Source organism: Orbicella faveolata, unplaced genomic scaffold (genome assembly GCF_042242905.1).
Source record: "Orbicella faveolata isolate gen_17 unplaced genomic scaffold, um_ofav_v1 contig_1, whole genome shotgun sequence".
In the NCBI taxonomy this organism is placed as follows: domain Eukaryota; kingdom Metazoa; phylum Cnidaria; class Anthozoa; order Scleractinia; family Merulinidae; genus Orbicella; species Orbicella faveolata.
The window spans coordinates 19,871,485-19,941,762 of NW_028301536.1; the positions used below are offsets into that span (position 1 = coordinate 19,871,485).

Genomic DNA, 70,278 nt, shown 5'->3' on the forward strand with positions numbered 1-70,278 from the left:
TTTACCTTAAGATAGTGTAACCGCTTTGGGCCCGAGGGTCAAAAAATCTTGACAGTTGGTAGCTAGTTAGCGAGCTATTTACTCAAGTGGCGTGAGAGAAGATATTGATCGAAATTTCTCGATATTCTGACGAACACTGAGCAAACTTTGCCCAACTTCACTTTTGAAACGAAAAGTGGTCAAATTCTTGTTCTTTCTTTGTTTTGTTTTAAGAGATCAGGAATATTCCAACATCGACTTAAATTGACGAGATTTATGTCTTCCTGAATCAGCTGACACCGCGAGTTGGTGGCTTGACAGTTTTTCTTCTTTTCATTCAATTTATTTAGTTTTCAAGATAAAGGTATTATGATCGCATTAAGATGACAGCCTAATTATAACACTAATGCTATGAATACTAGAATAATTAAGAAGAGTTTTGAAATCTTGTTTTCAAAGGGTATCTCTGTTTAGTTTGCCAGATTTAATTTTCCATCTTATTGCTTTTTAATTCAATAAACTGGACGTGTCGACAAGACCTTGTTTGAAAGCTTAGGTAATCTGCGATTTTCCTACGATTCGCCTACGCAACGTCAAAAAAAAACTTGCAATTGTTAAAAAGCTTGTATCAAGACTTCCACTGATCATGTGTGACTGTTTCCAACTTCCTTTTCGGTTATGATAATTCTTGTATTCACGGTAGAACGAGAGATGATTACCTTATATCCTAACCGATATTCTATTATTTGCTGTTCAAATAGTCTTTTGTGTGACATATAATATGAAGGGGGTGAAGATTTGACTAGAAAATAAAGACCGCGAGACAGATGTCCAAGACGGGAAAATTTCAGATTCCCATCTCAAAGACCGGATGTTTTACCCGCATATCCTTTTTTAAGCTTTTTTCTCCGACTTCCAGAGTTTACCACCGTATTGCGTGGTGAATTGTAACATTTCAAGACCAACAAAAGAATCACGTTGATCGGTTTAAACAATGCAGTTTTACAAGGTCTGCGCTGTTTTGCCAAATGTTTTTAAAAAGTTGAACTCGAGATAAAACCATTGCGGTCGTAATTTGGCTTCGGAGCCAGCAGGTGACATGGACTGAGATCCGCCCATTTCAATGCTCACTGTTAAACTAATTTAGCCTGAGAACAAGGCCAGTTAATTGTATTGGGAAATCATCACATCGTAAAAGAAAATTCACTAATTGGGCAGTGTTTTGATAGTAAGCATACAATCTGAACGATACAGCCAAAGTTTGAAGCAGTATAATCTGTTCTATGCCGCTTTTAACACTTGATTCTTCATCTTTTTGCCGAGATAACACTGCAAGGCAACCATTATATTTCTAGCACCTGATGTTTATACTGTGGCTTCATATCGATCATGTCTACCTGTCAAAATCATCGCGATGATTTCAGTGTATCTGCCTAACATTTGACAGTTAATTTGTGAGCGAAAAAAAAAAGAGGAATAATTCTTTTGTCCTTGAAATATCAATATAGAGATATTTTTTATCTTGTTACTTTGCTAGATCACTTATGCATTACGGGTTCTCTTTGAAACGACGATTCCACACTTTCCTTCGTACACCGCCTGAAATCAGTCAGAGTTACTATTTTACATGCGCACGTGTAGACGGAGAAAAGTGGATTAAAAACCATCTCCCTGTTCAGTGATTTTTGGAGCAAGGAGATCAACTTGTTTTCACAAGGGCTGGTTTACAGGACTCCCCTGATGTAAGCCACACTTGTTATGGATGTAGCCTGATGTTTTGCCAGTTTGTATAACTTCCTATTTCCTTTGCTGGTTTTTTTTTTTTAGGAATAAACTTTTCGTTGTTGTTGTTATTGAACTTAACGAGTTTGCTGCTTCCTCGTTTCTTTTTTAATGATACGTTTTTAAACAACAGCAATCCAACACAACACTGCCAAACCGGTGACTCCAACGCTAACTTCTGCAAAGTTCGAGATTGACCCTAAAAAACGACACAAAAAGCATAAAAAACCGGCCGAAATGGTATAGAACTAAAAGACTTCATTTTCTTGGCAAGGAATAGAGGCAATGCTGGGGAGCAGGCTTAGCACAATGGGAGAGCGCTCGCTTTCCATCAATGTGGCCCAGGTCGGAACCGGCCCGGTGCCATATGTGGGTTGAGTTTGTTGTTGGTTTTCGCCTTGCTTCGAGGGTTTTTCACCGGTTCTCCGGTTTTCGTCCCTCCTAAAAACCAACATTTTCAAATTCCAATCCGATCAGGATAGAGGACCCGCACGGAAACCAGCTGGGGCTGATGTGGCTTCCTCTCTAAATATTGTAATTTATTGGCTGACGCTTCTGTATAACTGACGTTAAAATATTCACTGCTCGATCCCAGAAATCTAAATAGTCAAAGAATGAAACAAGGTTCTGCCGCCATCGTTTGGCAAGTCTTTATACGTTTATCTGAAATAAACAACAACACTTACTTCGCGCATGGATCGAAGAAGAGATGCGTCAATTCCAGAAAAAAAATTACTCATTTTATTAGGACTGAACCTCAAGGAAAGCTTTTCCTGTTGTGGCTGTCTAATTTCCTTCTTGTTTATTTATTTTTTTTATTTATTATTTTTTCCTGTTCGTCTTGATGGTTCTTTCTTGTCAGATTACGGTGAAGACTAAGGACTGTTCTTTAACTAAAGCCCTTCTTACTAGAAAGGCTTTTGTATATGTTTCTGTTACATGTTACTGAGAAGCCGTTTTATGGTCTGAAAAATAATTTCCAAAACCCAGGCATGCCGAGCTAGAAAATTATACAGACTTACATCCGTTTCATCCCATTCGGTCGAAATGTTTATTTTTCCTTTAAAATTTTGTTTTTGGGGATAGATTTGGAAAGGTGGCGAATGAGATATCTCTCAAGACTCCTGATAATTTGTCTCACACCAGGGCCGTGGCAGGCAAACTGAGGCACTCGCCTCAACCATTTTTTTTTCGTTTTCGTTGTTTATAGTCATCATAAGCACCGTAAATACATAGGAAGAGAATTTAACCATGGACATTGCCTCTGTCATGATTTTTTTGCTGGTTACGGGCCTGCATACAGACTCGAACTTCTTACCGAAGGTAGTGAAAATGTTAGTACGCAACTACCGGTATATCCTCATGTCTTCTCAGACCTACCTCGCAGGGGTTCGGTTGCTTCTTTGCTCACTGGTCGTCATATCTTAGACTTGCCTGTTTACTCGTGTAATCTCCTAAACTTGAATGAGGGAGCAGAGAAGTTCATTTTCTTACTTATCCAAAGTATTTACAGAAGTTTCTGTTTTATTTTTAGATCCGGACATTAAAGGCAAAAGCAATTAAACAGTCAAAGTATAGAAGTTTGTTGCCCCTGTCGATCCTAACTGTGTTTCAATATATACGCTTGACGCCACAGTAGTGTTTAATAGAAGATAACACTGACGAACTAATACTCATCGAATATCGCGATCACTACAACGTATTCACTACAACCTGTTCGCTTGGCGTTTTAAAGATCTCTTAGCCTCGCGTGTAAATCAAAATCTTTCAGTACTATATGTGTATATTTTATCACTCTTCCTTAGGCCGGGACAACTAGATGGCTTGACTTGTATTCATTCGCTGCTTGCAACAAGCTCTCTGCACAAAATATAGCCAAAAGGGGAAAAGCACACATGATTTATACTAGTTTAGGGATGCTATTCAGTCGGACAGGTATTTTAATAGCAGAAAGTCGTGTAGTAAATTACTCCTAAACCTACCTAACTATCAAACAAAAAAAAGAAAAAATAAACGGATAAAAAATAATAAAAAAAACTATCTATTTAACTACCTATACCTACAATGCCTGCCTGCCTACCTACCCATCTTCCTACCTACGTGCCTAATACGATCTTTAAAAAATAAATAGAACTAGCGATATTATAGTCAATCAATACGAAATAAATGTTTGCCAGAAAATAAAGGAGAGACATTTTATTGTTCTAGTACACCAGTATTGTCATGATGACGTCACATAAAAAAGGCCATGACGAAAGCTTATGTAGCAGTCATTTACTTTCTAAGCACGACAGGCGAACGAAAGCTTGGGAGATACGCAAGGGTTTGGGGCGTGAAGGAGACCAATTCCCCCATGGGTTACATCCATTCTATAGTATTTGTGTACATTCTAAGGCAAGGTAAGAATAACTGGTCTTTTGATTTGGCGAGGTACAAAGTTACCTTCAAATCTGAGGGACATAGCCTAAGGCGATCATTGCTACTAAGTAGGGGCCGACACCAAAGAGCCAACTGAAGTGTCCCAAAGCCGTCATAAAATATGGATCATATCTGAACGAAACAAATGAGATACGTGATACGCAATACCACGCCGGATGGAAAACGTTTACAGAAATCTAAGACATTCAACGCCATGTTTAAAATTTAGTTTTTGAATAAAACAAAAAACAGGAACTACAAACTAAAACTAAAATTTCGAGAATGACAGCTCAAACTGAGTTTACAAACAATGTGTTAAAAATAGAATGAAAGGAAACCAAATTCAGAGCAGTGATCGAAATTAAAGTCTCTACCGGTCTCTTCGATGGATGTCGAATTACTTTTGGCCAATTACTTTTCAAACTTTTAGGATTGATTTCTATGATCTGGGAATGAAAAAAATCAGATTGACAATGCTAGACTCGTCTTTTTGAGATTGTTCGGAGTTAATTTATTAATGGCAACGAAATGAAGAAAAAAAATCTAAATTTGCCTTTTTAGCGTGCGGCACAAGCTCTCGCTTCCCTATAAAAAAGACTTGATGAGAGGGCGGAGTCATCTTCGACATCATCAGTGTCATTAAATTTTATTTTAGGCTTCTATTTTCGAGGAAATTTAAATATGTTTCTGGTCTGATTCGAAGAATAAAAGTTTTAAAGCTGATGCAAGTTAACGTCTCGTGACGAAGCCGCATACTATCATACTCTATCCTGTCGCTTTGTTATGTCTAAACGGAACATAGCATGTCTAGCCCGGCCTTCTTTATATGCAGTTGTTTGGTGATTTTTAAGGGGTCTACATGCGACAATAATATACACGATAAGATAATTTATGTTCTCAGCTCAGTTTTACCAAAGACGCAGATCATAAATTTAAGTTGGATCATTCAAATAGCATAGGCCAAACCACTGGATGATCCCAACAAAATACAATGAATTCTTTATAATTAAAAGACTCTCTCTTTATGCTTTAGGCTAGATCATTTGCATACAGTAAATAGAATAACAACTTTTGTCCATGCACAAGCCGCATTTGTGATGCCCCACTAGGGTTGCCGAGGAGGGACTTCGAACTTTAGACTTCAGTCTCGGGACTTTAGGGACCATGTTTCCAATTTCCTCGGCTTTTCGTGTCCGACACGGTTGCATACGATACTTTTCCTTACCATAACGCGTACAATCAGACGCTGATATCGATATTAGCGACTGATAAGACTGATAAGACGGACAGTGCTCTTAAAAACATGGCGTTACGTGTAAACATGTGACGTCACAGACGGTGGACGTGGATAAGTGCATAGGACAACGCACACGTTCTTTGTTTACTCTTTGATCATTGTTTCAGCGTTCGGAGCCGTTCGGAGAGCAAGTAACTCTCTTTAGGATCACCTGTATTTTTTGTTTATATCAAGTTTGTAACGAATCGAATCAATCACTTTAAGTTGTTGTGCGAACGGTTCATAATACCCGTAATATCAAGAACAATTCACATCTTGCCGGTGGGATGAAGACAATGAAAGATTACTTATTGACCGGCTTTGGTACATAACCGCCTGTTTAAAATGAATCAAGCAAGCACGCGAAGGTTCACGGATTTTGTTAACACCATCTCGAAAACCGATCTGTTTTCGTGCTTGTCTCTGTGGATGGAAGAGAGTCCACTCGCCACGATATCGGTGTGCGGCGATTTCGAAAGCCTGTCGGCTACCGGTGAAGATCAAGATGATTATCGTGATCGAGTCGACAACGAAGATGTGCTCTGTGATGTCCTTCAAGAAAGCGGTCCTTTGAGAAAGAAGTTTAAGATAAACAACTGTATCATCGAGCAAAAGGACAGTGAAAAGGACAAAGAATTAGGTACGCCGCTACAGGTTCACGAAAGCAATGCAGTTTCGAATCATATGGACAACACGACGGGTGTGATTAATGTCGGCCACTTTAAGGAGCCTCTTACTAATTGTATAGAATCAAATAGTAGACTAGATGAGGAGAAAAAGCCATCGAAAGGCTCTATCTCAAGGTTGAACAAGATTGGTGTGGTAATGGTTGATTCCCGGGAGAATATCGTCGCAATTGATTGTTCGCGTGACGTTGTTCATGGCGTGACAAGTGTTTTGGTAGACTTCAGTGACCTCGCGGCAAATTGCGTTATTTACACTTCACGGAAACCCTGCTCTCTTTGTACGAAGCTGATGGTACAAGCCGGGATTTCTAGAGTGTGCTATTTACCATTTGAGCCTGAAAACCCTGACGAACACGACCTCGATAAAGTTGAAAAGCTGTACCGGATGAGCGAGATAGGGCAGTCCATTTATGTTCCAAACATTCAAAAGACAGTTTTAGTGGAAAGTGAAGTAAAACGCTCACCATACGCCCCTCACAAGTTATCTCACAGAAGTGTTCTTTTCACCCTGCTGAATCGTTACTGGAGTGAACAATGGAAAAGAAGCATTACCCTAAAGCTAAAGTGGCCAGAATTCAACGAATGCAAACAACAAGTAGATCACTCCATTCACATTATGCTAGAATGGATTGCAAGAGTCACATTTGGAGACTTACCAGATTCTGTTAACTTTTACGAATGTGAAGGAAGAAACCCGAACGGTAATGAAGCAAGTTCGGGATGCACTCGAGACACTGTCCCGAACCACGAGGATACACCGATCATTCCCGACGCTAGTAACCCACTTTGGCAGGAACTGGCTCGGCATATGTCGAGAATGGCGAACATTTTGGCGCAACGTTCGAACGATCCGAAAAGAGGAGTCGGGGCGGTAATCTTGCAGCGGAATCAAATAGTATCTGCGGGTTGGAATGGCTACCCTCCGAAAGCTAACTACGGGGATTTTCCGAGAGCTTCCCACATTGATGGTCCCTCGCTGACAAAAAAGTACGCTTTCTCGATCCATGCCGAACAAGCGGTGATTTTAGGCAAGAACACACGGGACATAAGCGAAGACTCAAGCACCATGTTTGTGAGCAAAACCCCGTGTGATGAGTGTGTCCCGCTTATTTTGAAAGCAGGAATTAAGAATGTGGTTTTCCCACGGGACAATCAACAAAGAAACCCTGCCTGCCTCAAGTACATTCTGATTCAGAGAAACATTGCGCAAGGGAAGTTAAATGGCTTCGAGAGTCGTTTTCCTCTGACTGAACAGACACATTGTCAAGCAGAAGGTCCGGCTATGACGAGGACACCACGACAGCTCTGCTTCAACGGAGAGGCAAATGGACTTGCACCGGTAACTGACGCGAGTAAATAAGAAAGGAAGGCCACGTACAGTCAGGAGTCCATAACGAGGAGCGTCCCATGTATGCTTTCCACATGAACCATTGTATGTCCAGGTTGAACTATTTTAAGCAGTGTTTAATTGTAGAGCTTCTCTTACTTGATTCTGAAGTTTCACCGAAAAACGCGCTGACGGCTAACACCATTATTGAGATTACCAAATTACTGAGTTTGTTTGCGCGTTTTAATAGCTCAAAAGTCTGGGCTGTTTCAAAACTCTCACCAGATCAACTTTCTGTATACTGTATATGTCGCAATCTGCACAGAGGTGGTCTCCCAAACGTTCGCTTCCAGACAAAAAAAAATGTGTAATCTTGTTAATCTAATAACTTGTGGATCTAATGTGGAGGTTATTCTTGCAAACGGGTGAACATAAGGTAGAGGGTGACACAGTGATAAAGATATTCAATGATGATGATGACCAACATGAGTTTTCTCCTCAAAATATCCGCAATACCAAGTCTTGCCGACAAGTTGTGAGAATACAGATACTGATCAAGGAGAAATTCAACATTTATCGAAATAATCCCAACTTCAATGTTGCTATACAATAACCAATGTGTGGTGATGGGGATTTTCTTTCTTCGCTTAAGAGTGATTACGTGTACTTACTTGGAGATGTTTTTTATTCTTAGCCTGTTTCTGGCGTTCAGCTAGTTGGGGGTTAGCGCGAAGTTCGGTGACTGCAAAATGGGGCAGAATTTGAAGTCTAGTTGGCTTATTGAGTTGTTTACGTTTGTTGTGATTGGCCGTTGTAATAATATTGGTTTTAGACAATTGAAAACGGCCACGAGGCGATCGACCTGGTGATTCAGGGCTTCTCCTGTTTCTCTGAACATAACAGTTGGAGTGGAAAACTAGTAAAAAAAAAAAAAACGGCTTAATTTGTTTTTTCTAATTTTTGCACAGGAGAAAGGGAAATCTAAAGGGGGAAAATACGCCTTGTGTGTTGACTTTTTCACGCACACTTTCGTCTTCGATTGTAAGCCTGTTTAATCATTTAAAGTATTTTTAACATATTTGCGTTCACAAATTATACCTCCTGAAGGCAATTTTTTTTTAAAGAGACGTTTATTGAATTAAAGACAATAATAAACCCAAGTGGTTATTTATGTACAATGTGCAGTATCCATTTACTCTTATAATACATTGTTTTTGCACTTAATAAACTATACAGCATTGTACCAGCTAAGTTTCGAGCTTCTAAACAATCGAGTGGTTACTTTAGAACACTAATCACTGAAACCTCCTGCTAAGAAACCTGCTTCACAGGTTCTCTATATGATTGTTCCAGACTAGATTTGGTTCAGTTTTTTTTCAAATTATCCCTTCGTATTATCTATCGGGTTGTGATTTGATGCTCTCTTTGTTGTTCAGTATATGTTTTAAATATCTCAGTCCAAGGCGTCCACCATCTAACTGAAAACTTAATGATGTTTCAAATTTTTAGACTGCTGCTTGTGTTATGAGCAGTTTATTTCGTCAAATTCTATGGCGAGCGAGTGCTCGGGTTAACGAACATGGAACCTCTCGTTGTCGACGAACCTTTCCTCCTGCTGCGGCGAAGTCTGATCCTCATCGGTGTCGACTCCACGATCGTATATCGATCCGTCTTTTTTCGTTTCGCTGATTTGCTTGGGCTGATGTTGTTCGTGTCATTCCGGCGGCGTTTCTTGGACGTCGATTTAGCTACAGAGTATTGATCTTGGAATCGGACTAGTTTGATTGGTGTTACTGTCTGTGGAGCCTTCCGACCGGAACTCGGGGCTCTACGGGCGGGAGATGGAGTCTGCGACTGTCGGCTCGGAGTTTTTCTTCGCGGCGTTGTCGGTGCCTTCAAGCTCTTTTGAGGAGTTGATTTAACAGCCACTGGAGATCGACTTCTGGTTCGTGATCTGTAACCATAAAAAGACAGTTTGTTAATACTACATTGTAAGAAGTCTGAATATTTTCTCAACGGACGCCCCGGCTATTAGCTGCCCACTGACAGCAGGTAACCTATCTAAAGCACGTTAAGATTTTTTTTAAGTTTCTCATTCTACTTCCAAGTTGGTTCACTGGCGATAAGCCGTTTTGCAGTACACTGCTAGTACATTATGTACATTAACTGGCTTACTACCGTTCAACTGTTCTTCCTCAGTACCAATTTCTTTTTCTACGGGTTACGTTGCTTACCTTGTTACACGCGTTGTCTCGGAAGCTTTAGAAGCTCTTTTCCTCTCCACTTCGTCTTCAAACTCTTTCAGAGTCTTTCCTCTGCCGATAAGCCTGTCCAGTTCTGCGTAGGTCCCTTTCTGCGAAGCAACCATCTTGTGTTCTTTACTGGCGACATGTTTCTTCATTCCCGTGTAAGGCGCATCACACAGCTCACAGTAGCCTTTCTTGTCAGCATCACTTCCTGTTGTTTGTTGTTGTTTGGTCTTACTCTTGCTGTCTCCACGTGCTGGACTCTTCGATGAACTTCGTGATCTAGTGCGCATGCTGACAGGTTCGTCAAATGGCGAGAAGCCGGGTGGAGCATCTAAATTGAGGCGAGGCCAGACATTCAGTTCTTTGACAAGCGGCTTGTATTGCCTGTTGAGAGATAAAAATGACAAGTGTCTTTGAGCTACCATTTTAGTCAAAACTGCCGCCAAAAATACAATTACTTCTATTCCCTGATGAATAAAAGAATAGGCTTAATACTAATCGAAGTAAGAGCCGTTCTCAGAGGAAGCCTTCATCGCTTCCTTCCCTGCGACGAATAGCAGCCGGTTCCGGCTCCATTCTAAAAGTGAGTCATTATATTCCTTACTCTTTCTTACTTTACATCATTAAATTCGCAATAAGTCGATTGATCACAAGAATCGAGGACCCGGTCATCTCAGGGGACACATCTTGAAATAGAGAAGTAGAGAAATAGAAATAGAAAAAATGAAATAGAGAAGATGTAAGAGAGAAAGTGTGGACAAATTTGAATCCAGCCCTGAGACTTAACTAAGTAGCTATTTTAATAAGCACAGTGTGTTAGGTTCTTACCGGCTGTGATCCTCCACTTTAAGGAAAGCTCCTCTTAGACTGCACACGCGGCCAGTCGGCTGGGCGGAAGCTTCACGTTTCTTCTGGGCATCAATCCATTTTAACACCTGCTCAACCGGTTTGACTTGAATCCCCCATTTGTCTGCATTGGTCAGGACATCAGTACTTTTAGCTGCTTGTTTCTGCTGCTTTACAGACTTTTGGAGTATGGCTTGGGCACGGGTTTGCTGAAAAAAAGAAGACGCTCTGTGAGTATAGGTTTTGATAGAACTTGACTTGAATCTGCCTTTCGTTGGCTAAGCTCGCTTACTATTATTATGACTCATAACGACTCGTGGACGTGCTCAACCAATCAGAGCGAAGGTGCTCTCTACGCGCACAAATTAAAAGCTAACACAACCTCAACTCGAATTTCCGGTCTGTGTCATCATCCAGTCCTAAATTTTGCTTTACGTCCTGATGTCGCACTCTAGATATTAGCGCTGTGATAAGTCTGATTCTAGTGTTGCGAAGGTGTTTTGAAGCACCTTATATAGAGCAATGCGAGATATATATACTTACTCCTCTAAGTCCTGAAAGAGCAAAGCTCGTGGTTTCCTCCTTTTGAGATGTGGAGCGCACAGATGCTATTGGCTGGTCAGTTACAACACAGGACAGTTCCTTACTCAGAAATTTTTCCACCACCTAGAAGAGAGGAAATCCAAAGGGCAAAGATATTAGCGACGTGTATGTTTGTAGACCTGACATCGCAACTGCTATACACATATAAACGTAGAGCAATTTTCACTTGTGTTCTTTTATTCTTCTCTTTTACTCGTGGCTTGTTTAGTAATGTGGCTGCATCGAATCAAGTACACCTACTTACACCTCAAGAATTATGTGAAACATATCTACTTACCCCTCCTAGTTCTTTAAGTTTCTTCTCCAGTTCCCGCGCTTTGGCTGCTGACTGTACGTGAAGGAAGAATGACTTGCCTTGGAGCGGAGCGGCAGCAAACTGCAAACGACGGCGACTTCGGGACTCCGGAGCTGAGAAGAGAAGAAAATAGGCACCCCGTTACAACATGGTAGAGAATAGCGCAATGAGATGAAAATTAAATCCAAAGCAAATTGTTTCCCACTTCTATGAGGTTGCTAACCCAAGGCACCTATCACCTATGTCTATCTACAGTAAGTAACAACAAGTTGAAATTCAGAGGCCGTGTTTTCGCTTTGATGATGATAAGTACCTACATCCTTCAACCACTCGTCATTTTTAATTAAATGTAATTTCTCCAGCAATTGGTTATAGCATTGAACTTTTGATTTAAGGAACGAAAAGTGTATGTAAATATGGTGCTTTCACTGTGTTTTAAATATCCTGTTGAACTGTTGGGATACAATCATCTAGACGTACATAACCTAAATAAAACCAGGAGTTTTTAACAAAGAAACCACCCGGTAAAAGCAGAGTTGAGACAATCTTTTAAGTTAAACTTACTTTTATCCTTGGGTCTTGTTCTTCTAGTTCCTTTAGATCCTGAGCTCATGCTTCTGTTACTTAACTTGTTCTATTTTACACTGTAATCACTCTCGCCTTTCTACTTACACTGATCTATTTGCTTGGCAGTTGTTGCTACTTATGAAGTCGCGGTGTCTGTAGTTGGCGCTAATCGATTATGACGTAATGATTAGCGGTAATTGGCTCGCTTTGTCGGCCGCGGGGAAAAGGCGCGCGCGCCTTTGGCTCACTTTATGCGGCCGCCGGTCATTTCTAAGGAGTTTGTCACATCTGTTCCGCCGTGTAAATTAAACCATCGAAAATGGATTTGTAGTATATGCGGGGTTAAATAAAAATTCATCCTCGTTATTTATCGGCGGAATTTGCACCGCTCTTGTCTGTCACCGGCTTCCAAATGAAACTTGACAAGCTTACCGATGTAGGATTTTATTTGCTTTTTGTAGAACTCAGATCAGGTTTTTTGACTGCTCGTATATTCATTTCTGTCTCCAGGATATGGATCCCTATGCGCGCAAATAAGAAAGATAAACGTACGAGAAAACCTACCGGTTCTACCACAATCTCTAAGAGCGCAAAACAGGTTAAGATTTTCCTTTAGCAGTTACTTGGTCTCCGGAATTTAAAGAACTTTGTCAGTGCACAAACGCCTAGCCTGTTTTAGAACGGCATCAACGACTTTATGTTCGTTTTCTTCAGAATTTTTCCTCGAATATAAACGCAGCAAAACCGAAGCACCTTGTTTAATACAAGTTTTATGTTTTTTTGCACCACCCCATAAACTTCAGAGCTTTATATCTTTTGTCGTGCTTAAATAAAGGCTGTCTGTCTGTCTGTCGGACTGTCTGTTTGTCTGTCTGTCCGTCTGTTGGTCTGTCTGTCAGTTTATCTATCTATCTGTCTGTCTGTCTGTTTCTAGGCCTTTTGTGTTGTAGTCAGTTGTTATACCCAAATTTGTGCGAAAGTTTAAATAGATAAACCAAACGTCGTTCCCTCGATCTTTCATTCAAAACCTAGTCCAGTCCCTGGACTCTCCCTCCCCCACTCTAAGCGGAAGAGGAGAGCCTGCCTGGGTTCAAGCCCTGCATTGAGCCTGGGTTCAAGCCCTGCATGGAGCCTGGGTTCAAGCTCTACATGGAGCGGGGAGAGGAGCATTGGGGGGCAGAACTAATTATTGAGTAAATTTGTCAACAGCACAAATAAATGTCGAGGAAAAGGTTGCTATTCATCGTGGTAGATGCAATAATAAAGTGTATTATCGTTTTTCACACGATGTAGTCACTTTAGATGTAGATCGCGACGTTTCGACTGCTTACTGCTAGTCTTCTTCAGGCGATAAAGTCGACTGATTACACGGTATCATTTACATCGCAAAGGTCGGCTGTGATTGGTACATTTCGATCCTCCTATTGTTCCATTATTCCGGCGAGTAGCTGTTCCCTCAGTGGTCCGCTGTTGTACCATTCTCCTGCTGTTGTGTTTTTTGATCGTGGGCATTCATGCTTCAGGAATTTCAATTCCACTATCCCTGTTGATGTTATTAGGGTGAAGTCTTATGTGAATAGCTTCCTTGACCCTACGTGTGTACCAGTGAGGATCTCGATCAATAAACTTGACCTCATCCCAGATAGGGTAGTGGCCGGTCTCGTGGGTGTGTTCAGAGACGGCGGAGGTCTGGGTACGGGTGAGTCGTATATCCCTGTCATGTTCTTTGATCCTCTTCTGCATAGATCTCCCTGTTTCTTCGATGTAGACTTTGCCGCACTCACAGGGAATCCTGTAGACAACACCATCTTGTTTAGCCGGGTTGACGGTGTCCTTTGGTCGCACTAAGTGTGACCGAAGTGTCGTGTCGGACTTGAAGACGGTGCGAATGCCTTGTTGTTCTAGGCAGCGGAGGAGAGACTCCGAAACTTCTTAGACATAAGGTTAAACGGCGGTGGATTTAAATTCCGCGACGGGCTCTCTTCTTGGGGTTGTTCGTGCCTTTGTGATCTTCTGCACAAACGAGGAGGGATATCCGTTAGAAACAAGTACAGATGACAGATGTTTCTTCTTTCCAGCGATTACTGATGGTTTGGTCACGAGACGTTTAGCCCGGTCGTACAGACACTTCACAATACCGCGCTTTACTGACTGAGGGTGGTGAGAATCATACGCTAGGTACTGATCAATATGCGTTGGTTTCCTGTAGACTCGTGGTAAGGCGGCCATCAGGTTCTCCATAAACTGACGTGTCGAGATAGGCGATCTTGCTATTATTCTCAATCTCCATGGTGAAACGGATTGATGGTTGTTGACCGTTTAGGTGTTGCAGGAACTCGTCAACTCTGTCCCGATCCAGGATGGTGAAAGTATCATCTACGTAGCGTTTCCAGATCTTAGGCTTGCAAGGTGCGGACTCTATTGCTTGTTCTTCAAATATCTCCATGTAGAGATTAGCAATAACCGCTGATACAGGGCTCCCCATGGCTGCGCCGTCTCGTTGTTCGTAAATCGACCCGTTGTACTGGAAGTACGTAGATCTTAATACGAAATCCAAGAGGTCCGCGATTTGAACTGATGTAAGTGTCGTGCGGTCAGCCAGGCCTGCGTCGTTCTCCATTTTTTGTAGCGCGGCTTGTACGGCGCCCTCGATCGGTACGTTGGTAAACAGTGACTCTACGTCGAAAGACACCATGATCTCGTGGTCCTGGATCTCTTCACTGGCGATGGTGGAGGCGTAGCATGGATGCCCACGATCAAAAAACACAACAACAGGAGAATGGTACAACAGCGGACCACTGAGGGAACAGCTACTCGTCGGAACAATGGAACAATAGGAGGATCGAAATGCACCAATCACAGCCGACCTTTGTGATATAAATGATACCGTGCAATCAGTCGACCTTATCGCCTGAAGAAGACTAGCAGTAAGCAGTCGAAACGTCGCGATCTACATCTAAAGTGACTACATCGTGTGACAAACGATAATGCACTTTATTATAGCACAAATAAAGTGATGTATCGGTTTTCTTGGAAAATTTTTAAGATTCTGTCCTCGAAAATAAATTGACAAAAAGTCTAATTATTTAAAGATGCCAGTTTTTGGAGAATTGGTTACTTTACAATTGAGCTTCTGATGCTAAGAAGAAAACTTTCATGCACAATAATCAGTTAATGTTCGAAGCATCTTCTGTGAGTTGGTATCATTGTGGTAACTTGGTTTTGGCGAGAATGTACTACCAGCTCTATCAAACAAAAGTTACATTCATGGAGAATTTATTCAAAGTTTATGTTGCATTTAAACGAAGAATTATGTTTTATCTTTAGAGCTTTCTTTCTTCGTTTTTTAGCACAAAATTAATCGTTTGTCTTTGCTGTAAATGAATAACGCAGCTAGCAAAAGATGCACGCAGAGCCTTTTGGACAAAATATTTTAATTAAAACAAGCGTGTGCGTTCACTCTTGCGGAAATTCAAATTCCGAAAAATTTATCCGAAGTTCGCAGTTTACTATATTTTGATTTTAAGCAAGATAGGTTGATTAAAGTTTTAATTCACGTATAAGTCGGGATGAACAAAGAAATTTAAACTTACCAAATTTTCCTGCCAAAAGTCTTAGTATATAGAGGGCACATTTTTTCATCACACCTTTTTAAAATTGAAATTACTTAACTAATTAGGATATGAATAGACACTTTGATTTAAACAGAAGTTATTGCTCTTGAAACACAAGTGTGATTTATTGATTACAATACTATAATTGAGATAATATTATAAAAATAAAAGATTACACAAAACAATGTTTGTTGACTTTATTGACTCATAGCAACAATATCAAAGAGACAAATAAAGATTTCCATTTAGTGGCAATATAATAACTTATTAAAAAAAAAAAAACGGAGCATGCGTATTTTGAGTGCCCGTATTTTTTAAAGTTTTTTTGGCGGGAAAATTGAAAAATTTTCAACAGATATTACCTACAGAAACAGATATCTGAAAAAACTTTTTTAAAAAAACAGCTCATGCATATATATATTTTGAGCGTTTCCATTGCGTATTACAAGAGCCAACATTTGGTCTTATTCACAGTTAATTGTTAATTTAAGATTAGAATTGTAATAGAAATGTTAAATGAACGATACCCAGAAAGCAAACAAAACAAGTCTCCATTTTTAGGGCAACAATCGCAGTCACATAGACCTTGACCTAGAAACGTAAAACGGTACATGTGCCTGCATTATCGATTAATAGTGATTTCAGGAGCTTTATCTACTGGTAAGCAGAATTACTTCAAAAAGTTTACAGATGATGAAAGGACATCATATTTATATCATTTGCATAATCTGCACCACAACTACCCACATATTGCTTACGCAATCTCCGGGTTAATGACCTATTATTGTTGAGTTTTCGAATTCCTCAGGCGTAGTGTGGAAGGAAATCATTTGTAGCATTTTGAGAGTGAAAACGCCGTTTTCAAAATTCTTCAACGCAGTGTGGAGGCCCGGGGGGGGGGTACTCCCATATAAAAAGGACGGGGGTGCTCATCGTAACATTTAGGGCTTAAAAAAAGTAGGTTTTGGTACCTCTTAGAGTGTTCAGCCTCAAAAAGTTCCTAGCGGGAGCTTTTGCGGTAACTTTTAAAGTATTCAGCCGAAAAAAAAAAATATGGCGGGAATGAGGATGTGTTGTTTTAGAATTGGAACCTCTTATGGGGTGAAAAAACATTTCACGCCACGCCCAAAACACAGGATCTTGGTATCTCTTAGAGATTTCTTTTCAAAATTGCTGACGAGCACCCACGTCCTTTTTTATGTGGGAGTCCCTAGCCGTCCCCAGGGGTGGACGGGGCCTGAGTCACAATGGTGCGTATCACACGGCGAGTGCCAGACTTTGCGTGCCCTGCTAGATCCATGTTACGCCGCAAAATGTAACAACTAACGCAAAAAATAACATAAACGTGAAATGTAACATTAACTCGAATTGTAACAACTTTTGATGCAAAATGTGACACTTTCTTTAACGGAATTTTAACAACTTTTTAACGTAAAATGTAACAGCTTCTTTGACGCGAAATATAACAACGCAAAATGTAACAACCTTAGTGAGAATTATCGGTAGATATCTCAGTTGAATTCCTATGATGCGCCTTGCAGGACGTACCGTGCCGGGGTTGTTTGGTTTTAAAGTATCGACGCGCCGCACACCCCCACCCAAATGTTCTTGGAACACCCCCTTCCGGAAGATAGCCGACTTTGTTAGCGCGAGATGGCAAAATGCCCTTACAACACAACACAAGTCACAACAGACTTCAACTAAAATATCAATCCGTGAAGGCATGAATGAAAGTTGATCAAAATATGCCTGGGGAGGGGATCGTTGGGGCACCGTTACGGCATATGTGAACATTTATCGTAAATTCATAATCTGTCCCAGGCATTGACCGCCGGCTTAGGCAAGTCGGCGGTTGTCGGCGATTGTCGGCGATGAAAATATTTTATGTGAACATCATCTGCGGACGCAACGACGATTCGATCCATATTTACAGGTGGAATGGTTGAAAATTGCGCCCATTCGATTTGCATTTCGCGCAAATTTGAGTACGTCAGCGATCCATCGCAGATGCGCCAGGGACCCACTGGAACAGATCGCCGAACATTTTCAGTTGCAACCGACGACTTCGTCGCAGATAGGCTTTATATGGGCTATATAGGAATATGCGGTCCCAAAGGATATTAGTCTATATGGTTTTGGTCATAAATAGAGGGTATATGGTTTTTCAGCCGTTTTGGTCATGAGTAGGGTATCAAATATGTATTACGCGCGACAGTTGTCACGACACCAACGCGCGAGATAACGCGAGGTAACGCGCGAGATGAGTGAGCGCTCCCAGCATTCTTTGCAACAACAGTTCGTCATGTTGGGAACCGCGAAAGTTGAACGAGGTCGAATAAAGCCAGACTAAAAGGTTAATTTGTTGTTATTCACTGTGTATTTAGTACCTTTCATTGAAGTGCTTTCATATTTTGTTCGTATGGAGGACTTTCTCCTTATCAGTGTACCTGTTGTATATTCAGGGAAGAACTTCGCTTGGATCTGGAGAGCTTTGTTAGTGAGCTTTGTTGGCGAGCGATTGAACTCGGCCCGGATTGCAAGTAAGCTTTCTGGACAAACAAAATATATATGATTTATTTAACTGTAGTAATATGTATTTCTTCCCCTTTTGATCGGGTTCCAGCTTGCTTCTAAGTTAGCTTCATTCTGCATGAAACATTATCATGTATGTCCTCCCCCCCCCCCCCCCCCCCCGCCATATGTATACAATATTTCCGTGATTGCTGCCCCCCACCGGCGGTATCTTCAGCATTCTCGCAAGTGTAACCCCCCCCCCCTCCCCTCCCCTCCCCTCCGCTCCCCACACACACACAGCAGACAAGGTCAAATAAATAGAATGGCTATATCTGCCTTAGGAAGTGAATAATTTTATCTCAGACGAATTATTTGCCTTTGTTTAATCATATAAACGAGATTTTTAGAGTAATTTATCTGGAATGAGACAAACCATGGCAATTAAGCTTATGTGTTAACTGTCATATGTATTGGAAATTAATTTGTTTGAAATGCTTTTGCTTGTACATAATGTACATATTTGTATCACTCAATTTGAAACCACCAGATCCTCTCCCTATGCCCACAGGGGAGAGGTACTCTCAGAAAAATTGGGTGGGGGCACTTCCAAAAACCCTTGCCCTGTTTTAGAGCAAAATCGATTTTTTTTTGCTACAATTTTTTCTGCCCTATAATGTCCTGACCAAAAATTTGATACCCTATTTAAGTACTCACCCCCATACTCTAGCTGTTTCAGACCTGGCAACATTTAAGAATGTTTTGTACATGCAACATAAAACTTGCAAGCGATGTTACCATTTCAGGCAATTGTTTATCAAGATAGGTTAAATTAAAGCAAGAAATTTCGCCAACTACCATATGTATTCTACTAGTTTTCTCAAAGATTTTTCTCGATGCTGATTTATTATCTGATATTTTGTTGCATGCGTTGTCTGTAGTCGGCAACCGCCAAATGTATGATTTGTTATCCAAAATCAACATCTGCTTAAAATGCCTGTTTGCAGCCTGATATGTATTTTCAATTACACCAACTGATCTTAGAGACCTAAAGACAATTTTACTGGAAATTAGACCTACAGGTGAACATTTCTGAATCAATGTTGGAGATAATGATCACGGTGTGAAAGGTCAAAATGTCAAGCAATTATTTTTTGTTTTGTCCAAGCTAGATTTGCAATAAAAACTTAGATTAAGGGATACTTTTAACCAGGAAAATTGTTTTGACAGGTACACATAAACCATGTACAAGTATCATGAAATTGGTTCATAAAATTGAACTAAATTTTGACATGACACAACTTTGTCAAAGCATATAATTTTGAAAATTTGATGAAAATTCAGGTTTAAATTACATACAAATCTGACAGTGCTGAATAACTGCTAAAAGATATTTTAGTGAGCTATGGATTAACTTTTCCAGCCACACTTATTATTTTGGCTTGCAAGCATTTGTAAACATAGGCACGCAAGGCGTGTAAGAGTTATTTTTTTGTGTGAAGTCTCGGAGATAAGAGCATTCATGGAGCTGTTTACAGTAATGATTTGGTTAATTTGACAAGTTTTTTTGGTTGCGATGTACAGCAAGAAAGAAACTGGGAATTTATAATGTACATACGATGTTACATCAGTAATGGTAAGATAGCAAAATAGTAAGCCATAAAATGTTTGACTGAACAAACTACAGTAATCTGACACATCTCCAGATTAATGTAGATACCATCTTATTTTTTTCTTTGATTTGTTCTTTGATAAAACCCACACTGGGATTGGTGTGACACGTACACTTACATAACTCCCTCACTCACCAATCACATAGCCCTTCCAACCCCCAAGAGGAATTTTTGCTCAAAAATACTCAAGTTAAAAGACCTTTTTGCATTTTATACGAGTCGTAAGTTTACCCTTTTTACACAACACAACAACACTACTTCACTGAAAATAGAAAGAAAGAGAAAAAAAACCTCTCTGACACATTGAAAGTCTGATTTAATTAAATTGCACTTTAACTTGGTGCCAGGCAGTCTTCAAAGAACATTTGAGCAGTTTTGATACTTATACCTTTAAAAATATTTGACTGAAAAGAATGTTATAAAATGCCCATCAAATAAAAATAAACTGCTACTGCAGAGACATAAAAACCGTCCAGAAGTGAAAGCTTTTTTTGTTTAATATCCTGGGAACAATAGCCGGTAACTTGTCAGCTCTAATTGCATTTACTCCCATATAAAAAATAAAAGTGTTAAGTTATCATTTATAACTAAAGATAGCAAACATCTGATGGGAAAGAGTGGTGACGATTCGTCAGCTCTAATTGAATTTACTCCCTTGTGAAAAACAAGAGTGTCAAATTACCCTTTGTAACTAAAAGATAAAAATATCTCGTTATATTTGCATCCAACAAGAACAAAACAATCGTCACCTGCACTTAATATTGTAAATGTTAGAACTCTTTCAAATCTAAATAGTCTGGTCTCCTCTAAAACATGTCCTAAGGACTAGAAGCGACAATTCGTGACCTCTAATTGAATTTACTTCTTGTGAAAAACAAAAGTATCAAGTTACCTTTGTAACTAAAAATAAAAATATCTTGTTGCATTTGCATACTACTAACTCACGAACTGTTTCAAACCTCAAGGCTCACCTCGTTTGTAACTAAAATCCTCAGCCTAACCCACAGAAAATGTTGAAGTACATGTAAGCCCAATATATGAATACTTCCTCCTCTTTTATAGAAGAATAAATATGGCCGTTCTAAACTGTGTCGGGATCAAATCTTCTCATATACCATTTACCTTTACAATAAGAAATTTGATTGGCTGTTTATAGTAGATCCAATCTGATTGGTGTGACATACATACATCTCTCACTCACTCACTCACTCACTCACTCATCCATTGACCCGTCCATAACATACCCGATGCGCCGACTAAGAGGTATTTTTTTTTACACATATAACTCAAAAAGTGTAATCTTAGGGTTGTGTTTTGCTTTTTGCAGGGCAAAATATGTACATGTAAGGCTGTCTCAACAAGAAAATAATACTCAAACAACCTAAAAGTTACAGTTTTGAAACAAGTTACTGAAAACCTCCTTCCTGACAAAGTTTCAGAAAATCAGTTTTTTTTCTATCCTGCATGTGGTATAGCTGATTGTTAATATCTGGTGACCAGAGGATCGCTATTTTGAGCCCTGAAATCATTACAATAAGCAAATATTTAGTAATTAGTACATTAAAACAATGATACGTGTCAATTAAAATCACAACAAGCTAAAACTATTTGACTTTTTTCTAAGTAAATCCCTCTCCTTTGAACAATGTTAAAGGATATGTAGATTTGAAAGATGTCCATGAAACTTAAGGGGACAGTGTAATGAATTGTGCATTTATGGTAAGTTTGGTTTACAGCTTAAAAAGTTTAGGCTGAATTTTGCAAGTTTGGTTGGCAAATTCAAAATGGTGATGAGTAGTGGAACAACTGGAAACTAGCCGCGGTGTGTGATCAAGAGGCCCGGAGGGGGGAGGGTACTTTGGGAATTTCTGGGTGGGGATGTGCCGCTGGGACCCTGGAACCCTTAGCCTATACCAGAGCTAGTTCAGCTGAATTTTGTTATCCTATACTAGAGTAAACTCCCCAAATCCCCCCATCTATCGACACTGTTGAGGCTGATCTGCGTAAATTTAAACTTGCCGATTTGACTTTTTTATATTTTTGAGTAGCAATTCCTGGTTTCCTTACTCCAGATAAAATCTTCAACCAACTGGTCAGTTTTGTGAAAAATGATACCCTATTCTAGACCCAAACGCTCTGATTTATATACCCTATACTAGAGTAAACTGCTTGAAAACCATACCCTTCACAACGGCACATACCTATATAGCCCATATATTGCAAGAGGCAACTGCAATCAGGAAAAGGTGTTTGATGAATATGTGAAAGAAGAGTAACTAAGCCCTCATAAGCTTTGTGTCCAGCTGTCAGTACTGAAAGCATTGTGAGTGAAAACTTGGATCAGTCTTTCACTACCGATATGTAACCCCTGTCAGAATTGGTAAATAAGTTTGGAGCGGGTTGGTTCGGCTTGCTTTTTATTGTTTCTCAGGAATTCCCCTTTTGCAAAAATATTTGACAAAGATCAGATCACTGAATGTTTAGGTTTATACCTCCTTTGTTAGTTCTGGCACCACATGATTTAAATTTAGCTAAATTTAGATGTTCACATCTGTTGACTGTTTTGCGTGATGTATCCACTTGTAAATTGGTTACTTGAGACATTTTTTTGCACCAATAAATTCTCATTCTTTCATGCCAATCATTTCAAGGGGGCGGTAGAGCATAAACAATGGTGTGACTACAGGTGGATTTTTTTCATGTCGCACTTCACGCTTGTGCTCGCGCTCTGCGCTCGTATATCGTGTTTCCCTGCTAATATATCGCATTTATTCTGCTAATCCGCCTGTTCTGCAGGCTACAGGTCATGTAGCTACATTTCAGGTTAGAAAAGGAGAGAGAGAGTCAAAGGGTGAATTTGGGTATAATATTTAGGTGTCTGGAAGTTAGAGCGGGCCTTTCAAATCAGTTGTAAAGAAAAAGTAAAAATTTTTGTAGGGAAGGAGGCAGTTGAATGATTACTGAATTCCTAAGCATTGTAGAATTTCCTAAGCCAAGAAGGGGGTTTAGATGAAGATGGAAGGGCATGGATATTTCCAGAATCTGCACCCATTGCATGTATCTTCATTATCTTAAGAATCTACATTCATTGAGCTTTCAAATGGTGAATTCAACACAGAATTCTGTAACAATATCCAAGATTTCACACATGCACAGACTATGACACTGTCCCTAAATAATAAATCAGGCGTTTCATTAGGTGCCAGGCAGCAGGCAAATTGACCGGCTGTGAGGATGATGTTGTCAACCTGGTTTGACCATCTACAGAAAAGGTTTTCTTCTGACAAAGTTCAGTTGAAAGAATTTTGCCTGCCTTTGAAAACCAGTTGCCCTCCTACTGTAAATGTTAATGTAACCCTTGATAACAACAAAATGCATTCATTCATTCAAATGGTAATTTTTATTGACACCTAAAAATTTTCACTTGTGTTAGGGTAAATTGCAACACATTTCACAAATCAGTTGATGCCAGAACTTGACAGAGAAATATATGTAACCAAAGAGAGTAAGGATTCAAGTGCTGGCATCTCACTTGGAATAATTATTGATCTGTCATATTGTATTTATTAATTGTCACTGTATATATAGTTTCCATCAGTGATCACATATGATACATGTAGCTTACTACAGTGGGTAGCCCAACTATGAAAACTTGCATCAACTTGCATGCAAATTTGATTTTGACCAAAGTGAGCGCAAGTTGTCACAGGTCAACGCAAGTGCACCCAAGCCCTGGCCAAATGAAGTTGCAAGTAGACCCAAGTTTTGAGCTTGCCTCTACTTGCGGGTCCATTTGGCCAGGACTTTACTTTTGGAATGTCGCTACTTTCAGCATTTGTTAACAGCCATGAAATTTATTTGCTACTTTCATAGGGGGCTCATTACCTTAAGTTAATCATTTTGTATAGGTTATAGTGACTACATGTATAATGTACATGTTTAATAAATCTTGCACGGAACTCAAATTATTCTTAATCCCATGGTTATCGCCATTTTGTCATCTTAGTCTAGTACAGTGGAACCCCATCATGCGGTCACCTTGTTATTATGCCACATTTTTTTGTCCTAGCAAAACATCCAATCTGCATACGTTTCTCTCATAGAAAAACCCTCTGTAAATGTGGCCAGCACTTTAATATGGCCAACTGCCACATTTTGAAATCCCAACCTGTATATAATCCTTTACATTCTTACCCTGTTGAAACGGCCACTCGGCCAGTTATATAGTAAATGGTTTAAACCTAGGATTATGAGTAGTTCGTATAGTGTGATCATCTGGGTGAGGGTTACATTCATCTTTCGAAACTAAATATTCTATGAACTGATTGAAGTTTCAATTTTTTTAAAATTCTATCTGCATTCCGGATGTTTATAAAAGAACAGTGGTTCAGAAGTGCAATTATGATATTAATATCTGTTACTTCTGTTAAGACATCACTCAACTTAAATCAGTCATGAAATTTGACCCTCCCCATTAATACAGTCAACCCGTTAATATGGGCAAATTTTCATTCCCGTTAGTGACTGTATTAACAGGGTTCCACTGTAGGTTGCTGGTATCCATTTATAATCCTTGGTGAAGTAAGTTACTGTTTGAGTTAAGTGCTGTGTTCAAGGTCATAACTCAAGGACTTTGGGAAGGCTTCTTAATCTGGGGACCATTTCACCTGGTGTTATGCCACTACACCATAAACATTTGTACAGTATCTAAATGTTTCTATTTCTTCTTTTGAACAGCTGACGACAAAATACCTGAGGACAAGACCTGAGGAGGATATTATCCACAAGCTTATTCTAGAATGATGATTTTTTTTTGTGATCCAGTACCAGGTAAACACTTGTGTTCTTATGCAATGATCAAATCAAAACTTAACCTGGTTCCTTCAGGGGAATCCCCCAGGGGCATCACTACAGGGTACCCAAGTCATCAAATTCTACAGTAGAAAAAGAATTAAAATGTACCACTTTTTGTTTCCTTTTTTAATTAATGCTCTATTATTAAAGGATCCAAAATAGTTAGCGAAATTTTCGTTTTTCAAAATCAAGGAATGTTCAGGGAATAAATGGAGAAAATGGGAAGGTTCCCTTTTGTACTGTACCTTTGAAAAAAAAAATAACTAGACCAAACTACTAAACTAACTCCATTTAAGTTAAAACCTATAGTAGAACACACTTTCAATAAGTGACCACTAAACTAACTAAGAACAGACACTACTCAACTTATACCAACAACTGCTCGCCCCTAGAGTAGTTACTATGGTATTTCTTGACCTCAACAGAACTCACATGATGTCCCTCAACCAGCCCCTACACAAACTTCACCAAAAGTAAACCATTTTAATCAGACCATAACTGATCAGTCACTGATGCCTTTTTGAGTAAGGCAAAAGGTAAAGTCTGCATGCGAGCCAAGTGGCCCATCAGGCCAGAGCTTATCCTGGTTTCTGTAGCATGAAGCGACTAGGAGTATTTCTACTCCCCCCTGGATGGGATGCTAGTCCATCGCAGGGTTACCCCGGTTCGCCAGTACCCATTTATACACCTGGATGGAGAGAGGCACTGTGAGAGTAAAGTGTCTTGCCCAAGAACACAACACAATGTCCCCAGCCAGGGCTTGAACCCAGACCGCTCAATCTGGAGACGAGCGCACTAACCATGAGGCCATCGCATCTCCCACCTTTTTGAGTAGATTGGAGTTAAGGTGGCTTACTACAGTTTTGATGGATTATAACAGGCCAACTTCTAACTCTTTTGAAAAATGTTCCAAATTGTTTTTTTCCTTTCTCTATTTACTGTTTACTTAAGTCTTTTACCATTCTATGTGAAACTTGAACAATTAAATGTCACCAATTGGCCAAAAATGAACAACCGAGTACCTAAGGAGAGACTGGGCACTAGTAGGTTTAATCACGTTTTTTTATCAAAATCTACCCGAATGACCCCACCTCAAAAGTTCAGGAATAAGAAATTGGCTCTGATTTAAAATTCATGCAAAGTGAAGTAAAAGTCTGTAACACAGATTTTTCGCAAACTAAGAAAATGTGGAATCAAAAATAGCTCAAAATCTGTCTTACAGATTTTTTTAAAATTTTGGCTGTAAACGTGATTCATCCCTATAAAGCAACTGTGAAAATTTCATGATGGGTTGTACAGTAGGTTTTCAAGCAATCATTGATCAAAGACCGGCTTTTACAACCTTGGACGAGAATTGAATTGCGCATGCCCTTTATTTAAGCACATGCTCATGTGACATCATGTATCATGTGCACGAAAGCAAGAGTAATTTAGAGCTCTTTTGCCGGTTGTTTATTGAGTTTTTCTATCATATTTTTGAGGCTCCAGGCTTAAACACATGTTTGAACAGAGTTTGAAACTATTGCTACGTATACCGAAGGGATTTAACGCCTTTCAAGTGCTGAAGTGGTTTTCGTTTCTTCTTAGGGTTGCTTGCATCATCTGTGCATGCGCGATTAATACTGACGTCTGGCAAGCAATCATAGCGTGGGCTACTAATCTCTGAAAAACTGTAGTAAGCCACCTTAATTTGGCTCACATCCAGGCTGAAAATGTCCAAAATGTCCAAAAAATGCATTTTTTGACAAAGCTCTGGGAGATTGGGTTAATAGATCGGTCATTGAAGTTTGTCGACAAAGAGCTGTCACAGATGAAATGCGATATATCAACCCTCCAAGTTCACTTTTTTTCCTTAGTGCCCATTTGGCCACTGAATATTTATTTTTGGTCAGCGAAAAATTTTAGTCCCCAAAGTATGCAAATTAATTAATTAATATTGATTAAATAATTAATATATTTTAAGAATAATAACTAATAACTAATTAACATGCTATCCCTGCACCAGTAAGTAAATAATGTATTTTTAATATTGATGATTATATAAAATCACAATCAATTCCTTTTAAAGATTGAACGGGTCTTTCTGAACTCCCCTAAGCATATTAGGTATAGGTAAAGTGACTCGTTCAACTAACTGAACAAAAAAGGTGTACTAAAAGAAAAACAGCTAAGAACAGACAGTAACTCTTCCATCAATAAACTGGCCCTTCACACAAGCATTCTGAGCTAGTTCATTGTAGCTGTGAAATTAATGCACCAAAAAGCATGAGTATGTGCGATTTACCCCCATTTTACGTGCAAAAAACACCAAAAATATTGTCAATTTTAATTCACATTTACAGAGCAAAACACAAGTGTACATGTAGGTGGTACAGATTACTCACTCACTCACTCATGCCCTTTACGCCTAAGTGGCATGTAGGGCAGCAATATGTTCCCTCCACATCTGTCGGTCCCTTGCCATAAACTTGATGCCTTCCCAGGTCTTCCCCATCTCCTTGATTTCCTTCTCCACGGTCTGCCGCCATGTGATCTTAGGGCAGCCCCTCTTGCGTTTTCCCTCTGGCGTCCAATGCAAAGTAGTTTTCGCAATTCAGGCTTCTTGGCGAGCGACGTGGCCCATCCACCTCCAACGTCTCCTCATCAGGATGGTAGCCATTGGTTCAGTTCCACACCGTTCAAAGAGATCATTGTTTGAGATGACATTAGGCCAAAAGATGCATAGGATACGCCGAAGGCTCTTGGTGTGAAATGTAGAGAGTTACACTAAGCAGCAACTAGATGGTGGAAAGTGTCATCCAGTGTATCTAAACAGGGCTTGAAAGAAAACCTGTACGCTCATCTGGGACAAGTACTTTTTCCCCTCGGGGAAGTAACTTTCTCTCCTTCACTTATCGTACCTGCAAAAGCCCTGGCAAGCCATCCTTGTAATCCAAATTTTTGATAATGATTTTGAAACAGAGTAAATTTTAGGAACATGGGTAACCAAGTGTTGAGAAGAAGCTTGATGAAAATTACAAATTATAGCGTTGTTCTGCGTGACGCAGGTTCGCTATTCAGAAGTGGTTACCTGGCACATGATCAAAATCTGCCCCAGTCAAATTTCTTTCCACTGTTAAAAATAGCTGTGTTCAGCAGGAAAACGTTGTGAAAGCGCTTTGCAATTTTTTGTGAGCATTTTCCAGTTTCACAGTATAAAACCAAACTCAACATCAATGTATCAAAGATGCAGAAACTTTACGGGTGCATTGTCTCCTTCCCAAAGGTAAAATTATCACATGGTTAAGTTCAGTCAAGTTGAACAAAGTTCATCACATACAAAGCTTAAAGTAATGATGGGCTCTTTGAATTATTAAAAGGTTTCATTTTATTCTATTCTCAATTTCAGTAGGTTAAAATGTCAGAAAAACTTATTTTTACCAATGAATTCATTACGCTCAGGGTATTTTTTTCAGTCTGGATGATAGTCCACTCATGCTCTCAATCTTGATTTTATCACATCGATTTTAAGTCGCCGGTCTGGCAACTTCCATTTCAAGTTAGTCACCAGCTCCAAAATTCTAGTCCCAATGGTCGCAACTAAAATGGTCGCAACTTGGAGGGTTGTATATTGTTATTCAGTTTTGTTTTTACAGAACTGTTGGTCTTGTTTGATTTTGTGAACCTTCACATAATTTGATCAACATAGATACTGTTGCTGCATACTTAAATCACTTTACCACATATACATGTCATTGCTTATGGAAATACAGTATTTCAGAGTTGTCAACCATTCACCTGAATGCTAGTTGACCCTTGAGTCTTTTAATACTGATGAATATCATTATGACCCTTTTAAAGCTTTTTAAGACAAATTCTGAAGGAACCTGTTTTCAACAGACACCCTGTATTAAGCAGACACTAGGATGGGTCCCGAGGGTTTCCGCCTAATACAGGTTTGACTATAGGTGCCCTGTTTTAAGCCTACATGTATTTTACCCCTGTCTAGAAAGATCATGAAAACTATGACGAAAGCAGCTTTAAGTTCTGTGAATTGTTTAGTGGTTGGTAATTAGTTGTCTTGTAATGATTTTAACTTGGCTCTGAAGGAAGGTATTAAATCTTTCTTTTACAGATCAGATGCCATCAGTGACAAAGTGGACCAAAGCATGAAGCAGTTATCTTTAGAAGGGCTGCATGATTTGTTTTGCAATCCAGTTTTTGGTGAACCAGGTAAACAAAGCTCTTGAATAAGCCAAGTTCAACATTGAGAAATAGAATTCAGTCATGCAATCTATTCTGCCATGGTTGATTTGTACAATAAATAGACTGAAGAGCTCTCAAATAACATATTTTTTTTAATAAACAATCTGTTTGGAATTAATTGTAAATCAAATAATTGTTAAAATAGTCTGTAGCCATGTTCAAAAGTCCTACTCAGCCAACAGGTTAGTTAACTGACTGATCATTCACATGATTGACTAACTGACTGACTGACTGACTGACTGACTGACTGATGGACAGAGAAATGGAAGGACGGACGGACTGACTAATGAACTGACAGATGGATGGAACAGAACGAAAGGAGGGACTGGCTGACCAACTGACTGACTGACTAACTGATTGATTGACTTAGAAATGGACTGACTGGTCAATTGCCTGATTGATTGACTGACTGGTGGATTATCTTATTTACTGACTGGCTGACTGGCTTACTGACTGTCAGACGGGCTGACTGACTGGCTGACTGATGGACTGACAGACTGACTGACTGCCTAACTAACTGACTGATGGGTGCATGAACTGACTGTAACTGACAAACTGACTCACAGACAGACTGAACTGAGTGACTGACTGACTGACTGACTGACTGACTGACCAACTGTCTGACTGAATGCCTGCCTGCCTGCCTGCCTGCCTGGAACTGGTGATTGATTGACTGACTGACTGACTGACTCACTGATTGATTGACTGACTGACTGGCTGATTGATTCTCTGATTGATTGATTGATTGATTGATTGATTGATTGATTGATTGATTGATTGATTAATTGATTGATTGACCGAGATACCGACTGGCAGATGGATGAACAGACTGACTGAGTGACTGATCAAGTACTGAAGACCAAACCTTTTGTTATCATACTGATTGACTGATCAATTGACATAACTAGGGATGGAAGAACCTGCTAACAGATGGACAACTGAACAAATAGACTGACAGACAGCCATGTTAGTCAGAAAGAGAGACTGACAGACAGACAGACAGACAGACAGACAGACAGACAGACAGACAGAACAATTTAGACAAACGGCCTGATTGGCAAACTAAGTTACATACTTCATTTTAATTTCAGTTCTATGGAGAGCCTCTGTCTATTCATCTGATCTTGGTACAGTACATTGCATGTCTAACATATCAAACACAGTCGAAACTCTCTAAGCGACCACTTTGTGAAGAGTGACCATCTCGAGTCTGATATACTTGTAAGTCTCAGAATTGTCTTGTGCCAAATTACCAAACTTTCATGAGCAATCCATTGCTTTGCATAATTCAGTAGAGGTCGCCTGTGGGTGGTTCGACTGTGTTTCATTGAACTGTAAACTTTGATGGGTACGTTTTTCAAAACATTTTCTTTGTTTCTTCACCACTGTTTGGTCGGGTTTCGTTAAATTCAGCAACAGATGCTTGTTCAATCAAAGAGAAAACAAAGTCATTAAATCTCATTTCCTAAAGACGTGACTGATTTAGCTTGTGTTACCAAAAGAACGTATTGTCATGCAAGACAAGAAGCGCATGTATTTAACTATTAGTCTTGGACTTCAAAACTTCAGCTCACGCAGACTTCTTTCAGGTACAATTTTCCAAGTTAATGCAAAGTTAGAAGAAGAACAGTTCTTTCAATTTTTTTCCAGCAAATTGAGAATTGTTTTGAAACCGTGGAGAAAACGACAATTTAAAGAGCAACTAATTGCAGAACTAAAGTTCAAAATATTGTTTTCAAGATCTTTCAAAAATATTAATGTAAATATTTGATATGATGGGTGCAAACAGCATGCAGAAATTTATATTTTTGTTTTTAGGATTTCAAGCCCAAGTTGTTTTCACGAATTAAAATTGTAGCTTTGACAACAATTTTGCTTCAATCTCGAATGATTTTCTTGATGTTTCCCTATTTGGAAATTATGGAATTAAAATTAATCACAGAAATATGTTGCTAGAGTAGATTTATTTCGGTTGTTCATTTGATATGCTTTCAGAACCTTTTCGCTGTTCTTGACCGCAAATATAAGCGTGACAACCACTAAAAGTATTCATTTCATCTCCGGTTCGAATTTTCCTCGGATTTACTGGTGACTTATCTGGAAATGAGCCCCGGAATGGAATTTTAGTTGATGGTTTTGAAAAACGTACTCCGAGCCAGTCCCAAGAGTGATGGACATATTATTTCTCCTTGTAGTATCAATACATTTCCAAGCAGACAGGTGACGGGAATAAAGAAAATTATCAGCTCGGGATATTGTCTTGATACACCACCAAATTCTCAAAACTAGGATCAAAACACAAAGGTCAATTTGCAAGGGGAATTGATGTGTCCAGCTTAGGACTAATACAGTTATGTTTACAGTAACTGAAGTCTTATTAAACTAAGCGGTACGATTCCAGACTGGTTTTAGTAAACGGTTTGTTTCTGTTACGATGTGCGCCACAGATACGTTCAAAATTTAATAGGGAAACAACCTGGCACTTAGGATCGTCATGCAACTGGACGCTACATCTTGTCACGCTTGTCCCTTCGCGTGACGACCCTTAATTGAGGGTTTGCATGCTCGGTAACAAAATATATTTTGTGCGTTTTGAAATGCTGAAAAGACGTATCTGTGGCATACATTGACACGAGAAACGAGCTGTTTACTTAAACTAAGTGTTAATCGTACTGCAAAGTTTTCTTGAGACTTCTCCAGGTATGGCGTTATATGTCCGCCAAAATTCAAGCTTTCGTTTGCAACATTGTTGCTTTGAATTATCGTTCATTTTTACACTCCGATATTCAACTTTAACAATTCAACATTGCCCATTCACAACTCAGTGTCCACATTTCAAATGCAGTGTGGTTCGTTAACATGCAACATTCTGATTCATATTCAATGTTCCATGTACATGTGTTTGTACGGTGTAAAATACGATTTGCTTGCAACGCAATCTGACATTCTTGTTTTCCACAGTCCCAATCAATATCCATATTTTGCTTTTACATTTCTTCTTTTAACATGCGACATTCGTGTCTTTCAATGCAATGTTGATACTTGGTGTGTATGTTGCGGGGCAGAGTGCGATATCCCTGCTACACAATCCAATATTCTTCTCTGGACTTTAAACTTAACGCTTATTGACCTGACCTTGAGACGGTAAGCCACTGTACAAAATATGGAAGCTCAAAATAAATGTACGTGGTGGTCTAGTCGTCCATGCTGACGTTTAAGTTGATGACAGGCGTAGCACGGCTCCTCAGTGCTGTTTATGTATGTCAACAGATGGTCAACAGACACATAAACAGCTTCACGAAACCAACACTGGGGAGCCGCGCTTGGCCTGTCATCAACGTTGCATCACTGTGCCACCTGGGAACGACTGGAACACCACGTGCGATTATTTTGAGCCCCCATATTTTGTACAGCGGCTTACCGTCTCAAGGTCAGGTCACTCAAACGTGAAGTTCAATGTCCAAAGAAGAATATTGGACTGTGTAGCAGGCATATCGTACTCTGCACCGCAGCACACACACCAAATATCAACATTGCATTGAAAGACACGAATGTTGCATGTTAAACGAAAAAATTTGAGAGCAAAATATGGATATTGATTGGGAATGTGGAAAACAAGAATGTCAGATTGCGTTGCATGCATATCACACTATATCGTATAAACCCACTTATATTGAATATTGAATATGAATCAGAATGTTGCATGGTAACGAACCACACTGCACTTGAAATATGGACACTGAGTTGTGAATGGGCAATGTTGAATTGTAAAAGTTGAATATTAGAGTGTAAAAATGAGCGATAATTCAAAGCAACAATGTTGTAAACAAAAGTTTGAATTTTGGCGCGGATATAACGCCATACACTCCAGAACTTGGCTTATTTTAGAGAGTTTATCTGGTTCACTAAAATGTTGGATTGCAAAATAAAACAACACAGGAGGAAAGATAACAACATTTTATTGAAATAAAGATTGTCTCCCTTGTCCATGACTTTTAATTTAAAAAAAATAAAAGTAAAGAATCTAGCCAGTCTTGTCCCTGCTCTTTGGGTTGTTTCCACTCTGCCTCTGTCAGTTGGTGTTGTTTCTTTAGTCCTCATTTAATATTCCAACTTTGAAATCCTGCTCTGTTTTATCTAATTCCTTCATCCAAGCCGGGGATAGATGAACACTTGGAAGAGTTGACCGTTTGCTCCCAGGTGGGGTGGGCAGCGTAAAGAAAAGTGAGAGTTTGCCCCCCATGCCTCCAGGGTCCCAGTCTTAATTTGTCACAATGCCACACTCGAGTAATTTTGGAATTAATATGCCAAATTCGAAAATTTATTCAAGATGCTAATCCGCGAGTCAATGTATCGAAAAAAAATAATTTGTCGATAAGCTCGCCCTCCCGGAATATTTTGTATGGAAACCCATTTAAGTTGGAAATCTCCGCAACCTGGACAAGAAAAACCGAAGCGCTAAAGTATGGCGCTCAATTTCAGTGCATCACCGTTGAAATCAAAGAAAGATTTGAACACAGAATCCGCCAGTCTGACCTCCGACCAAACCACCGACTGACCGTCATTCCACAAACTTCAACAAAGAGCACAAGCTGCTAAAAGCCTCACACCTGTGAAGCTACCGATGTCAGGTATCTCTCTTTAATTTGGATGAAAGAAATTGGCCGATTTATAAAGCAAAAAATGTTAAGTTTTGTTTTAAAAATAAAAATATTGCAAAAGGTTTTAGTTAATTATGCGTATTCAGTTTGTTTGTTGTCCTATCTCATATCACGTGACATAACCCTGGAGAGTTAGTTTGTTCATAAGCAAATCAAATTCCCGTGCGAATGAATGAATAATTAGAAAGACTATTCTCCAGAGAACATCCGTGATCTGAAACGAACAATTAACAAACGAAACTGAGCGGGTCTTGTTATTTGAAAACTAAAACAAGCTTGAGGTTTAGGCCGAATCGCTGCTTACGTTGTTAGTATGTGCGTAAGTTATGTTGTGTTTAAATTAAATATTTATTCGCGCAAAGATTTAAAACTAGAAAATTGTTGACTGATAAATTTGGTCGCGACTTCTTTTCTTTTTTAATTTGGCCGAGTTTTGACTTGAAATGATTGAAAAATCCAACTTGACTCGTTAATTTCTATTATACAAGTTTAAAATATTTTTGTTTGTTAATCAAAAATTCCCATTACGAGAGATTGCAGCGTCCTTCGCATCTCTGACTTCTCTGCTCACGCAATGTCTCCCCTCACTTTGTAGAGGAGCATTACGTGACAGTCCGAGGAACTCTGAATTTTAGTGGATTTAGTGGGAAAATAGATTTAATCCATGAAAAAATTGAGTCTACCTAAAAAAGTATCAAAAGTATCACCCCCTCAAAATGTTTATAATTGTGAAGTTTTAATGTCGTTACAAAAATAGTAAATTTCAGTTTGAATAAAGAAATGCTATATTGATTTAATTTATATCCGTAATATAAATTGTTTTGAATTCCTGTTTGATTAGTTAGGTTGGTTAGAAATTGAATTACCGGTAACTAATAGTGATCAATCCAAGATGTTTCAGAATTACCCTTCATCAACAGACTAACTAACTGTTAAACATTATGTCGCCGATTTACTTAACAGTTAACCAGCCTACCGACGAAGAATTATTCCTCAAACACCAATTACATATTTAGCTTCTAAGAAATAGCCAATTGACAGATAAGAATAACTATAAACACTCCAGACACTTGAGGAAGACTAGGCACGAGCTGTCAGCACAAGGATTTCTCAGATTGCTTTGTTAATTAGTATGAGCTGTGATTGCTTGGTTACCAAGGCAACCACTGACCCAATCACAACTCATGTTGGTTACCAAGGCAATCCCAGAGAGCCAGGTAACAAAAGCTGGTGCTTAGACTCCCTAAAGTTCGTGGAGTGTCAACCTAATGATAGTAATTTTTGGAATGTTAGAGAATTATGTTATAAGTTAAATGAAAATGAAAACAGGGAACGAAAATAATTTGGTTGTTTGAAATTCGTTAAAAGGGAGAATGAAAATTTAAGAAAGTGCTTAGTAAGAATTGTTTTTCAAAAAGATGTGTTTTGTTTATAATCAGGCCTATAGGATTTTATTTTAGTATTTTTAAGTTTAAGTTTATTTAATGAACCTAGAAAAAAGAGAAAACCTGACCAAGTAGCAACTCAATCAGAGAGACCCCCAATGACTCAGCTCAATTTGATGTCATTTGTAAAACTCCAATCAGGTCAGACCGATGAAATTCAGTGATCTCCCCTGTCTATGCTTTCTCTAGAGATGCACCTTCCTTGAGCTCCACAATTCAGCACTCCTGTTTTACGTCCTTGGTTGTGGAACATTTCCTGATACATTGACTTCAAACAAGCATCTTGCCGGGCCAAAATTGATGGTGTGGTATTGTGACAAATTATGTGAAACCCTAAAGACATGAAAAGCAAACTCTCACCTTCCTTCACACTGTCCACCCCACTTGAGAGCAAACGGTCAACTCTTTCAAGTGCCCAAATATCCCCGGCTTGGATTACAGGATCAGATAAAGTTTCCCAGGATTTCTCAGTTGTAATATTTCAGAGGACATCAGAAACACACCTTTTCAGAGGCAGAGCTTCCGCAACCCAGCAGGGACGTAACTGACTAGATTCAAATATGACCAATCTTTGGTCTTGATGTGTGTGCCACCTTCTGTCCTGGAATTAAATAAGAACCTAACAACTTAATTAGTAGATACATGCAAGCTCATTAGCATTATAACTAAACTAATAAAGAAAAAATGGTTGTTCTTGGCGATGCATGTCCAGAAAAAAAGAAACAAGATTGAAACTTTAAGCTGGACTGTGAGCGTGTGTGTTAAGGGTGCCAAGCAAAAAAGTGCCTACAAGCTTACAAAAAGAAAAAAAACAGTATAAAAAAATCCCTATAATTTTTAGAGGAAATTAAGCAAAGAAAAGGTTTAAAGGAGGCCTAAAGGAGCCTTCAAAATATGATGACCTGCAACACCAAGAAAGAACCAAGCAATTTGTACAAACCAAATTAAAATAAATCAATGTTCATCAACAGCCTGCATTATGAAAGTAATATTATTAACTCTGTGATCATTTTTTATGAGGCTTGGCAAAAAGGTTTGTTTATACTTACATGAAAGCATCAAGATGCTGTTTGTAGATTAAAATAAAATAACACGAAACCAAACAAAAAAGCAATATAACTAAGGTTAAAAATGCAGACTGTTGATCTTACATGTACTTTGTCTAATCTTAATATTAAATATTACCATTAGCCAAGAATAATTGAATCAAAAATTGAGAAATTGAAATGGAACGAAAAATCAATGAGGCTTTGGAAAATAAATTAACCCAATTCTAAAAAAAACCTAAGTGACAAAAAATGGTTAATTCTTCAGTGAGATTGCCACCCAAACTTTTCTGCAATCAAGTAATGTCATATTTTGTGGCTTAAGGGATATAACATTTGCAAATTAACAAATATTTTGGTAAGTCTTGAAGGTAATAAATTCAGTCAAGAAGGTAAATATGGTGGAGTGGACACTATAAGACTGTCATCTTACCTAGCTAATTGTTGCAAGTTTTGTTGCACTTGAATATGAGTAGTGATTTTTTGCTTGTATAATTTCAGTTTGGGCTAATGAGCTTGCAGATCTACTTAATATATATACTGAGTAAACAAAGGAAGCATTAATAATTACTGGTGTAACTATAGTGTTAAAAGCTATGAAAAATTGATAACATTACAATATCAAAGCTGCTACATTTTGTGGTAGCCTCATGGTAAATAGATGTCATTTTATACCCCACTTCCAGTTGTTATGACAGCTGAACATGGAATGCAAAATGGAAACTGTGAACCTGCTCCAAGTTTGACTATCTTGAGATTATTATATTTATAATATTAAACGCTTCCCTTGTTTATCAATTAAACAGCCACCATCAAGTTGCCAAGCGCTTAAAATAGAAAAAAAGGAAATTATTTTTTAATCACTACCTGCCTATTCGAAAGCAATGAGTCAACAGCTTATAAACTAAATACAAATTTTAACAAACCAAATTATGAAAATTTATGAAAGCTGCAGTAGGTAATAAGTTTGCATGGCAGCATGATGCTGATTGTTGTTAGAGTTCATTAGTTAAATATTGATTCTAATGAAATACACTTAAGTGACAAGTAATTATTTAGCAAGGTTCCCTTTGAGCATTGAAGAGTTTTCCCAATCATTGATAGTAATTTATCTTAGCTTGTAATGAAACAAACTCCATGGCGAAAGCGGGATGGTGAAAACCTGGGTGTCCTGACCATGTGTTGACTGTGCTTAGGCCCTCTAAGACTCTCAAAATTTCAGTTACACTTTATGAAAGCTTAGTTAGTATGTGCCCAAAAGATAAAAGTTGCTTACATGTAGCAGTTACCATTAACCAGGCCAATCCTGTTTGTTTTCCCGACTTTGTTCAGCACAAATGTGCAAATTTTGAAATTTGACGCATGTATTTTTCTTTAAGTGTAATTTTGTTCCATGCAAAAAACCTCAAAGGAAATAATTTAACAGTATGTCATATGTGTTCTAGTGTTGTGTAAATACTATGAATTTTGGAATAGAAGAAATAAACTCTTGAAATTTAGATGAACACTATCTGTTGCTGTTAATCTTTGTTTAATCCTTTAAACCCCAGAAATGATCAGCCACTAGTTTCTCCTCAGACTGAACCAGACATAATGAGAATTGACCAAATGATCATGCATCACAAGAAAATTTGTCTTAGTTTGTTTCCAAAAAATAATGATCAATCAGTAACTATTGGAAAGATGTGGAGACAAGATAAGAGAATTTCTATGCTGATATTATGGCTTTTAAATTGATATGTGTCATACTGGTTTGTTTCTTTATGATTAATTTTTGAAATTGTCTCACAACTTTTGGTCAACTTTTCTAAACAATTTTGAAATTCACCTTGAGACAGTCTAGGAGAAACTGTACTTCACAAATCTAAGTAAAGGATGAAAAAAAAAACTGCTCAAGGGAATCTTATGCTTGAACCTTCAAAACTCAAATGGAACAAACAAGTGCAAGAGTAAAATTTACCATTCAATGGATTCAAATCAGCCAAACGGAATGGGTTTCATGATTAATTGGTTCATTGATTGGATTCAGAGATCTTTGCTGCAGCATGTAGTTCTCTCAATAATATGCATCCAAAAAAATAAATAAAACTGATCATAAAAGAGATGGAGGCTGGTCAATGCAAAGCAGGCTATTGTCTGTCCTACGATGTATTCCCTCGGGATGCAGATTGTGATATTTGACTACTTCCTGCTAGCCCTTAATTGCCAGATGACGACTATGTGGACTAGCAGCAAGAGTAAAAGCATTGCAATCTACATCCTAAGGGACCACATCATGAAACAAACAACCTCTTGAATAAACTATTTCCAATCAATTTAATCTACAAAGCAACCTGGAGTAAAAACTACATACAGTAACAGAGATCGCTGCTTTCGATCAATGACCCAATTAATCCCATGCAGTGACAGCTAGGGAGGTTTTGTTTCAAAAAGGCACTTGCTTGAACAATGGTGGCACACACATCTACATAATTTATAGTAATAATATTATCTGCATGACTCGATGCTAATCTTTGCATTGGTAGGTGGCTTGTGCAGTTTCGATAGTCTGTCAAGTTTCGGTGATCATGGTTAAGTCAGTCCATAGTATTCTGCCGCAGATTTAAGGTTTGTTGAGGTCATGACAAGTCAATTTTCATGTGTACGTAGTTGTCAGTGTCAGATGTTGCATGCATGTATAGTCTCAATCCATCTTCATCGCATAATGTTTGTCACATTTGTGTTGATTTTGTCTACAGCTAATTAAAAGTTTGTTGGTTGGTTTCTTGAGGTTGGGAATACGTCATGAATCTTGTAGGGTGTAAAGTTGTCAGTGTCAGATTTTGTGTAGTTTTAATCCATCTATTGTTAGACAGTCAAGTTGGTGTTGGTTCTGTTTGAGGTCAATTAAAAGTTTGTTGGTTGTTTTGTTGAGGTCATGAATACACCATTTGTAAGGTGTATGTAGTTGTTGGTTTGAGATCTCAGTTTCAATCCATCTATTGCAGTTAGTAAAGTTTGTGTTGGTTCTGTTTGAAGTTAAAGTTTGTTGGTTTGTTAGTTGAAATCATCAACTACATGTACAAGTCAACTGTACGGTGTAAGTAGTTGTCAGTGTCGGATGTTGTCTAGTTTTAGCCTATCTATTGTTAGGCCAAGTTTGTGTTGGTTCTGTTTGAAGTTATAGTTTGTTGTTTGGTTTGTTGAGGCCATGAATAAGTGATTTGTAAGGTCTTGGTGTCAGATGTTCTCACTTTTAATCCATCTATTGTTCTAAAGTCAAGTTTGTGTTGGTTCTGTGTGAAGTTAAAGTGTTGTTGATTGGTTTGTTGAGGTCACGAAAAAGTTGCTTGTTGGCTGAAGGGCAAGAAGTTGTTGGTATCGGTTAAGAGTTCTGTGTTTCAGTAAGTAATGTAGTGAAGTAAGCATTAATCAGGTTGACTTACCCCAAACCACAGCAAGTGTTGGCCAAGAGTCTATTATGAAAATCTAGTTGAAGACTATCAAGCTAAAGAAATAATCAACTAACCTGAACAGGGGTTGTGGAACAACAGCTGGGTGAAAAACCTCCCCGTACGTCCACTTGCCCCTAGGAGGAAAACCCCGGGCCAGCTGTACCCCATGTTCAATGACCTCCCGGGCTGGGCCAAATATATACACAATTAAACAGACAAACTACTAATAATAAACCATCTTGTTGTCTTGTCTAGGTAGCCAATCTTCAAGCATCCTCTTTAATTTGTGTCTCTAGGTGTGTTGCCATTTTCTTGTCTCTCCAAGTCCATGCTGTCGTGTGATGATCTCTGCTGTCTAGCATCCTGTGACAAAACAAGCAAAATGATAAGTTATTGTGGGATCTAATCTAAAGCTTTAGACAACAGATACTTTTACCAGTTTTTTTTGGTTTTAATTCTCATTTTGTTTAACAGTGACAATGGGATTACTCGTCATTATATAAAATATGAATTCATCATCATCATTAGTCCTGGCTCTCCTCTGGGAGAATAGGGCCATTGACTTGTCTCCCCCAATCTGCTCTGTCCCTCATAGCAGCAACAGCCTCATTCCAGGTGGCAAAACCCATCTTCTGCCTCTCTCCCTCTACAGTTCTCCTCCATGTCTCCCTTGGCCGACCCCTACTCCTCTTACCCTTGGGTGCCCAGGCTAGGGCAATGCATGGGTTTTGTTGGTGGTCCATATTATGCAATACATGCCCTATCCAGCACCACCTCCATCTCCTGATCTGCTCACAGATGGTGCAAGTCCTAGCTCTTCACCTCACTTCTTCATTGGTAACCCTCATCATCTAATATGTCTTCAACACCCTCTGTAGGTACTTGTGGAGGAATGTGTCTGGCTTCACCTCATCCCTCTTGGTCATTTTCCAAGCCTCACATCCATAGAGTAGCACTGCTATGACGTTGGACTTAAAGATCCTGATCTTGCTCAGTTGACCACTTCTCCAGATCTTGACTAGTTTGTTAAATGCTGCTGCAGATTTTCCTAAGCGGCTTTTGATGTCGTCCTCAGCCCTCCATGTTTGGTCACTCTTGCTCCTAGATAGTCAAAGCCATCCACGTCCTCTATTTCCTGTCCATCTACTACAACTGCATTGTTGTTCTTTGCGTTGATCCTCATGAGTTTGGCTTTCTTGGTGCTGACTTTCAGGCCCATTTCCTTCCTGTTTCTATTCAGGCAGTCAATCTTTGTCTGGATGTGTGTGAATGTACTTGAGATGAGTGCCAAGTAATCTGGAAAGTCTAAGTCCTCTAATGTAATTGTTATCTTCCACCTGATGCCTGTTCCTGCATGTTCAACTGTCCTCCTTATAACCCAGTCAACCACCAAGAGAAACAGGGACCCTGATCATAACACCTGACTTCACCTCAAACCAGTCTGTTCTTCCATTGCCATTCACCACCACACTTGTGCAGTAACTGTACATGACTTGTACCATTCTCACAATCTTCAGTGGTATTCCATAGCATCTCGTGATTCTCACAGAGAATGTCTCTCTTTATGCTGTCAAAGGCCTTCTCATAGTCCGCATAGCATAGGTAGAGGCTAGAGTTCCATTCAACTATCTGCTCAACAATATTCCTGACTACAAAGATCTGTTCTGTTATGCTCCTTCCCTTTCTAGAGCCCGCTTGTTCCCTTCTCAACTCAGCATCTGTCCTAGCAACAATCATCTGAATTGGACCTCTTCTCAACGCCTTGGCTACAATGGACATGAGGGCAATACCTCTCCAGTTCCCATAACTTGTCAAATCCCCTTTCTTGGGCAGGTTGATGATAAGCCCTCTGGACCAGTCCCCCAGGGTCAGTTGCTTCCTCCCAAATTGTGTTGAATAGCCCATGTAGGATATTTACTGTAGTGTCAGTGTCAGCCTATAGAAGGTCTGCTGTAATACCTTCTATACCTGGCACCTTATCACTTCCCATGTCTCCCAGTGCACTCTTGATCTCCTCCCTTGTTATCTCTCCTATGTCAATGCTGCCATTCACCACATTTGTCTTGTCCACCTCAGCAACAACCTCAGAATCTGGCCTGTTTAGAACCTCCATGAAGTGCTTTTGCCATGTGGCTTTGACCTTGCCTTCTTTGGTCAATAGCCTTCCTTCAATGCTCTTCACTATTCCTACCTTCCTTGGCCCCTCATTGCCTAACTGCCTAGTTGCTTCATATACCCCTTTCATTTGACCCTGCTTTGTATCGTATTCAGCTTCACACGCAACACTGTTTATCCAGTCTCTCTTGTCCTTCCTAAGACTCCTCTTCACCTCCTTGTCGTTTTCTCTGTACTCATTTTTGGTTTTGTTCTTCAGCCTTTCTGATCTTGCACCATGTATCTTCTTCTTTAGTTTCCCCCTCTCCTTGATCTTTCTCCAACTTTCCATGCTGATCCAGCTCTTACTCCTCTTCTTCCTGTGTCCCAATACATTCAAGAAAACCACGATGGCAACAGCAACGTCACTAAACAAAAGGTTTAATGAGCAGAACAATGGCTGTGCATGTGCGTTATAATTCTTGGTACATTTCTCTGCCATCCTCTGCGAAACAACAACATGAAATGACCAAATTTTGCGTTGTCTGGAGAACGTGAGCCGTGACGGCTAATTTTTTAAATGTTTATTTCGAATTTATCAATGTGTCCTAGATTCAGTTTCATGATAGCTTTGATAGTGATAAACAAAGTAAATGACTTAAGTTTAGTGTACAGCAAGATTCATAGACTTAGGTAAAATATAAAATCACTTTTTCATCGACGTTGTCCTTGGCGTCTCCGTCATGGTTTCTTAAGCTCCCTACTACCACACACAGGCACCCAATACACCCCACAGAAATTTAAATTACTTAATATTCAATTTCATTCACTAATTACATTGTGTACCTAGTTTTAATAACTGCCTTGGTCAGACTGTACATAGCTTAGTTCAGCACAACCACTTCCTATCCAGGTTTGTCTACTGTCAGTTTAAAACTGTCAGACTATAGTATACTGTCCATCCATTGTTGACTAGTATGTAATGAGACTTTCAGAAAAGATTCTTGATTATGACCTGACACATGATCCACAGTAACTGTTGTTATGGTTCATTACGTCATATTATTATGTATTGCCCGGATGTGAGCCCACAGTCTTGTACACGTGAGAATACAGTTTGAGTTCCGCCATCTTGTGTGTTGTGGTCGTTGCATTTCTCATTTGAAAACATAACATTCTGGTGACGAGGATGGGATCGGATAATGCCGAGCCTAGGTAAAATAGAAGAGTTTGATCCAGACTCGACGAACATTGATCGCTATTTGGAGCGACTGGAATAGTATTTCATCACGAATGGTGTTCCAACAGATTCGACAGACAGGCACAAACGCCGAGCAACACTGATTTCTGTTATGGGCGCCAAGGCCTACGATGTCCTTTCGGACCTATGCTCTCCGTCGACTCCTTCACAGAAAACGTACGCTCAGCTGGCAACTATCCTGAAGGACCACTTCACACCCAAAAAGCTGGTAATTGCTGAGCGCTACAGATTTCACAACTGCACGCAACGCGAGGGAGAAAGCGTGTCTTCGTTCACAGCCAACCTAAAACATCTGGCGGCCACATGTCAGTTTGGTGCTCACCTCAGCGAGGCCTTGCGCGATTGACTCGTCTGTGGACTTCAAAGTAAAGAGATTCAAAAGGAACTCCTGACAGAGGAACACAATTTTGATGAAGCACTGAAGAATGCCCTCAGCCTCGAAGCTGCTGGAAAAGATGTCGCTGCGTTCTCTCACGAAGGCTCGACTCCAGTAAACAAACTCGGAAAAGGAAACCGCCCACGCTCCCGTCCACCCACACATCCAAAGTCTCCTGGCAAGGGCCAAGGCAAGTTAAATTCTCTTCCAAACAACTCACACAACAGCACCTCAGCATGTTTGAGCTGTGGGAAATCTTGTCATCCACAATCGCAGTGTAAATACAGGCAGTATACTTGTCATTCCTGTGGAAGATCTGGTCACATTGCTGAGGCATGCAAAAGCAAATTTGCGAAGGTTCACAAGGTTGAAGAGCCAGAGCCACCCCAGGGCACTTCTGCATCTGATTCAATGGATCCATTTTTGTTCTCATTGTACAACCTCTGTACAGAGAAAAATGGCATTGAAATACCAGTTCAGCTCAATGGAGTTAACCTCTTCATGGAATTAGACACTGGGGCCAGAGTCTCTATCATTTCACAAGAGACATTCAACAAGCATTTCAAGGGAACTCCTCTCAAACCTTCCAGCACTCGTCTACACACCTACACTGGTCATCCAGTCCAGGTCACTGGTCAATTTCATGTGCACCTCAAGTACCTAGACCAGAATGCAACCTTGCCACTGCTAGTCGTGGAAGGTTCTGGACCGTCCCTTTTTGGGAGAGATTGGCTGACCCAAGTGAAACTCGACTGGAAGAAAATATGCAGCATCTGTGTCTCTGACTCTGACCTGTCACAAGCTGTGAGGTCGAAATTGCACACTACAATTCAGTCCCACCCCAATGTGTTTCAGCCTGGCCTGGGAACAATCAAGGGTATCACCGCTAAGTTAGAAATGAAGCATGATGCTCAGCCAAAATTTCGCAAGGCACGCCCAGTACCCTACGCCCTTCAAGAAGCAGTGGAAGCAGAGTACAGCCGCCTGGAATCCGAAGGCATTGTCGGAAGGGTAGAGTTCAGCGATTGGGCCACGCCTATGGTTCATGTTCCAAAGGCTGACGGCACAACACGGTCATGTGGTGATTATGCTGTAACTGTCAACCCACAACTCAATGTTCCACGGTATCCAATCCCACTACCTGAGGACATTTTCGTCAAATTGTGTGGAGGTAAGCGATTCACCAAATTGGATCTGAAGAGTGCATACCAACAGCTGCCATTGGACCCGGATAGTCAGCAGTATGTCACCATCAATACCAATCGGGGTCTCTATCGCTACAAAAGGTTGCCCTTTGGTATTGCTTCATCCCCTGCTATATTTCAGCACACCAAGGATATCATCCTCCAGGGTCTTGAGAATGTAGCAAGTATTCAGGACGACATCCTTATCACAGGGAAGGATGATGAACAACACATCATGAACTTGGACCTTGCTCTAAAATGCCTGGATGACTACGGGCTGAGACTGCAGCTTAACAAGTGTAAGTTCATGCAGAAGTCGGTCACCTACATGGGCTGTATCATCTCCACAGAAGGTATCTCACCAACTGAAGACAAGATAGAAGCCATCAAGCAGGCACCTCGCCCCAAGAATACCACTCAGCTGAGAGCCTTCCTCGGTATGGTTAATTACCATGGCAAATTCATTCGCAATCTTAGTTCCATTCTCCAACCTCTCAATCAGCTGCTTCAGAGGAATCAAGAATTCACATGGTCCCCCCAATGCGAGGAAGCCTTTAATAAAGCAAAGTATTCACTAACATCTTCAAACGTTTTGGTTCATTATGACCCCAACTTACCAGTGGTCCTGGAATGCAATGCTAGCCAATATGGCATTGGTGCCGTCATTCTCCACCGCTTCCCGAACGGGGACGAGAAGCCAATTGCCTATGCAAGTTCGTACTTCGAACTGATCACAAGCCCCTGCTGAAGATCTTTGCACCGGACTCGGCCACATCAGTGTTGGCAGCAGCAAGGCTTCAGCGATGATCACTCCTACTATCCTCTTACCATTACGAGATTGAGTTCAAGCCCTCTGCCGAAGTAGCTAGTGCTGATGCTCTACCAAGGCTCCCGCTAAGGTACAAGAAGGATGCAGGTGTTGAAGAGGAAATATTCCATGTAGCCAGCCAGCAGCTGAACAAGCACCCAGTCTCGGCTACAGATATTGCTAGAGAGACTGCAAGGAACCCAACCACCGCGAGGACCTTGTCTCTGACTCAACATGGTTGGCCTAACAACTTCTGCACTGACCCTAACCTCAAGCCATACTTCCATCGCAGACACGAGCTCTCCGTCAAGCAAGGCTGCCTCATGTGGGCTATGCGAACCATCGTACCACCAACCTTACGACAACCCATCCTGGATGAACTGCAGAGAGCACATCCCAGAATCGCACGTATGAAGGCAACAGCACGCAGTCATGTGTGGTGGCCAAGAATAGACAGCGACATTGAGGAGACCGCTCGCAGATGCCAACAGTGCATTAACCAAAGGAAAGCTCCCCCAGTTGCACCACTATCTCCATGGTCATGGCCCACCGCTCCATGGCACCGTATACACATTGATTTTGCTACTCATCAATCCAATCATTATCTCATCGTGGTGGATGCACACTCTAAATGGCCGGAAATAATTGGTCCTATGAAAACTACCACTGCAGAAAGCACAGCCAACGCCCTGCGCACCATCTTCGCAAGATACAGGCTCCCAACTCAAGTAGTAAGCAACAATGGTCCACCCTTTTCTTCTGCTGAATATGGAGAATTCCTGCAGCAGCACGGTGTTCAGCGAGTGCTTGTCTCCCCTTATCACCCATCCTCCAATGGATTAGCAGAGAGATTTGTTCAGACCTTCAAGCACGCCTTGGATTCATCAGCCTCGGATCCTGCTCGCTCTATACAGCAAAGGATACAGAACTTCCTACTATCTTATCGCAGTACACCACACGTCACCACTGGAACTTCACCATCCAAGCTTTTCTTGCAGCGAGAGCTACGAACAAGGCTGTCAATCACTAAGCCAGACCTCAGTAGTCACGTGGCTACACAGCAGGGCAAGATGAAGTTTTACCATGACAGGCATGCCAAGTCTAGAGAACTGTCTGTGGGCGACACTGTTCTGACACGTGATCACTTATCAAAGCAAAAATAGCAGTCGGGTACAGCGTTGAAGCACAGTTCCCCACATTCTTATCAAGTCCAACTGGATGACGGCCGAATCTGGAGACGCCATGTGGATGACGTTCTTCAGAACAATCCCACCACTAAACCAGCAGAGCCTCCCACATCATCTCCGGATGAAGTACTTCAACCAAGTTCTGTTGTGGAAGTCTCACATTCTCCAACCACTGTTACACCTGAGTTTAATGTTCCAGTTCAAGAAGACTCAACCTGGATGGAGTCACCACCCATAGCTCCTGTCACTCCCGAACTACGGAGGTCCACACGTGTTATAACACCTCCACAGAGACTGATTGAACAGATGTGACATTACTTAAGTAAAAAAAACTGTGCTTCGTTTCGTGACATTGCTCAAGAAACTTGTTTAGTTGTTTGAACTGAGTCTGACTTGCAGCTAGGTTATTTGTACAATCAGGAAGACTCACAAGGACTGTCTTAACTCTTATTTATTTCTTTTTTTTTTCTATGTTACTTGTACAACATATCTCAGTGGAGGGGTGTTATGGTTCATTACATCATATTATTATGTATTGCCCGGATGTGAGCCCGCAGTCTTGTACACGTGAGAATACAGTTTGAGTTCCGCCATCTTGTGTGTTGTGGTCGTTGCATTTCTCATTCGAAAACATAACAACTGTACATTTACATCTATTTACCTGATTGGTCAAGGTTTGAATGTTTCAGGTCTGCCCACTGTCCATCCAGGTTTGTCCACTGTCTTTCCAGATATGTCTACTGTCCATCCATTATTAACTATGAAATGACACATTCAGAAAAGATTCTTGATTATGACTTGACACATGATCCACAGTAACTGTGTACATTTACACATATTTACCTGGTTGGTCAAAGTTTGAATGTTTTGGGTTTGCCCACTGTTCATCCAGGTATGTCCACTGTGTTTCCAGATATGTCTACTGTCTATCCACTGTTGAATATGAAATGACACATTCAGAAAAGATTCTTGATTATGACTTTGCACAGTAAATTTTTTTGATTACTTGATTTTAACATCTTTGTGACAACTTTTTCATAACATTTAATTGCTGTACTTTTAACCAGCCAATCAAAACACGGGAGCTGTTGAGGGCGGAAATGTCAAATTGTCAAATTAACCATTCACTCTCGTGGGAATTTCAAAAGTCTCAAGCTGCAAACATCTGAAACCAGCAGCAAGTAGTCCCAGTTTAATTGGCCATTTGAAATGGAAGCCATCAGAAGTTGTCAAACAGATGTCAAAAACTAAATTTCCTAGGTGGCAATGGTAAGGCATGTAGTACAGTAAAGTTCTGAGTATATATACAACTAACAGAATTTTGGAACAAGGAACTTTCCCAAAGGTGAACCTGAAGAACTCAAAGGTTTCTGTCCATAATTAGCTTTTCAACAATCAGCAGCTGACGTTACGAACTACTTTTTAGCCTGAATGATCATTCCAACTTTGAATGCAATCTCCACATTCTAATTTTTTGTTACCTTCACCAGTTTGTTTCTCTACACAGAGAAGTTTGACTTGCCGCACATCTCATAGCCTTCATAGCAGGAAGTATAAAATGGGGTAGACAAGGAGGGAGAGGACTGGGGGAGAGGGAGAGAGGAGGAATGCCTGATATAAGAACCCCCTTTTTTCTGACACTTCTGCCACTGCTGGCAGGCACAAAATTCTGATAGGCTGATTCACACTATTTTTTTTCCTAAACCCAAGATCCAGTGCTTTGAAGATCTGACTTCAGGGTAGTTTTAATTGCCACTGCTGGTAGGCACAAAATTCTAATAGGCTGACTGAGTAGTTTTTTTTTTCTGAATTCAAGACCCAGTGGTTTAAAGATCTGGCTTCAGAGTAGTTTTAATTGAGTAGTGCTAATTGTTAGTTCCATATTATCTCATCAAAAAATAACCATCACGGCTGAAAACAAAGACATATTAACAAGTGCTTTGAGAGATTAAATCTTGCCAGCATAAGCAAATTTAGGCTTTCTTACAGGAATTTGCATTGCCAGTTTTTCTAATTGGAGAACGTATGTAGTATTGACAGTCATTGACAATCTATAAAATCAAATTATGGAATATGGTAGGTATTAGGTGAAGAGCCTAGTTCTTATAGCAGACATTCCTACCCACTGTTCCTCACCATTTTTACCTTCCCTAACCCTTTCCTGTAACCTCTTCCCTGTTTACACCTGCAAAACATCTCTCCCCTACTTCCACCTCCAATACCTCAATATCCTTTCACTGAAAAGCTGAACCCAAGACCCAGTGTTTTAAAGATCTGGCTTCAGATGAGATAATCAAATTCCTAGCATTTTCCAGTATTAATAGTATTTACCTGGTGTAGCCAAGGTGACAGATTTAGTTTCTTCCAGGTACAACTGTTGCCACGTACCGGTACTTGTATCAGTCCCCTGTTTTTTTTTGGTCTGTCTCTCCACCATTTTAGTCTTTAGCATCCAGTTCCTGTCTACCTTCTTTCCTTTTTTTTTTCCTAATAACATATTAATCCTTATCAATCCAGCTCTTTCTTGAGTGGCCTGACAAAAAGATAAAGAATAAAATTGTGGATGTATATTCATTTAGCATCTGAAGTCAAGCAACTACTTTAAAAAATAGTACTTCCCTCTCCTGTTCACCCATGACTTCACACCAAATGTTCCTCTAATTCACTACTAAATTCACCACATTTTCTGTAGTCTACACTCTTAAAAACAATAGTCTGAACATAATGAGTTTGTAAAATATCCAAAACTTTGCTGTGAAACCACCCAGTTTGTCTGTAGGTTTCCTCAACCTTTTACACTGTAATACCGTCTCTTGCATCTAAGCTTGAACATGTGATGCCAAAACATGCTCTAACTGGGTGTCAAATGTGGCATGATTGGTCAACAAACATTTCATGTTTAACAGACTGTAACACAAACTTTCTCATTGATGTCTTTGAGGAATATATACTAAAAGACTCTGAGAGTCTTGCTCTTGCCAAAATTTCATGGTTATTACAGAAGGGCTTGAAATAATGGCTGGTCAACAGACAATGTCCAGTTTAAAATTGATTTTGTCCAGTCAAATCATTGGAGTGACCGTACATTTTGTCTGGTTGTTTACAATTCAAAGGAAAATTTGATTCAGAGCTAGTTCTAAATTAAGTTGTGCATTATTCACATTTGTGAAAGAAGAAAAACAGAAAGCAAACAAAAAATATAACCAGACAGCCTACTTTGTCATCCATTAGTCATAACTGCAAATTAGCAGGTCTTCCAGCGTAGTGTGTCTATCAGTGTGTATATGCTAATCAGTGTGTATGCTAATACAGTCCAATTTCCACTAACGACTACCTCTCTACAAAGGCCACTACAACGCTGTTATCCCGGTGGATAGTCCATACATTCACTCTTAATTTACCCTCTCTACAACAACCACCTCTACCTAACAGCAACAGTCATTAAAGTGCGTCCCAACTTCCAAAATAAATTTTCGTCAATGGCCAGTAATGTTAATCAACGACCGACAAGCCGTGTATACAAAACCTAATTTTTTAGAACATCTTTAGTCTCTGTTTCTGTTTGGTTTCTGTTTTATAGATATATTTTGATAGTGTTAAGTATTTACAAGCTAAAACAAGCATTTTTAAAGATAAAAAATTTCCCCCCACCCCAAAAAAGGTGTCATATTACACCCCTTAAACCTCCCAATAACAGCCACCTCTCTACAACAGCAACTTTCCTCTCTCCACAAGGTGGTCATTGTGGGGAGGTTCGACTTTAATCCTTATTCTCCCCATGGAACTTGCTGCGAACTAACCTTGCGACCTACATGTAATGTGGGAAGCCTCTTAAAGTGTATGGTACACAGGTCCAGGCTACCCTCTAATACAAATTCAAACCAAACGTGTATCTTAAAACTTAAGGCCTTTATGTTAAGGTGAAATTAAAAATAACAAATAAATTTGTGTGAATCACTTCAGCTTGAATAAAAATTGAATCAAGTAGAGACAAATCTTTAATTGACGTTGTAATGACCACGAATGAAAATCAGCTATTAATGATCACGACCTTGTTCACACAACGTTGAAGCTTAAAAAGCCAAGAATCAAGCCCTCTTACGTAACTATCAGGTGCTACAAAAACTACAAAGCTGACAACTTTCTGCACGACTTGTCCTTTACACCTTTCCACATTATCAGTGTATTTGACAATTTTAACGATCAGGTTGATGCATTTTTATAATGACATCTTCCTGGAAGTCCTTGATCACCACGTGCCAGTCAAGATGGTCAAAATTAGATCCAAACCCAATCCCTTTATCACACCGGAAATCCGTCAACTGATGAGAAAACACAACCAATGGCACAAACTTGCTGTGAAAACTAAGGATCCTCTTCACTGGAACGGATACAAATTTTGCCAAGAAGTTAAAAAGGAGATTCGTATGGCCGAAAAAGCGTATGTCAGGGCTCAAATTCTAAGCTGTGTATTCCGTACTTTTTGCATTGAATATGAGCTACTCCTCCAATAAAAGCTCCCTAAATGTACGTGCTGAATATTAAGCATCATGCTGAGGGGGAGAAACACTTTTTTAAGAGTTATGATGTAATGCATATCTCAGGTCAAAATCGTTTCTTGTCTGAGCAAAAATAGATTTGACTGGACAACTTGACTGGCACCAGCCAGAAAATTATTTCAAGCCCTGTAGAAGTAAAACCACTTTTGTGAAAGGTGTATGTATATTGACACAGGTCAGGGTCAATTTCTCTGAAGAAGTCTTCAATGTCCAATCTTTCTGCCATTTTGTGTGCTGAAATTTTAGGGCAAAAGTTCGCACCACGGTCTGTTAAACTTCAAATGTTTGATAACCTATCATGCCACATTTGAAACCCAATTAGAGCATGTTTCGGCATCATGTGTACACACTTACATGCAAGTGACAGTATTACTCAGTGTTGGAAACTACACTTTGATCATTTGCCATTCAGACGAGTGTCTCTCAAAATGCACTTGCCCGGTGTAATTTTCACTCACCCAGAAAGATGCCTCCCCTCCCAATAACAAAATGTTCATCTCCATGATGATTCACAAACCAAACATTTTTCAGGTATCTCATAAACATGGACGCCCAGCTTGCTATTTTGTGTTGAACTTTCTTGTTCTGGCCCATTTACGAGACCCCTCCTTAGATCCAGGACTGATTTTACAGGGAGTGGTAGAGAGGTTATTTTTTTCATCTACAACAGCATAATATATAGATTTAGTCAAGCCTAAAAGCGGAGCTCCTGGGCTGGATTTTTCAAAGCCTGATTAAGCTAACCCAAGATAAGCAAGAATTTTGATTTGAGTTTGGTAACTTTACGGTGAGGTTTTCCATTTATGTTGTTTGGCCTTCTGTTTTGAGTCTGAATACATGTAATCTCAAGGTCTTCAAAATACACAAAACAAAAGCAGTGAAAAAACATTTGTATACAAGAAAAAATTATACTTCGATTAACTTTTATAATCCTGAGTTAGCATTAACCAGCTTCCAAAAAACCCAGCCCTGTTTGCAACAAGTTAACCTGACATGAACCCACAATCCAATAAAAAAAAAAACAAGCACTTGGTCAGCGGTCAACTTCAAAAAAAACTTGTGACCTCGATGGTTTTAAACTTGAGCCAGCGATGTGGTCATGTGATACTGGTCAGTGGATACCTTGTTTTGACAGGTGTCCATTGACCATAACATGGATGTCCAATATCAAAGAGGGATGCCACAAACTGAGGGTGCATGTCTCTGTCAACCTATCAGCTGGAGTATGGCTGCCATCTTGCACAACTCCATTGCCATCATCGTGTGTACACACCCACCTGTAATATCGCTAGCTATGATAACGATGAGAAAAACATTTCATGGGTCTCCTTTTCTTCCCTATATGGGTATGAGACGCCACTTGGCGGCCCTTTTGGGCTGCCAGAGCTCCGCCATTATTATTGGCCGAATCTGAGCCTCTCAGTAACCCCCACCCCTGCTTGAAAATTCAGATTCAATTTCCTAGCATTTTCCAGTATAGTATTTACCTGGTCAGGCAAAGTGACTGATTTGCTTTCTTCCAGTTGGAACTGTTGCCATATACATGTACAACAGTCCCATGTCTTTCTTTTTTCGGTCCAGATCTGTCTATTCACCCTTTCAGTCTCAAACATCCTTCCTTCCTTCTTTCCTTGTCTTCTTTTCCTAATGACTTGTTCATCCACATCAACCCAGCCCTTCCTCAAGTGGCCTGACAAAAAAAGAAAATTATATACAGTACATCTTATTTATCATCTGAAGTCAAGCAATTACTGTTAAAATAGTATATCCCTCTCCTGTTCACCCATGACTTCAAACCAAATGTTCCCAAAAATTCACTGTAATTTCACAACATTTTCTGTAGTCTAAACTTTGACTTACAAACATCAGACCATAATGATTCCATTAAAATATTCAAAACCTCCCTGTGAAATCACACACATTGTCTTTGGTTCTCCTCAACCTTTCAATAATACATTTTTTTTTTAACATCAAATTATTACTACATCTGTGGTCTTTAAGAGACAATTAATACCCAAATAAATAAACATACAAATGTAAATGAGAGAGAAGCTGTAAATTCCATGTTGCATTAAAGAAACGGACTTTTAGCGTGTGATAATGAAGCCTCAAAAGCGTTTGTTAGAGATAAGAAACCTTGATATATCATCTCTGTGCTAGAGTGGTGTACATTAAAAGGTGATCATGAAGTTATACAGTCGAACCCACTCCATAAGGACACCTCTCTAATATGGACAGTTTCTTACTGGCACAATAATTTCCTCTAAAAAAACTCCATAATACACTCTCTAAAACGGATAACAGACATTAAATCTCAGCCTTAAGGAGCAAATTGATACAAATTTAACCTCTTTATTACGGACACTCCGCGGACCAGGTGTCAATAATTTGTGGTATGTACCATTTCCTATCAGCAGTTACAAACATTGTACAAACATTGACACTTAATCATTCAGTGATACCAATACCAGAACATGTCAAAATGTTAGTTTTCAAAACTTACATTTAAAAAAGCAAACACTCTAAACTGTCAGTGGACACCTCTCTAATATGGACACTTCCCTCTGTCCCTTCAGTGTCCATATTAGAGAGGTTTGACTGTATATTTGGGCAAGTTTCTCCAACATTCATAAATGAAGATTCACAAGATGATAACACAAAAATGAAATATTATTGTAAGACAGGAAAGCTGTGTCCAAAGTCTCTTTAGTCAAATTATCAAAAGATTTGAAACGCCACCAGTTTTTTGGTCCTTGTGGCCACATTTTTGTAATTTTCTTTGGTTCTCACCAACAATCACTCTTACTCATGCCAAATTTAGTAAAATGCGATGTTTCTTATCAACTTGCCAATTTTTTCAAAGAAATGTCCACCAGGGGACAAGCATTTGCTTTCAGTTGTGACTTCATCAAAATGGTCCATTGTACTTTCAACTGGGCACCTGCATGTGTTCAAGCACTTGTTAACTTTTTACAACTTCAAGGTTTTAAATTCACCTTCTCAAGAATTTTGACTTCATTATCTTTTTTTTTTTTTTTTGAAGTGTTGTCCCAAAACTTCAGAAATACATGCAAGGGAGACTTTGTTAATTTGTAGACAGCCTTAAGCCGTTGCACACTTATGGCTCATAGTATGATACCTCAACCAATCAGATTGTAGCATATGCAAAAGTGTACAAGTAGAATTCTAAGTATAGAAAATAGAAAACAGAACAAAAATTCTCTTGGAATAATTAACAGACCCAAAAATATACTGTCTAGTTGATAGAAATTTATGACCTCAAAGTATAGTATTGTCAGTTTGAAATTCAAAACAATCGTTTCACTTCCCTGTTCCTTTTACAATCACTATGCCATTTGTAGCAACTATGTGCGTCTCATAACCTCATATATTTCACACAAAACTGTCTCAGAGTCTCAACCTTTTTTGCAACGCTAAGAGGTCTCAGAGTTCTGATCTGTTCATTGTCTTGGAGCCCATGTACGTAAAGAAAAATGCTATTCTCCCATTCTCACAAAGTCTTAGATAATTTAGCCATTCACCACCCCTAGTACTTGTATCTTGTCACACAAGTATTTTACAGGATGTACCAGTTGCCATTCTTATCCAATATGTTCCTAAAATTTGTTTCCTTGATTTGCAGTACTAACTGATGGCACAAGTCAGCAACCTTAATTTCTACATACCAAACCCACTACCCACAAAGTAACCCCTTTAAGGTGGCTCGATCAGATTTTTGAGCAACGATACCGTTCAACTTTGAGCGACTACAGCACCACTATTATCAATCCAAGAGAAAATCAAACGTTACTGGTGTCCTAGAGAAAGATGTCAAAGTTTCAAATGGGGTACATTTCATCAGGATCTCAGTTACCATAGCAAAGACATGACACCATATCCCATTTTAAATAAGACTGAATAACTTGCCATCATGGATAATTTTGGAAATATGACATCAGGATCTTGGATTTGACATAGTTGTCTTGACGATGGCAAAATTTAAAAAGAAATCTATAAGAGCATTTTCAAGAAAATTACGAGTGAAGTGTCAAGGTGTCAAAATACAACAAAAATGAAGCTGTTTTAAATGTTACTGCAAACTATTTCCACAAGACTTGACTAAATGGTCTTAAATGAATCTTATAAAATCTAATTGCCTGGAGTGAAAATCTCAGAGAAATCACTCTGTTTGACTTTCAGTTCTAAACATTGGCTTGGATATCATCTGGTGTGTGGTATTATTTTGCTTTTTATCAAAAAGTGTCCCCAAAATTATATCCCTAAAATTGGACAGCAATTAAAAAACAGTAGATTAATTTTTTTTAGACTTGGCCTTCAATGAGATTAATCCACATTCAACGTAATCCTGGAGTTGCAAATTAACTGAAACATTTTAAGACTGCCAATTTTCAACATCAACTCAGGATATTTTAGCATGCTTTGGGAACATCGCTGGATACCAATAGTGCATTTTATGAATTCATGATACAGTGAAACCTGTATTAAGCAGACCCCATATTAAGCAGACACCCTTCCCACATTTCTTCACACATTTACTGTACAATACACCTGCATTCAGCAGAAACCTCTGTTAAGAGGACGCAGACACCAATATTAGGCCATTTTGTTGCACAAAACCTACAATAAGTGGACACTTCAAGGGATTTTTACTTCTAGAAGCTCAACTGAGACTCCTTTAACATTGTTCAACAATGTCATTTTAAAGCTAAGCAATCAATCCAGATTGATGCATTGACTGACTGGACATTGCACTATGAGTAGTCTTAGCTAGTCTTTGATCTTACACTGCTTTACACTGTGTTACAAAAGGATTAATAATAAATTATTATTGCACAACATATTAGAACCTGTTTTGAACAGACACCCTGTATTAAGCGGACACTAGTGAGGGTCCCAAGGGTGTCCACTTAATACAGGTTTCACTGCATACAGAAATGTACAATAGCATTGCCTGATTACAAGCCAAAAAGGCTAGGTACAAGTCTGTAAATTATGGGATAAGCAACTATTGATCCACATAGTCAGAAAGAGCACACCAAGATTCACAAAATCCCTAAGTTTACTGTCAATCAGGCTAGTTTTGACTGAGATACAGCCATTTAAAAATGCCAAAATTGGAGTCCAATTGGAGACCAATCTCGTTAATAAATGTGGATGCAAAGATTGGATCAAAAGCAATTGCAAGAAGACTTCAGGAGGTTTTACCTGATATAATACATCATAATCAAAATGCTTATGTTAAAGGAAAGTATATCTTCGACGCAGTTAGAAGTATTGACGATACTTTAGAATTTACTGAACGGAAAAAGATCAAAGGCTTTATGCTAGCAATTGATTTTAAAAAAGCGTTTGATTCGCTTAACAGAGGTTTTATGTTTGAAACACTGTTAACCTTTAACTTTGGCCCTTCCTTCGTGCGTTGGATTAGGACTTTGTATCAAAATATAACAAGTTCAATTATGAATAATGGTTTCTCGACGGGCCCATTCAACGTATGAAGAGGTGTTAGACAAGGTGACCCCCTATCAGCGTATTTGTTTATTATCTGTCTTGAAATTCTTGCTATCTCCTTGTGTGCAAATAACAATATCCAAGGGATTCAAGACGATAAGGAAGAAATTAAACTTGAAATGTTTGCCGACGATGTTGCAGCCTTTGTAAGAAACAGGAGAGGCCTCGAAGCCCTTCTCTGCACTACTGACTTGTTTAGTAAGTGCTCTGGACTTGAAATCAACTCTGAAAAAACTGAATGTATGCTTTTGGGTAATCAAGTCTCCTTGGCAGCAATGGATGTCATTTCCTCCAAAAACATACGAATTAAAGACACGGTTAAAATTTTAGGTGTTTACTTTACTTACAATGAAAGTCAAAGAAAAAAGTTAAATTTTGATGAAATTCTTAAATCCATTAAAGAAAAGTTGCAAAGGTGGAAGTGGAGGGACCTTACCATTCTAGGAAGAATTCAGATTGTAAAGACGTTTGTGACACCATTGTTCATGTACCGAGCGAGTTTAATTTGTGTGCAAAAAGATACCGTAATGGAAGTCAACAGATTACTCTTCCAGTTCATCTGGAAAGGAAAAGATAAAGTCAAACGTTTATCACTTGTAAGTGATATCGATAAAGGTGGACTAAAAGCGCCTCATGTAGAATCGATTATTAAAAGCCAAAGGATCACGTGTTGCAAGAAATTTGCTGATGATCAACAAAGTAATTGGAAGATTATTCTTTCCCATTACCTAAAAAAGGTAGGGTCGAAACTACTTCTGCGCTGTGCTTTTGACTTAAAGAAATTGCCTATTAATTTACCCATTTATTATGAAGAATGTCTGCGATGTTTTGCAGAATATTCATGCGCGAGTAAGATAACTGAGCAAGCACTTTGTCAAGAAATACACAATACAGTGATTTGGAACAACAAGTTTATTTGTATGCAAGGTAGGTCCATTTTCTACGAAGAGTTATTTAGAGAAGGAATTATTACACTTGGCGATCTTACGACTAAAGAAAATGCGGTATTCACAGGGTTTCAAATTATTAAAAGCTCTTCGCTTACATCCAAAGAAAAGTTTCAGCTAATGGCGATCATAGACGCATTACCTGCACAGTGGCGACAACATTTAAAAACCTGCAATAATTTTTCAAAAAACTCTACGTTTTCCAGTAATGCACAGTTACACCTAAATGGCCACAATGTAAACTTGGATAAGGTCATATCCAAGAGCATTTATAACGAAGTTCACTCAAAGAACGAGAGTGTACCAACAGCACAGCTAAGGTATACAGAGACATACAGCGAGACACTGGAATGAGAAGAGATATATCGAATTCCCTTCAAAGTAGCTATTGATTCTAGATCCCGTGAATTCCAATACAAGATATTACAAAGATATTTAGGGACAAACAAGTTTCTCCACAAAATTGGCCTAGTACCTTCGTCTCTGTGCACTTTCTGCAAAAAAGAAAATGAGTCTATCGAACATCTACTAATAAAATGTGAATATTCCGACAGTGTCTGGAGAAAACTAATTAACTGGCTAAACACGATAGAAATAAAAATCGAAGCACTATCAGATGTTGACAAAATGTTTGGACTTTGGAACAGACAAGTAGACTTTTATCTTCTAAACCATCTGTTGATCTTAGCAAAACAACACATTTACTCCTGTCGAAATAAAGGATTTCCTCCGTCACTAAAGATCTTCCTTGCAAAAGTTTCCTCAGTATATCAAATCCAAACGGTTATTTCCGATTCTAATGGCAAGCGAACATTTCATGACGCCAAGTGGAAGAAATTTATTACAAATAATTGTATTTAGGCCGGCAGCCTAAAAAATGTAACAATTGACGTAGTTTTATTAATATACTAGTAAGTATTTTTGGTATATTAGTATTTTCCTTATTAGTGTTATTAGTAACAGTATTTCTTGTTTTGTTTTTTTTTCTTCATCTATACTGTTAGTCTATGTAGTTTCTTCTAAAAAAAGTAAAACTTAGCGTAGTTTTATTCATTAATATAGATAGTAAGTATTTTGGGTGTATTAGTATATTCCTCTTTTAAAGTAGTCTTATTAGTAATAGTATTCCTCGTTTTTTTTCCATCTGTACTCACGTTAGTTTATCTAGTTTTTCTTTCTTTTATCTGCAAATGTAATTTCAATTGTTATTGTCACTCTTATTTATAAACTTATATAAATATCAATAAAGTACAAAAAAAAAAAAAAAATTGCACAGAAATATTTGGTCATCCAAACACAACGTCCGGATGGCCATACATTTTTTGTAAATTTTGATGTTTTTAAATGGTTGTATCTTGCTTACTATTGGGTCTATTTACGCCAAACTTGGGGATTTTGTAAAGCTTGGTTTGCACTTTATGAAAATGTGGATCAATAGCTGCTAATCCCATAATTTGTAGACTCGTACCTAGTCCTTTTCAGCTTGAAATCAGGCAATGGTAGGTGATTTGAGACAAAAGAAAATTATAGTGAAGACAACAAGCAACATGAGTGAAAATCAGTGCAATATTTTCCTGAGTTGACGCTGAAAATATTAGCAGCCTTAAAACGTTTCAATTAATTTGAAACTCTGGGATTACGTTGAATATGGATTAATCTCATTTAGGACCAAATCTAACAAAAAAATTCATTGAGTGAAATGTACCCCATTTGAAACTTTCATCTTTCTCTAGCACACCAGTAACGTTTGATTTTCTGTTGGATTGATAACAGTGGTGCACTAGTCGCTCAAAGTTGAACGGTATCGTTACTCAAAAATCCGATCGAGCCACCTCAACGAAAAATTCTCATTTTGCACAAAGGCGTATAAGCACACCACACAGAAAAAAGTACTATTCAAAATAGCTTATGTTCATAGTGTATTTGAGATTTATAAAGGAATACAAGAGTTTTACAAAAGTTCAAAGCTACCACGTGCAAAATAAAAAAATATGCAAACTTCAGTAGATGGAAATCCTCTCTGTCTTAGAAAAATATTTTTGGCACCTTCTACCTTTTTTGCAACTTCTAGCACCTTTAGTATTGTCTAAGAGGATTTCTAAGAGGTTGGCATTTCGTTTTGTAAGCTTATGACCTCAAACAAAGGCCAGTCTCGAATACCTTTCGCTCAGAACAACGACGGGCACGTGCGAGATGTACTGAGAATTTGAATTTACCGCTGTATAAATTGTCAAAGCTCGACACAATAAAATTCAACCAACTTCAACGTTTACTTGGGTAATAGCAGTGGAAAAACACCAGTAGAAAAACTAATTTTCGTAAACAGCAGCTTTTGGTTTTAACCTGAACCTTACCTTTATATTAGTAACAGTTTTGTGGAATACTGATTTGCCAGGCTGTTGTCAGTAAGCAGCACAAAAGTCAGCCATTTTTCTTGCGCCCAAATCCGGCCAAACCAGGAAAATGCTTCAAACGGAAACTGATACCATAGATGCCATATTAATCGTGGTATTGGCACCAAAATAAGTTTATAATCCTCTCAAAACTGCGAACTCACGTCGCCATGTTTCGATTCTCTTTCGTTGCCAGTGTCTTCCGCGTCGCGGCAAAACAAGTGACGTCACGGAAACTTATCGCGGGAAAGACGGTTTTACGCGTAGCCAACGCGGGATCACCTTACCATCTCGCGTTACGCCGCGTGAATTTATTTTTCTTATTTCCGTCTTTCCAGGTATAAATGCAATAAATGGATTTTTTCCCTTTTTTTTCCAACGGTGGCGGTGTCACAGTGATATGTGTATCCCCGTGATATGTGTATCCCCGCACACATATCACTAGTGATATGTGTATCCCCCGTGGGGATACACAAAACACTGATACGCGCCTAGGCATTCAACGAACAAAATGGCGACTCGGTTGCGAGGTTCCGACGAGCGCTGTAAAGAGTAGAAGAAACCAGAAATGAATTCGCGTCCAACGGAGCAGATTAGGATTTCTTGAGTTTGGTTGAGTTCCAACCGACTCGATTGTATATCTGACTAAAACTTCGAACAGCGAATACGCATATCACTAATTATTTCATGGCGCAGTGATCTCAGTGTGTATCCCCTAAACACAGCCGTTAGATTGGCTATCTACCTGATCGAAGAAAATGGCCAATTATTGCCGAAACGTGCTGGCTGCTTACTCGCAACGACGTTTATACCCAGGTTGAGGTTTGCGGAGTTTGCAACTCGAATGTCTAAATATCTAAACTGAAATCGCGTGCAGGGGATACACATATCACTAATTATTTCATGGCGCAGTGATATGTGTATCCCCAGAAACACAACTGTTATAATATAGCGCATCAACCTTGTCAAAACTGCAGGCAATATTAGCACCCGACGTTTTTACACGGCTTGGGTTCACTGAAGTTTGAAACTCGATAATTCCACTAAAAACGCGTGCACGCGTGCACGGGATAATAAGGGATACACATATCACTGATTATTTCATGAACCAGTGATATGTGTATCCCCATGGACACAGCTGTTATATTGGCTTTCTACCCAAGAAGAAAAATGCCCATAACATTTGCATTGTCAAAACTGGCTCGCTAGAAATATTCACACCCGGCATTTATTCATAGCTTGGGATTTCTGGAGTTTCACTGACCTCGGTTGTACACCGTCGTCGACCGCATGCAGGGGATACACATATCACTAATTATTACATGGCGCAGTGATATGTGTATCCCCTGAAGACAGCCGTAATCTAGGCTAACTGCCGAGGAATAAACGTCGAATATTATGAAACGTGCTAGCAATATTCGCAGTATAGCAATGTATACAGCTTGAGACTTAACATATCTTACAAAAAGTCGAACTGAAAAGCGGATGCAGGGGATACACGAGTGCCACTAATCATTTTATGGCGATCGGGTCGAAGCCGTGATATGTGTTTCACTCCACGAATAATTCAGATGCAAACAAGGCGATGAACAGTGGAGAATATGCGTTACTCGAGGGGTGAGAATGCACCGCGCAATTAATATCGTCCTAGAAATCCGGTGCCGTGAAACTCAAATTGAAATATATCTAGATCCATTTGGTGTTCAACTTTAAGTTCATTATATCCTGCTCGCAGAAAACCAGTTAGGATCAAGAACACAATTCCAGCAGCAGATACGTAAACTTTTTCAACTACAAAAATTGAGATTTGTGTTTTGGGTTAGTCGTTCGTCCAGTAAGCGACCGGACGACGAGAGCGCTTTCAAGGAGGATATTGCTTTTTAAAGTAGAGGGGAGGGGGGTGGGGGATACACATATCACTGGTCGCCATTTTGGAGGGGATACACATATCACTAGTGATATGTGTGCGGGGATACACATATCACGGGGATACACATATCACTGTGACGCGGCAGTGGGATGGGAGGGGGGGTACCCTGTTGAACCAATCTCGCGATTATGGCTCCTACTATACAACGACCGTCAAACATGTCAAAGGTTTTGATAGAGTGTAGTTTCGGGTTGGCCTGATTAAAATAGTTACAAGATCTTACAAATTATGCCGATTTGGTGACGGAGTGTCTAATCAGCGCGGGTCGCTAGTAAATAGCGCGGGTTGCGGGTAAACATGAGCAAAAAACTTGAAATAAACGTTTTGATAGACCAATAAAGTATGATAGTTGGTAGACCTATCTTAAATAATATTTTTAAAACACCTGTTCCTTTGGCCGACTCTCGTGACCCATATTATGTTTATAATATTAAATGACCGGCGTGGTAATCCTGATAAGCCGTCATTTTGTTTTTAAGACCAGTAAGTTTAGAGCAAAATTCGCACAGAATACGGACAGAACCAAACAGAACAGTGAAGACCATGTCTCGAGTAACTAATTTTTTTTTCGAGGGGAAAGTAAAGAGGTGCAAAGGTTAGGTTTCACTGACTGCTAGCGTCTATCATCCTCTGCTCAGAAGATTCATACTTCTCGCCACAATGGAAAGTAACTTATGGATGACTAGGTTTCGGCTCCACTATATAGCATACAATGCTGAGAAACGCAAAGAACATAAATCCTATTTCATTACAACCGAAGTCATGGATCAATTAACCAGGGCTTCTTCGGGGGCTATCGAAAGGTTAATCGTACTCTGTCCGTTGGTTTTAAAAGTGTTACAACTTTCTATAAACCACTTTGTTGTCACAAAAATTGAAAATGTAGCCACAGGTACTCATCATTTTTTTTTTTTTTTTTTGAAAACTGGAAACTCTCTCGATTATCAAAGGTAAGGTCATAAAAACTATTTTTTACCTTAAAATCAGTCTGTTATCGATACATGTTGGACAGTTCGAGTACTGCCAAGGCCTGCTAATGCTAAGAGGTACAAAGAGTCTCTCATACCATGAGTTTTATTTCGACTATCACTTCAAGCCTTAAGGTTTCCAGCTTAATGCCTTCACGGTGGAAACGCCAAACGGAGATCTCCCTAAGGAGTGTTTCACTTAGACAAACACCGCACTGACACACAAACGACACTTAGCAGACTTAGGAAAACAAACAACGTTGACCCAAAAAAAAAACAATGAGAAAGACCATTGCTAAACGAAATCTAACCATAAATAAAATTATTCGTGGAGGTTTCAACCAAGGAAAATCGAAACACAGCTGTTAAAAGCTAAACGTAACAAGAAAAAAAATCAAGCAACAAAACTACCATACAAGGAAAGTTATGTGTGGGCTGACCCTGAGTGTTGCACAGCTATGGGTGGTCACGAGACTAGCTAACACAAGACGAGCTAACGTTATCGGGTTTAACTGTTTAGACAAATTTAGTGTCTTAAGCCGTTGACGAACACGAGACTAGCACAAGACAAACTAAAATTTTGGGAAGCATGATAAAACGCTACGTTTAACTTTAAAGTTAAGACTGAAGAACGTGTATAAACTGGACGAAGGCAAACTCAAAGTGATATGAGGAGAAAAGTATCTTGCGCACATATTATTATATGTGTTCACTGATCAGCCATTCATTTACTAATGGAAGCTACATATCATACTGGCACTGGACAGGATCTAATACTACACACAAACGCTACTGAACTTCTGAGCTTTTTTCCTTCTATACTGCCAAATTGTAACAGATACTCTTCAAATGTCAAATTTGACGTTTAGCAACAACGATCTTCTCAATCTGTCTTCGCTCGTTTCGGACAAAAGCCATTTTCCTGCTCAACAGGTTTGGCACAGAAACTTTCCTGTTTAGTCGGCTTAGCGCAGCATGCCGCAGGAGCGACATCGTTTGACTCGCAATAAGCAAATGGGTCCGCCTCACTGACAACATCATCAGCGGGTGCGACGGTTCCAGGCTCCAACGGATGGAATTCAAAATGCTTCGAGAAACGAGACGCACGAAGGAGGCTTGCCACTCCAACAGAAACAATCTTCGGCGTCTTCTGCAAAATTTAACAATTGAATACGAATAGTTATATACAAATTGAGGAAACAGTCCTAAGAAAATACGCGCGCTAATTGGTTAAACTCGATGGAAACACACAACTAGCACGAGCTGTTGACGTAATGATGACGCGAGCAAAGAGAATTTGCACTTTGAAAATCAAAGTTAACAAGCTGTTTTCTTTTTTTTTTTTTTCGTCGCGGTGTTTTCTAAAAGAAATAGAAAACACGTTCTCCGTGTTTCTATCGAGTTATAGAAACACTCGTGAAAGTTTGGGAGAACTCGAAAAAGCTGCGGAAACACACACCTGTGGCTCGTGTTCCCACAGCATTTCTCGTTCTCCCAAACGTCCACTCGTGTTTCTATAACTCGATAGAAACACGGTACATGTTTTGTATTTCTTAAATGGTAGTTACGTTTTGGTATACGTAAATTCTGACAAAACTCAACTGGGCGTAATAAACGTACCGTGAATACATTGTGAACGTTCAACTTGAATTCATCTGGATTGTCTTCCATGGAACCTAGCACAAAGGAAGGATTTCTAATAAGTAACACAACTGGACTCTAACTGCAGGTTTTTATAACTTATTATACATATTACTGACTCTTCAAACTTTTCCAAACTTCTCATACCCACTGTGAGCTTGACATACTCAAGAAGAAAAATCATACTTCCAGATCTGTAGCGGTTACCATTCACAGAAAACTTACTGTTAGTAAGTAGAGTAACTAAAGTTATATTTTTATTCAAGTGTTTTAGTAGTTTGCAGCGATCTATTATTGGAAATTCTTTTCGAGTGATTTCTATCAATGGTATTCGTAGTGAACAAGACGTCTGCCATTTATTTCAATATATGTTCCGATTTTCAAAAGTCAACTCCTCTCCACAACATATCACAATTTCTCAGAGCGACCCTGTGGCGAGCGAACGCTCAGTTCGATCACGTTTTTCTGCTAGTCGCAGGGTAATTAGCACAGTTCAGCGTGTCAAAAAGTGTACAGGAAGTCGTGGACCAAGGACGTATGTGGAGAGAGTAGGGTGCGATATTTATTGCACTTATTGCCTTCACTCCTTCCCTCTTACTACTGTTGATGGCGCGGAGATGCTTGTCAAAAAGTTAACTTACACCCCAAAACGAGACCATTTGGGCGCAGCTTTAGCTTTATCCTCGTTTGACCCATAAAATACACCATTCTAAATTTATAGTGACTTACATGACGATTAACACATTCCCCATCGAATGTTTTCATCGATGAAGAAATGTTAGAGATTTCACACATTGACGGGCTTTCTATCTCAAGGTGAGATGACCAAAGTTCCTCCTCTCTCACTCGGGAGTCACCCCACAGCCCATTCTGATTACTTGTTGTTTTATTAAGATTGTATATATGATATAACACGTACCTTTGTAGGTCACTCTGGACCCATCTGTCTTGTTGACTTGCGGGATTTTTAACAAACGATAAGTCGCGGCTACAAACTTTGCATCCCCTGAATAGCAAAGAACAGTACTTTTAATTGATGATAAATCCTTTAGCTAAAAAAAATGAAACTTAGAAATAAGGTGAATGACGGAACGGAATCAAGTTCGTGTGGCTAATGGAGATAAAAGAAAAATCATTAGGCAGTCTGCTGGTAGATCACAAAGCTGTGACCACAGTCTACACTTTGTTCACTGAATGCCGGAATTAAGGGAATGTTTACTGTTTACTATGGAAAAACGAACCGTATTTTTTATTCATTTATTTATTTCTTATATGTAGACCATTTCTACTATTAAACATTTAAATACTTTTATTGTAAGTACATATTGCTACAGTCATGTAACAAAATTCCAGCTTCCTTATACTGGTCTGAATTCTTCATGATATCACGTCTTTAGTTCAGTTCAGGTTATGCCTTTATATTTTAAATGGTTTACATAATCATGTGATGAATATTTTGTCAACCTTTTCCTGTATGCTGCTTTAACGCAGGAACAAGTAAAATATCCCTTGCATTATAGCCGCTCAAGAATTGATTAAACAAAAAGAAACATTTTTTTATCCCTACCCAATGGTCTTCTTGCACGAAGTTCTGGCTTAATTACAAATGGTCTTGCAGTCACCAAATGAGGTCCACAGAATCCCACTTCTTTACAGAGCTCAACCAATTCCTTCCAGTGTAAAGCTCCTGCAACACCCTCGCCTACATGTACAAGCACAAAAAACATACACACACACACACGAAAAAAAAAAACATGTACAAGCACAAAATAAGAAAGGAGTCGACAACACAAAGATACATATCAAAGGCCCCTTGGGAATTTGGGGACTCCCATATGAAAAGGTTGGGGATGTTCGTTGGAAAATTTGAATTAAACACATAAAGGAGACCAATCTGTGAGTGGCTCCAGCTTATTTGATCCCTAAAAGATACCACTTAAAACAGAATAGGCTCAATTAACAGCTGCTGTTAATATGAGAGTCTTATGGGAGTTTCCCCCAGAGGTCCCATATATGGGCAACTGTAAGGAGTTATTTCAAAGTTATACTGCACACAATTGTTAGGTGTATTGATGATTATAACTAACTCAGCTCTTTGCATCTCTTACATTACAACGATCATTAGAAAGAACATTTACCCCAAAGCACTTCATCATTTTTCGCTTCTTCGCATAGTTTTGTGTCTGTGTAAACATCACTGAAGAAAATTTCACCTCCATCCTAAGAAAAGCCACAATAAGAAGCTTATGGTAAACACTGAAGCATTGGTAGACAGTAAGATTAACTCTGGTCAGCAAAAGGAACTGAAACTCTGAGATGGCTTCAAGACATTTAACTTTGAAGAGGGAAAGATGATGAATTTGTCCTGTGAGATACATATCTTTGGAAGGATCATTTGCCATCCCTATAATAGAGACTAATGTTCAACATATACCGTAAAATTCCGTGTATACGTATAACTCCCGCCTTATTTTTCAAAATCCCAGTCAAAAATACCAATATATTCTTGAGTACTCGTAAGGCATTTTCATGTGTGGTGCCCAGACTCCTCTCCACATTTCAAAGCTTGGCTACTACTAGTACAAGTAAGCAAGTAAGCACTCGTTTGTATTGTTTCAATCGCCTACGAATTTCAACTTCATTGAGCGTTTCGAAGTGACAATATTGAAAAAATCTCATCGAGGGAGCATCTTAGACGAAGTTTGATGTTTGTTGTCTTTATTTTTTTCCTAACTTCGAGCTTCCAAATTGGGATGGGCGCGGGTTATAATGCATGGACGTACATTAAATAAAGTTGAATAAGGTCATGCCATGGATTTTAGACTTATATCCTCATCACCATGTGTAGCTTAAGTTTCCATTCCAGCCTAGCGACATGTTAAGCCAGTACAAAAGATGACTATGAATATTTCTAGGAAGCCCTCGGGATGTATGTTACTCTATAACAGGGTTACTTTCCTTAAGAGAAAGGCAGTGTGAAAGTAGCTTATTTTGCCCAGAACACTGAGGGACTCTGGCCAAAGTTTTAAAATGCGGAGCACCAATGATCCAGAGTCCAGCATACTGCCTAACCATTAGGCCACCTACAACCACTTCCTCATCGTTATAAACATAATAAAGAGTTTCTCACCTTAAGAACTCGGTAGGCTTCTTTAAGAACAACTTTTTTGTCAGCAGTCAAGTTAACAACACAGTTTGAGCTTAAATAGAATTTAAACAGAAAAGAAACATTTCAGTGGCTGCATTCTAGGGTGGCAATTTTGGATAAAAGGACAAAAAAAAAATTGGTCACGAAACTGATCCAGGGATTTTGGTATTGTAAGAGGTCAAAGTTTTTGTTACCAATTATCAACACATGTCGTTAAGTTTCCGGTGGCTGAGATTTCCTTTCCATTTTATAGCAAACTGGTCCATGATAAAAAAGACAATTCTAGATCTGATGCTTATTTGCTTATATTACACCAGTACTTACATTATTATGTCCACAGAATTGTCCTGTATGCCTACATCAGACAGTCGTTCCATTTCACCAAGTTTAAACTCAGTATTGGGCTTGGAATATCCAAACTGCTTGGCATGATAATCGACATACTTGTTAGCAATATCCACCTAGATGTACATCGACGACAGAATTAGTATCACAATGTCTTGGAGGTGGCTCAAAACAGCTTTCGGCACTTAGATTTTGATGGGTCGTTATAACCACTCTTTCTCACTTTATGCTTCAATCGCGGTATCAAAAAACTGCCCAATCATTGGTGAACACGTTGTTATCATTTTCGTGACACAATAGGTTACTATAGCAACAGTATGATCTGTTAAAAACACACTTAATTACAGCTTTAGGGGCTTATGATTTATAAACGGCACGGTGAAATTTTTTTTATATTATCATATTTTAATAAGCATGATAAGCATGATAAGACCTTTGGCAAAATTTGAAACAATTCTGTACATAGGGTTCAGAGCCACCTTAAATGTTTGAAACGACCAATCAAAAGCTAAGTGCTGGAAACTGTTTTGAGCCACCTTAAGGAAAGCATCTTTAAAACATAGGTCTAAAATGCATACGTGTATGACCTATGAGTTATGGAAGCCACACCAAGGTGTTATGTGCAAAATGACATCCCAACCATGAACATACCTGTTCTTTAGTCATATCCACTCCAGTCACATGACCATTTTCACCAACAAGTTTACTAAGAACAAAACAGTCCTGTCCTGATCCACTCCCAAGGTCCAGGATGTGCATACCCTCAAGGGCTTCTGGGACTGCTAAGCCACATCCATAAAACCTGAAATCGTTCCATTTAAGTCAAGGCCAGTAAGAAGGCTTTAAGGTAAAAAAAAAAATTTCCCATGTCAAAACATGGGCAAGTGAAAATAAAATTCAATTTTTCGGTGTCATCATGTTCCCACTGCCAAGGTGATTACAAAATTGTTCTGCGAGTCATTTCTAAGAAGTTCGCTAAATTTGTATGAATTGTATAAGACTTGTTTTCCTTTACTCTGAGAAGGCAGAATTAAATGTGATCCTTTCAAAGTAACAAGGGAAACCACTGACTGGTGTAATACTGTCTCTGCACGATAGTCTTACCAACATTCTTCCAACTGTTGCAAAGCATTTGAAGTGGGTATAACAGCATAGTCTTGGAAGCAATTTTATTGCTGATCAGAATGAACTGAAGGTCGTTTAATTTAAAACTTAAAATGCATGAGAAGTAATCATTTCAGTCCGAGAGCATAAGAATGCATTGGTTTGTGTGAGTCTCATGGTTAATGCCCAAGACTTGAAAACTCTGTTAAGGCCAAGTGTCCTCTCTTTATGAAGGGAAAACCGGAATTCAAAAAAGTCGCTTAAATCGAGTTAAATCGGCAAAATAACCACACCAGGAGCAAGCAACACACGTATGGAATAAGGTAAGCCAATTTTATTGAGAATTTTCACTTTTAACTACCTCCATGGATATCTTGTAGAAAATCCCATACAAACCCTTATAATTCGATGCCATATCGTGTTGCTTGTGTGGTTCATAGAAAGAGTCTGGGCTGCCTGTGGATAAACTTGAAAAAAACCCGTTCAAGCACGTTCAAGTTTACGCAAACGCAACTGTTTCAATCTTCTCTAGTTTTCCCCATCTATATGTCATTTTGACTCCTCTGTTTGTCATGTTCCCCAATGGTTTTAAGCCGTTATTTTGATATTTGCAGTTAATTTGACCAGTAAATATTTGAAAGCCTGGTTTACCCTTGTGAGATAAGCACAAGCATACGCACAGAGAGAAGGATGCTCACAGAGCTGCTATGATTTTCACACACCCAAATCATGTGAAATTATCACCATGGGGGTGAGTAAAAACACCGTAAATTCTCTTGCAATTACTTCAAACCTCCATCAGATGCTGACAGATTAAGGTTACAGTATACCTACACGGGTGTCTCGCGCGCAAGCGATGTAGCGCGTGCAGTTTAAGCTGTAGATACCTAAAGCCCTATATCAAATTAAAGCTTATGGAGCTGACTATCAAACTATACCAAGAAATTTGAAAGAAAATGAATTGTCGAATTTTTCACGACCACTAAATGCGAGCGCCCGAATCACCTTTCGAAAGCTACAAGTCAAAGCGAATTTCGTTTTTCGCCAATTTAATTTTTTCCTCGGTTTCAGGGCCCAAAGCGCTTAAAAATCGGGTCTGCGTTTTGGCATATTCAATTGCAGTAAAAAGTTACAGAACATTTTCGAAATAGGATTAAAAAAATGTGGAGTGATCGTACAAAAATCACTCTCGAAGAAAAAGTATTTCGTAATTAACAATTCCCAGACACACTTTTGTAGTTTATATGTTAAACTAGCCACTGTCCAAATTTAAGAGCAATTGAACAAATT

At 39.2% G+C, this 70,278-nt stretch overlaps 5 protein-coding genes and 1 long non-coding RNA gene across 8 annotated transcripts in view; 2 read left to right on the top strand and 4 right to left on the bottom strand.

Moving 5' to 3' along the window:
• The first annotated feature begins 5,311 nt into the window (after positions 1–5,311).
• LOC110051055 (dCTP deaminase-like) lies at positions 5,312–8,714 on the top strand. Its single transcript, XM_020757024.2, has one exon. It carries the CDS (start codon positions 5,801–5,803, stop codon positions 7,499–7,501), a length of 1,701 nt encoding a protein of 566 aa, XP_020612683.1. The 5' UTR covers positions 5,312–5,800; the 3' UTR covers positions 7,502–8,714.
• A 296-nt stretch (positions 8,715–9,010) lies between these two features.
• Positions 9,011–12,074, bottom strand: LOC110051092 (protein DBF4 homolog B-like). The gene is made up of 6 exons (XM_089285153.1): positions 12,026–12,074; positions 11,444–11,589; positions 11,107–11,229; positions 10,546–10,772; positions 9,703–10,101; positions 9,011–9,422 (listed from the first exon to the last, which is right to left on the bottom strand). The coding sequence occupies exons 1-6, from the start codon at positions 12,072–12,074 to the stop codon at positions 9,017–9,019; spliced, it is 1,350 nt and encodes a 449-aa protein (XP_089141279.1). The 3' UTR covers positions 9,011–9,016.
• A 1,453-nt stretch (positions 12,075–13,527) lies between these two features.
• LOC149118348 (uncharacterized) lies at positions 13,528–15,167 on the bottom strand. Its single transcript, XM_089294515.1, has one exon. The coding sequence runs from the start codon at positions 14,721–14,723 to the stop codon at positions 14,214–14,216; it is 510 nt and encodes a 169-aa protein (XP_089150641.1). The 5' UTR covers positions 14,724–15,167; the 3' UTR covers positions 13,528–14,213.
• A 2,736-nt stretch (positions 15,168–17,903) lies between these two features.
• Positions 17,904–30,795, top strand: LOC149118349 (uncharacterized). The gene is made up of 4 exons (XR_016208716.1): positions 17,904–17,995; positions 18,105–18,182; positions 24,564–24,656; positions 28,795–30,795. It is a non-coding gene; the product is annotated as an uncharacterized LOC149118349 (long non-coding RNA).
• Positions 30,796–32,867: 2,072 nt separating this feature from the next.
• On the bottom strand, positions 32,868–60,094 carry LOC110048598 (uncharacterized). 3 transcript variants are annotated; one of them, XR_016208711.1, is made up of 6 exons: positions 59,814–60,094; positions 52,468–52,670; positions 48,753–48,954; positions 47,265–47,354; positions 47,083–47,179; positions 32,868–39,874 (listed from the first exon to the last, which is right to left on the bottom strand). XR_016208711.1 is itself a non-coding variant. In XM_089294534.1 (3 exons), the coding sequence occupies exon 3, from the start codon at positions 42,105–42,107 to the stop codon at positions 41,448–41,450; it is 660 nt and encodes a 219-aa protein (XP_089150660.1). In that variant the 5' UTR covers positions 42,108–42,110; positions 47,083–47,179; positions 47,265–47,343; the 3' UTR covers positions 41,073–41,447. The 3 variants fall into 3 exon arrangements, 1 of the variants encoding a protein (XP_089150660.1); XR_016208714.1 differs by lacking the exon at positions 32,868–39,874 and having other exon boundaries at positions 46,869–47,179; XM_089294534.1 differs by lacking the exons at positions 32,868–39,874; positions 48,753–48,954; positions 52,468–52,670; positions 59,814–60,094 and adding an exon at positions 41,073–42,110 and having other exon boundaries at positions 47,265–47,343.
• Positions 60,095–62,838: 2,744 nt separating this feature from the next.
• LOC110048625 (arsenite methyltransferase-like) overlaps positions 62,839–70,278 on the bottom strand; it is a 10,820-nt gene continuing 3,380 nt past the window's right edge. The window contains exons 2-9 of the mRNA XM_020754399.2: positions 68,536–68,686; positions 67,864–68,000; positions 67,522–67,591; positions 66,530–66,611; positions 65,959–66,093; positions 65,311–65,397; positions 64,371–64,426; positions 62,839–63,900 (exon numbers count right to left, since the gene is read on the bottom strand). Of these exons, the coding sequence (XP_020610058.2) occupies positions 63,634–63,900; positions 64,371–64,426; positions 65,311–65,397; positions 65,959–66,093; positions 66,530–66,611; positions 67,522–67,591; positions 67,864–68,000; positions 68,536–68,686 (985 nt within the window). The 3' untranslated portion in view covers positions 62,839–63,633. The remainder of the gene's footprint in view (positions 63,901–64,370; positions 64,427–65,310; positions 65,398–65,958; positions 66,094–66,529; positions 66,612–67,521; positions 67,592–67,863; positions 68,001–68,535; positions 68,687–70,278) is intronic.

Bases quoted from the DNA above. Each gene is read 5' to 3' on its own strand.
- LOC110051055 (XM_020757024.2), top strand. From the start codon at position 5,801: ATGAATCAAGCAAGCACGCGAAGGTTCACGGATTTTGTTAACACCATC.
- LOC110051092 (XM_089285153.1), bottom strand. From the start codon at position 12,074: ATGAGCTCAGGATCTAAAGGAACTAGAAGAACAAGACCCAAGGATAAA. The intron at 11,590-12,025 runs GTAAGTTTAACT...GGGGTGCCTATT, and splicing joins AACAAGACCCAAGGATAAAA to TTCTTCTCTTCTCAGCTCCG. The intron at 10,773-11,106 runs GTAAGTATATAT...TCTTTTTTTCAG, and splicing joins CTCTTTCAGGACTTAGAGGA to CAAACCCGTGCCCAAGCCAT.
- LOC149118348 (XM_089294515.1), bottom strand. From the start codon at position 14,723: ATGGTGTCTTTCGACGTAGAGTCACTGTTTACCAACGTACCGATCGAG.
- LOC110048598 (XM_089294534.1), bottom strand. From the start codon at position 42,107: ATGGCAGAGAAATGTACCAAGAATTATAACGCACATGCACAGCCATTG.